Genomic DNA, 72,089 nt, shown 5'->3' with positions numbered 1-72,089 from the left:
CAAGTCTCCAGACCTTAATCCTATAAAAATAGTATGGAGGGAGCTGACATTTCAAGTTGCCAAGTGACAGTCAAGAAACTTTAAAGGTTTAGAGAAAATCTGCAAATAAAAGTGGCCCAAAATCCCTCCTGAGATGTGTGCAAACCTGGTAACCAACTACAAGAAATGTCTGACCTCTGTGTTTGCCAACAAGGGTTTCTCCACCAAGTACTAAGCCATGTTTTGCTTGGGGATCAAATACTTATTTTACTCACTGAGCTGCAACTCAATTTAGAACATTTGTATTGTGTGTTTTTTCTGGATTTTTGTTTGATATTCTGTCTCTAATATTTAAAATACACTGATGATAAAAATTATAGACCCTTAATTTCTTTGCAAGCGCAAACTTACAAAATCTGCAGGAGATCAAATAATTATTTTCCCGACTGTAAGTATCTCAGGGACAGGACTCAGGAGGGAAGAAATTAGATTGGACGGCACAAACACAAGACACTGACAGCAGTTTGCAGCACCAACACGACACGTCCCCTCCTGAGACACAGTGACAGTCTCTCTCCACCCCAGGTGGTCCCTTCAGTCCACTCCAGTCCAAACAGCACTGACAGTCCTGCTCCTGTCCCACGGATCCACAGATGATACTCCGGCCCCTCGGCTCCCTTGCACCAAGACATCACACAACACTCCCAGGCACTGCCTCCACCAGACCTGCCCCCACTAGTGCCACCAGAACACACTGTAGCAGGCACTCTGATGGTCTTGGCTGGCTTTGGACTGGAACTGTGCATGCGCAGTTCTGAGCCTACCGTCACAGCCATTTTTTTTACTGACAACCTTTTCCTGTCACTGGAATTTACTGGCAGGAGAAAAGTGCCTGTTTTTTTACTGGCAACTAGTAAAAATACTGACAGCTGGAAACACTGGGCGGTGTTTGTAAACATTGTGTGATGTCATCACTGGGTGCCTATGGGAGCGGTAACTAGGTATTGGATGCTCAAAGAAGAACCACATGAGTGACAGTGCCCATGGGTGTGGTTATGGTTATCGTTCACTTGAGGGGTATCAACCTGTGCCCCATGTGAGGGCCCTGTATACCCGCACTGGATGCACAGGTGCTTTGTACATCGCCATGCAGCCAGTCCCATTTATGTCCTATGGGACGCAGTGGCTTCTCCCAAAGTGACATCAATGTGGGTACTAGGGTTGCCACCTTATCCCTTTAAAGCCAAACACATAGAGGTTCTGTGGCTGATTAAGGTGGTAATTAAACTCACTTAGTGACTTATCTGCATTCAATTAGCCTCAGAACCTGTGTGATTAATATGTCTTTGGGTTTAATGGGATGAGGTGGCAACCCTAGTGGGTACATGGCCCTGAACGTCCCCAGGGGACACACAGCATTCACAAAGATTCATAGGGGTGTATGAACCGGGCCTAAAAATGGGCGAATGCCACGACCGAGAAACAGTGACAGCTTCATGGCGGGTTCTGGGATTCCGAACACACACCAATCAATGCAGCTACTGGGAACTCCATTTTTGATTTTTGAGGGACACTTTTTATCCGGGGACAGGCTCCCAAAATGAGGACTGTCCCTGGAAAGCAGGGAGCTCTACTTACCACATTGTAGAATTGTTCACACATTGGCCCAACACGGCCATTACCTCTTCACCAGTCAGCTCTGTAAGTATGGAACCATTTATCATTTGTATTATAGACTACCAATAAATCTGGCCATACATGATATCATTTTCTTAGATTACCTTTAGGTTTACCTTCAGCTATGTCATATAAGGACCTTCCTGATTGCAAATTGAAAATGATTAGGTATGACTTCATATTGTATGGTTTTGGTAAATCTAAGGAAAATTGTATAATGTTCGGCCAGCCTCGCTGGATACGCATTATACAACTTTTGTTGCTCGATTTCCTTTAGGCTGGGTTCACATGCCTCCCAACCGTCCCTGATTCGCCGGGATCGTCCCGGAAAATGGTCCGCGTCCCGCGATCCCGGTGAATCAGGGCTGAGTCCCGGAATGCTCACGGCGGCGTGGGTGCCTTGGTTCCCACACGCCGCAAGCAACACGTCAGCCGGTCTCAGTCCCTGGCTGCCTCTGACACAGTGCAGAGTGGAGTGCACTGAACTCCTCCTTCCTGTGTTTTCATGTACACAGAGGAGGAGGCGGGGAGAGCAGCACACTGCAAGGCGCGGCTGATCTGAGGTCTGATTTTAACTACTATACTTACTTCCTGGGGGGGGGGGGGGGTAAATGGAGCTGAGGGGGGGCATGGGGGGTAGATGGAGCTGAGAGGTAGATGGAGCTGAGGGGGGCATGGGGGGTTAGATGGAGCTGAGGGGGGGGCATGGGAGGTTAGATGGAGCTGAGGGTGGGGCATGGGGGGTAGATGGAGTTCGAGAGGTAGATGGAGCTGAGAGGGGGCATGGGGGGGTAGATGGAGCTGAGGGGGGGCATAGGAGGGTAGATGGAGCTGAGGGGGGCATGGGAGGGTAGATGGAGCTGAGGGCGGCAAGATGGAGCTGAGGGGGGCCTGGGGGGGTAGATGGAGCTGAGGGGGGTAGATGGAGCTGGGGGGGCATGGGCGGTGGATGGAGCTGGGGGGGCATTTGGGGTGAATGTTGCTGGGGGTGCACGAGGGTCAGATAGAGCTGGGGGGGCATTTGGGGGTGGATGGAACTGGGGGACATTTGGGGTGGATGGAGCTGGGTGGAATCATGGGGGGTGGATGGAGCTGGGGGGGCATGGGGGCTGGATGGATCTGGGGGAGTTGCATTTGGGGGTGGATGGAGCTGGGGGGGCATGGGGGTGGATCGAGCTGGGGGCATTTGGGGTAGATGGAGCTGGGGGGAGCATGGGGGCTGGATGGAGCTTGGGGGAGCATTTGAGGTAGATGGAGCTAGGGGGCCATGGGGGTGGATGGAACTGGGGGGCATTTGGGGTGGATAGAGCTGCGGGGGGCATTTGGGGTGGATGGGGGGTGGAAGAAGCTGGGGTGGGCATTTGGGGTGGACGGAGCTGGGGTGGGCATTTTGGGGTGGATGGAGCTGGGGTGGCATTTGGGTTGGATGGAGCTGGGGGGCATTTGGGGTGGATGGAGCTGGGGTGGGCATATGGGGGTGAATGGAGCTAGATGGAGCTGGGGTGGGCATTTGGAGTGTTTGGAGGTTGGATGGGTGTTTGGGATAGATAGTGCTAGGGTGGGCATTTGGGGTGGATGGAGCTAGGGTGGGCTTTTGAGGTGGATAGAGCTGCTGGGGGCATTTGGGGTGTATGGGGGGCGGGGCTGTATGGAGCTGGGTGGGCATTTGGGGTGTATAGAGCTGGGGGGTGGATGGTGCAGAGTCCGACCCCTGCATTCTATACATTACATACTCCTGTCTCCTGCATTCTGTACATTACATACTCCTGTCTCCTGCATTCTGTACATTACATACTCCTGTCTCCTACATTCTGTACATTACATACTCCTGTCTCCTGCATTCTGTACATTACATACTCCTGTCTCCTACATTCTGTACATTACATTCTCCTGTCTCCTACATTCTGTACATTACATACTCCTGTCTCCTGCATTCTGTACATTACATACTCCTGTCTCCTACATTCTGTACATTACATACTCCTGTCTCCTACATTCTGTACATTACATACTCCTGTCTCCTGCATTCTGTACATTACATACTCCTGTCTCCTACATTCTGTACATTACATACTCCTGTCTCCTACATTCTGTACATTACATACTCCTGTCTCCTGCATTCTGTACATTACATACTCCTGTCTCCAAATTCTGTACATTACATACTCCTGTCTCCTACATTCTGTACATTACATACTCCTGTCTCCTGCATTCTGTACATTACATACTCCTGTCTCCTACATTCTGTACATTACATACTCCTGTCTCCTACATTCTGTACATTACATACTCCTGTCTCCTACATTCTGTACATTACATACTCCTGTCTCCTACATTCTGTACATTACATACTCCTGTCTCCTACATTCTGTACATTACATACTCCTGTCTCCTACATTCTGTACATTACATACTCCTGTCTCCTACATTCTGTACATTACACACTCCTGTCTCCTGCATTCTGTACATTACATACTCCTGTCTCCTACATTCTGTACATTACATTCTCCTGTCTCCTACATTCTGTACATTACATACTCCTGTCTCCTGCATTCTGTACATTACATACTCCTGTCTCCTGCATTCTGTACATTACATACTCCTGTCTCCTACATTCTGTACATTACATACTCCTGTCTCCTACATTCTGTACATTACATACTCCTGTCTCCTACATTCTGTACATTACATACTCCTGTCTCCTACATTCTGTACATTACATACTCCTGTCTCCTACATTCTGTACATTACATACTCCTGTCTCCTACATTCTGTACATTACATACTCCTGTCTCCTACATTCTGTACATTACACACTCCTGCACTATATACACAATACTGTACATTATATGCTTCTCACAAAAGTCTTCATTTTCTCAACAGTTGCTGGTTGCTATGCAGTCTCTGACTATTTTAATGAAGTTCTTCATTAAAATAGGCTGAGCAATCAAAGCATATTTTATGAGTACTAAGTCTGGGTTTTGTTTACCCTATCCCTTAAGCCCCTCCCACTGCTAAGCAATTGGCTACACCCACAATTTGCCATGGCGCGCGCTACGCGCACTGCAGGTTTTGTTTCTCTTTCAGTGTCCCTTATTGTGAAGTTCAAAAGTAGGGAGGTATGTTATATGGTTTTGGTAAATGTAAGGGAAAAATCAAATGAAAATTGTAGTGTGTCCAGCCTAAGTCTGTAAGACAGAAGAATGGATGGGTAAGATGTGTTTCCATACTATGAAGCCATCACCAATTTTTATTACAAGCCTGCCTCCTCCCATCATCCCAGAGGGGCCCTCAGGTCAGGCAGCTCTCACGGTGGGCTATGCACCCCCCCCCCCCCCGTCCAAACTATCTCTCTACTGAGAGAGGAACACGTCTACCCAAAAGAGGAGAAACAAGAATGGCGATACTAGCATCACTGGCTCCACTGCGCATGCGCCAAGTACCAACTCTTTAGGCGAGAGAAGACGAGCTCCGATCTACTGACGTCTCCGCCGCTTGGAAAAACCTGTTTATCGCTCGGCGCTCGCTGGCTCTGGTCTGGTAATCGGCTGGATAGGACAGAGGTGAGAGGTGAGCCGAATATCCCGAACAGAGTCCAGGCTGAGCCCGGGGACCGGGGGGTGAGTCCGTGTATGGGGGGGCAGGAGAATATACCCCCACCAGTCTGAGTATTGTTACTTTCTATCTATGGAAGTATGGGGGTTCCTGCTTATTACTACAGCCAGCCTGGACTCCATTACTTTCTACCCCTAACATTCGTCCTTTTATGTATAAAGTATTTATATTATATGTGTCCCTATAGAGTCCTATATTATATGTCCCTATATTGTCCTATGTATGTGTGTGTCCCCATAGATTCCTATGTTGTGTTTGTCCCCATAGAGTCCTATGTATTGTGTCCCTATAGAGTCCTATATTATATGTCCCTATATTGTCCTATGTATGAGTGTCCCTATAGAGTCCTATGTATTGTGCCCCTATAGAGTCCTATTTTATGTGTCCCTATAGAGTCCTATATTATGTGTCCCTATAGAGTACTGTATTATGTGTCCCCATAGAGATCTATTATTATGTGTGCTCCATAGAGTCCTAATGTATGTGTCCCTATAGAGTCCTATGTATGTGTGCTCCGTAGAGCCCTATTTATGCTCACCAGCCACTTTATTAGGTACGCCTGTTCAGTTGCTTGGTAACACAAATTGCTAATCAGCCAATCACATGACAGCAACTCAATGCATTTAGGCATCTAGACGTGGTGAAGACGACTTGCTAAAGTTCAAACCGAGCATCAGAATGGGGAAGAAAGGAGATTTAAGTGACTTTGAACATGGCATGGTTGTTGGTGCCAGACAGGCTGGTCAGAGTATTTCAAAAACTGCTGATCTACTGGGATTTTCACACACAACCATCACTTGGGTTTACAGGGAATGGTCCGGAAAAGAGTCAACTAATAACAGGAAAGTGAGGCTACAATTTGCACAGGATCACCAAAGTGTGACAATAGAAGTGTAGCACCCTCCTAGTTAGGTGCTAGGTGGGCAGAGTAGTTTTTGGCTCTGTCTGCTTATCAGGGAGCAGGATTGATAGTTAGGCCTTGCTCAGTGTGCCCAGTGTGTATTCATTTGGTCTCAGGGAGTGTCCCAGCAGCTCCAATTGGGAGGCAGGAGGAAACCTGACCAATGACACACAGGCTTTTGTAACTGTCCCAGTGGGTTGGCACAGACAGTGGTGCATTATGGGTAAGGGTATAAGAAGCCACAGGCACATGAGTTAGAGGTCTTTGGGTGGGAGGCCAGGTCCCAGAAGGAGGGTGGCGGCTGCCTCCTCTTCTGTAATGGTTGGTGGTGGTCACAGGCAGTCGGCCTGGTGAGCCAGTGTATGTAAGGGTGAACCCAGAGGTCCAGGAGAAGCTGACTGTAGGAGTTGGGGCGATAGTGAATCTGGAAAAACAGTGTCTGTGAGTACAGAGGAACTCGCCCAGGAAGGGGATCACTCCGGAGTGTAGAGTCAGTAGACGGGTGTCAGCCAGCACAGAGAATAAGGGGGTACTGGGGGAGCGCCCTGAAGAAAGTATCATAGCAACGCTTACCTTATCTTTATTCATGTGGCAGGATGAAGCAGCGGCCTTGCCGCACTCTCAAGTCCTCAGCATTGTGAATAGTTGTCAGTTGGGAGTATCCCACTCATCCCTTCTCCAGTCCCAGTTCTAAATTAAACCACAAAAACAACAATCCCTGGACTGATCTTTGACTGAGCCAAGAACTTAAAGTGCTACGGGTAACCCAGGGGAATCCAGAAAGTGTTATATCCAGCAGTCCCCTAGGGGGCAGTGCTACAGAATAGAAAAACGTTGTCTGGTCTGATGAGTCTCAGTTTCAGCTGCGACATTCAGATGGAAGGGTCAGAATTTGGTGTAAAGAACATGAAATCATGGATCCATCCTGCCTTGTATCACCGGTTCAGGCTGGTGATGGTGATGTGAGGATATTTTCTTGGCACATTTGGGCCCCTTAGTACCAATTGAGCCACGGCTTACCTGAGTATTGTTGCTGACCATGTCCACCCCTTTATGACTACAGTGTACCCATCTTCTGATGGCTCCTTCCAGCAGGATAATGCTCCATGTCACAAAGCTCAAATCATCTCACCACTGGTTTCTTCACCATGACAATGAGGTCACTGTACTCCAATGGCCTCCACACTCACCACATCTCATCCAATAGAGCACCTTTGGGATGTGGTGGAACAGGAGATTTGCATTATGAATGTGCAGCCGACAAATCTGCAGCAACTGCATGATACTATGGAGCAAAATCTCTGAGGAATGTTTCCAACACCTTGTTGAATCTGTGCCATGAAGGCAAAAGGGGGTCCAACCCGGTACTACAAGGTGTACCTAAGGCTCCATGCACACAGGGCGTCATAAAAACGAGCTCCAAAGCTGTTTCTTGACGCCGGGAAAAAGCAGCTGTAAAAACGTGCTTTCAGTAGCTTTTTCCATTGGCGTTATTGCACGTTTTGGCCACAGTAGCTGTTAGCAGCGTTTTTTCTGCCTCCATTCAAAATCAATGGTTCCCTATGGGAGCCTATTGATTTGAATGGAAGTCGCACCGCAAGTCGGATCAGGGTGATCCCACTTGCGGTGCGACTTGCGCTGTGAGAATCTTGAGGGGGAACTCCACGCCAAAAACTGCGTGGGGTTCCCCCCCCAGGTTCCAAACCAGGCCCTTCGGGTCTGGTATGGAATTTGAGGGTAGCCCCACGCCGAAAAAACAGCGTGGGGTCCCCCCCAAAATCCATACCAGACCCTTATCCTGAGCATGTAGCCCGGCAGGCCAGGAAGGGGGAGGGGACCAGCGAGCGGCCCCACCCCCCTGGACCATACCAGGCCACATGCCCTCAACATGGGGGGGTGTTGGTGCTTTGGGGCAGGGGGAGCTCTGCACCCCCCACCTCAAAGCACCTTGCCCCCATGTTGATGAGGACAAGGGCCTCATCCCCACAACCCTGGCCGGTGGTTGTGGGGGTCTGCGGGCAGGGGGCTCATCGGATTCTGGAAACCCCCTTTAACAAGGGGGCCCCCCAGATCCCGGTCCCCCTCCCTATGTGAATGGGTATGGGGTACACTGTACCCCTACCCATTCACCCCATAAAAGGCAGTGTGTGTAAATAACAACAGGAGACGTTTTGGAAAGTTTATTAAAAATCTTCATCTGTTCTTCTCCCTCTCCGGTCTTCTGCTCTTTTGCTGTCCTCTCTTCTTGTCTTCTCCTCTCCGTGTCTGCTCTTCTTGTCTTGTCTTCTCCTCTCCGGTCTTCTGCTCTTTGGCTGTCGGCTCTCCTTCTTCCTCTGGTCCTCTTCCGGCGACGTCTCCGGTGATTATGCCGTTCTCCGGTCTCTGCAGCTTATTATATAGCCATTAGGGCCATGGCCGCCAGATGACGTCATCGGGAGACCCGCCCCCTTATGTCACAGATGATGTAATCTGTGACATAAGGGGGCGGGGTCTCCCGATGACGTCATCTGACAGCCACGCCCCTAATGGCTATATAATAAGCTGCAGAGACCGGAGAACGGCATAATCACCGGAGACGTCGCCGGAAGAGGACCGGAGGAAGAAGGAGAGCCGACAGACAAAGAGCAGAAGACTGGAGAGGAGAAGACAAGAAGAGAGGACAGCAAAAGAGCAGAAGACCGGAGAGGGAGAAGAACAGATGAAGATTTTTAATAAACTTTCCAAAACGTCTCCTGTCATTATTTCCATACACTGCCTTTTATGGGGTGAATGGGTAGGGGTACAGTGTACCCCATACCCATTCACATAGGGCGGGGGTCCGTGATCTGGGGGGCCCCCTTGTTAAAGGGGTCTTCCAGATTCCAATGAGCCCCCTGCCCACAGACCCCCACAACCACCGGCCAGGGTGGTGGGGATGAGGCCCTTGTCCTCATCAACATGGGGGCAAGGTGCTTTGAGGTGGGGGGTGCAGAGCTCCCCCTGCCCCAAAGCACCAACACCCCCCCATGTTGAGGGCATGTGGCCTGGTATGGTCCAGGGGGGGTGGGGTCGCTCGCTCGTCCCCTTCCTGGCCTGCCGGGCTACATGCTCGGATAAGGGTCTGGTATGGATTTTGGGGGGGACCCCATGCCGTTTTTTCGGCGTGGGGCTACCCTCAAATTCCATACCAGACCCGAAGGGCCTGGTTTGGAACCTGGGGGGGAACCCCACGCCGTTTTTGGCGTGGAGTTCCCCCTCAAGATTCTCACAGCGCAAGTCGCGCCGCAAGTGGGATCACCCTGATCCGACTTGCGGTGCGACTTCCACTCAAATCAATAGGCTCCCATAGGGAACCATTGATTTTGAATGGAAGAAAAAAAACGTATAACGTGGCTTAACGCACGTTAAGCAACGTTATTCAGCCTTTAGCAGCGTCAGACGTTTTTACAGCTTGACGCTGCAGCTCCAGAACGCACAGTTCCTGGGTTTTTTTTGGAGCTGTAAAACGCCTATGCCACTTGGAGCTCCTAAAAGCTCTATGTGTGCATGAGGCCATAGAATAACATGGATGGGCGTTCTGCAGCTGCAAAAAAAAACGTCTGACGCTGCTAACAGCAGCTCCAAAAACGTCCAGTGTGCATGAGGCCTAATAATAAAGTGGCCGGTAAGTGTAGCTGTACCTACAGAGTCCCACCCCAACCCCTAGAAATGTAATCTATAGTATATAGTATACAGTGCTGTGCAAAAGCTTTAGGCAGGTGTGAAAAATTACTGTAAATAAATAATGTTTTCAGAAATAGAAATGTTATTAATTTTATTTTCATCAATTAACACAATAGAAAGTAAATGAACAGAAGATAAATCCAAATCAATATTTGGTGGGACCGCTCTTTGTCTCTAAACCAGCATCAGTTCTTCTAGGTACACTTGCACACAGCTTTTTGAAGGAACTCGGCAGGTAGGTTGTTCCAAACATCTTGGAGAACTAACCTCAGATCTTCTGTGGATGTCGGCTGCCTCAGATCCTTCCATCTCTTCATGTAATCACAGATAGACTCCATAATGTTGAGATCAGGGTTCTGTGGGGGCCAAACCATCACTGCCAGGACTCCTTCTTTTACTCTACACTGAAGATAGTTCTAAATGACATTGATTGTATGTTTCGGGTTCATTGTTCTGCTGCAGAATACATTCAGGGCCAATCACACGCCTCCCTGATAGTATGGGATGATTGGATTAAGTATCTGCCTATATTTCTCAGCACTGAGGACTCCATTGATCCTGACCAAATCTCCAACCCCATTTGCAGAAATGCAGCCCCAAACTTGCAAGGAACCTCCACCATGCTTCACAGTTGCCCGCAGACACTCATTATTGTACGGCTCTCCAGCCCCTCACTAATGAACTGCCTCCTGCTACAGCCAAATATTTCACTGTGTGCCTCATCAGAGCACCCGTTGCCATTTTTCTGCACCCCATGTGTTTGTAGTTGAGTAGCTTAGCCTTGTTTCTATATTGGAGGTGTGGCTTTTTGGCCACAATTCTTTCATGAAGATTACGTCTGGCCAGACTTCTCCGAACAGCAGACGGGTGTACCTGGGTCCTACTGATTCCCACCAGTTCTGTGCTGATGGCACTGCTGGACATCTTCTAATGTTGAAGGAAAGTAAGCATGATGTGTCTTTTATCTGCTGAATTAAAGGAGAAGTACAGCCAAAGCTGGTTTTGGCTGTACTTCTCCTGTGGATCACAGGAGTGACGTTTGTTCTGCACTCCTGTGACTCACTGAAGACCGCTGTCGGCTGATGTCACAGAGCTGGTCCAGGCTCTATGACAGGATCCACCCACGTGCCTGGACCGGCACCCAGTTCAGCCTCTTAGCGAGCCGCTGAGAGCTTAAAGCGGAGTTCCCGGCCTCAAAATCAATAAAATCTATTTTGGGCCATCCGCTTGCTGAGGGCAAACCGAAAAAGAAATGGATACTGGCGATTTTTATTTATTTATTCTTTTTGTCACTTACCTCATTATAGAAGAAAATATATTCCCCTTCCTTCCACTTCCTCCCTCTGCGGCCGCGGCCCGCGCCGTCACTTCCGGTTTGTGATGATTCCTGGGAGCTGAACGTCATCGTTCCCAGGAGTCACTGCGCCTGCACCCGCCCGTCACTTCCGGTGCAGGCGTGGCATTCACTGCTAAACAGCTTCTGGGCATGCCCAGAAGCTGTGCAGGGATGCCGTGCCTGCACCGGAAGTGACGGGCGGGTCCTTACTCAAGATGGCCACGGCCAGAAATGCTAGGAGGTGTTTTTTAAAGTGATTTCTCTGAAAAAGAAAGCATAGAGACATGGATGAATAGAGGACTTTGCTTTGAATATAAAAAAATGAATTGAATAGTGATTTTGGTCTGTGGTACTCGGGTGCAGTGTAGTTCTGCTTTAATTTACAGCATTTCTTCACACCTGCCTGAAACTTTTGCAAAGTACTGTATAATTTTTTTTTTTTTTTTCATATTTTTTAGGTAGGCTGTGTGAATGGAACTCCTATGAAACCTATAGTGGGGGATTTCTCAACTTTGTCTGCAAAGGTGGAAATACACTTAAAGGAGTTGTAAAGTCAGAAGGTTTTTTATCTTCATGAATCCTTTGCATGAAGATAAAAAAACCTTCTGTGTGTAGCAGCCTCCCCAGCATCCCCTAATACTTACATGAGGTCCTCCTCTGCCTTATTATAGGCTTACCTGTAGGTAAAAGGTAAAAAGCAATGATACTTCCACATTAAGATAAAAAAAACCTTCTGTCTTTACAGCCACTTTTAATGCGTTTTTTTGTTTTTAATCTTAATAAATTTGGCTGGAGTTCTGCTTTTAAATGGTCAGCACAACCATACCCAGGGATTACATGCACATTGTTGTCCTATTGCCAGTATGTTGAATATCCGCTCATGTCTCCTCGGTGTCCTGGGATGTACAGTAGTAGGAGCCTCATTTCATTATCATGTCACACAATAGATTTGTCCAAATTATATTCTTGTTAGGAATGTCTGTGCAGAATCCCTAATCCCGCTCTGCTCTGTTCTCTGCCAGGTAATTAGATGACGCTTAGTCCATTCTTTATTCTCCAGCACGTACCTGGTGCCAAAGTAAACCTGAAGAAGTATTTTGTAGAATCACCTGGCGGGTGCCCAGACTGGAGTGTTTGACTTTGCATCCCGTGCTCCTTCCTCATGTTATTTACCCTGTGACTTTCTCATTTACTATTCAGAGATATGATTGTATATAATTCAGAGGAAAGGAACATGGAATGATTGGCTGAACTCCAGGATCAGCAAATATTGTCTAAATCCATTCATCATGTGTATTCTTCCTTCAATCTTGGTGTGCTTTGTGTTTTCCTTCCAGATCTGTGCTGTAATCCAGTGTGAGTCTTTCCCTCTATGCAGGAGCTTCCGGTAATAAAGACCACTCACTGCTGCTCTCTCTCCTTGTGCAGGGTGACTGGTCTTGTCTCCGCCCCCTCTTGTGGTTTTTGGCAGGCAGCCTGTAGTGGGTGGAGCCTGCCAGGACCCTCCCACAGCTCTGCTCTCTGTACAGGATATATACAGCACAGTGATGAGGAATATCTGGGTTGGCCAAGGCATTTGCTGCACACAAAAGGGATTTATATCCTTTGAGTATTAAGGGATATGTTTAACATTTTTTGTGCCTGGAGTTCCACTTCAAGGCCCATTCACTCTTAAAACAGAACGTCATGTTCTCAATCAATATTAACTATTTTTAATCCTTATGCTGCTAGCATTAGTAAATAGATAGGAAAGTATATCTTTTTTTTTTCTTGTTTTAACCTTTTTTTTTTTTTCTTTTGACATTTCTTTAGTTACTTCCTGGTTACCATTCCTGGGCAAATTATGTCATACATCCAGGGAGTCTTCAGTAGGGGAGGAGGGGCTTTCTCAGCTAGGAAAACCCTCTCTTGCTTGCATGCCTGAGCTAAGGACAGGTGCATTCCAGGAAGTAAATGCTACATGAATCAACTGCCCTTACTCAAGATGGCCACGCTCAAAAATGCTAGGGGGGGGGGGGGGGGGTAGTGTTTTTCAAAGTGATTTCTCAGCCAAATAAAGCATGGAGACGTGGATGAATGAGGGAGTTTGCTTTTAATATTAACAATGAATACAATTTTCTGTCCAATTTTCTTGAAATTTACCTTCAAGTATGTAGTACAAAGGCCTGCCTAATTAGATACAAGTGAAAGTGTTGTTTAGCTTTGACCTCACATTATGTGGTTTGTGGTAGATCTAACAGAAAATTGTACAACAAAAGTTGAACATGTATGGCCAGCCTAAAGCTGGATACACGCTATCCAACTTTTGTGGTTAGATTTCCTTCAGATTTACCCTTTCATTCTATTTAGTGCAAGGGCCTGCCAGATTGCATACAAATTGAAAGTGTTTAGGTTTGACCTCATATTATATGGTTTTGGTAAATCTAAAGGAAAAAGTCTTCAGAAAATCCTATAGTGTGTATGGCCCATAACACACATGGGTGTACAATAATCTGTAATTTTATATGGAATGAAACCATATTGTATTCTATGGGCCCATGCTCACTTAACTGGTCTGCAGTGCAAAGACACATCAACCATGATCGGGGAAAAAACTGCATTCAAGGACCTGCATCTGGAGCATCATTTATATTAACCACTTTACCACCGGAGGATTTTGCTGTTTTACGTCTAGGCCACTTTTTGCGATTCGGCACTGTGCGACTTTAACTGACAATTGCGCGGTCGTGGGACACCGTACCCAAACAAAATTTACGTCCTTTTTTTCCCACAAACAGAGCTTTCTTTTGGTGGTATTTGATCACCTGTGCGATTTTTTTTTTTTTTTTTTTTTTTTTTTTTTTTTTTTTTTTTTTTTACTTTTTGTGCTATAAACAAAAAAAGAGCGTTTATTTTGAAAAAATAACAATATTTTTAACATTTTTTTTTTATATGAAATCCCCCCCCCCCCCCAAAATGTAAAAATCAAAGTTTTTTAAAATTTTTGGCCAATTTGTTTTCTGCTACCTATGTTTGGTAAAAAAAAAATCACAATAAGTGTATTTTGATTGGTTTGTGCAAAAGTTATTGCGTTTACTAACTAAGGGAAAGATTTCTGTCATTTTTGGTGTTTTTTTTTTTTTAATGAGTAATGGCGGCGATCTGCGTTTTTTTTTTTTTTTTGCGGGACTGCGACATTGCGGCGGACAGATCGGACCCTTGACTGACATTTTTGACACTTTTGGGGGGACCAGTGACATTACTACAGTAATCAGTGCTATATATATATGCACTGTTACTGTAAGTGCCGGTTCACACTGATGCGGCTGCGGCGATCGCATGTAATATCGGAGCGCACTGCTCCTTCATTACATGCGATCGGCTGTGCGGTGCGAGTTTAGCCATACACTTTGTATGGCTAAATTCGCACCGCACCCGCAGCAAAGACGCACAGGACCCTTTTTTGCAGCCGCATCAGGATCAGATAGCACAGCGGTTCACACTTGTGCGATCCGATCCTGTGCGAACTGCAAGATCGCACTGCGATATGCGATCAAACTGGGGGTGTCGTTAAGATTACATTGACACCCCCAGCGTATCGCATATGGCAATGTGAACTGCCAGATGTGCGTTTGCGATGCGGGAACAGGCTGCGAATTCGCAGCCTTCCCGCATCGCATAAGTGTGAACCGACACTTAAAATGACACTGGCAGGGAAGGGGTTAATTTTATTGGAGAGGGAGGGCTTAATGTATGCCTGGTGCTTACTAACGTGTGTGGGGGGAGGGGACTGTGTGACACAGGCACAGATCGCATGTTTAGCTATGCTGAACCCTGCAATCTGTCACTGTTTGTCACTTAGGAGATCCGCCCGCTCTGTTTACACAAGCGGGCAGATCTCCAAAGTCGATTCCCCGACGATCGGGAAAGAGCAGCAGCGATTGCCGCCGCTCCTCCCCTGGCCTGACTCCCGCTGTAACTGAAAACAGCGGGAGCGCGCCTACAGGGGGAGGGAGGAGTCCAGCGACGTAGGTCTACGTCGCTGGACGGAATCGAACCTCTTTGCCGCAGTACGGTCCCAGTGACTGGTCGGCAAGTGGTTAAAGGCATGTTTACTATTGTGCTAAACTTTACATGCATACCGTACAACTGGCTCTCTATTGGCTGCCTCAGCTGTTCAGGGCTGACATGGTGTGGACTATCCTGTTCTAGTTCCATAATCCCATCCCTGGTGTCAGGAAGGCTTTATAGATGGTAATCTTTTAAATGTCATGGCTGATGGTGTAGAATGTTGTCATACGCAAGGTGGAGATGTCCGAATATTTTCCAGACACTCATTGGAACTGAAGACGAGGCATGAACAAACTACAAAACCTCTTCATTACAGAACAAGTCCAGTTAAATGTTACCAACAACTACTACTAGATCTACCATGACCTGCTTCAATGAGACCGTTTTTTATGAATGTTATCCATGGATTTCTTTTGACCTAATATTATCTAACTTTTGTTTATAGAGGGTTTTGCTAGTAAAAAGTTTTAATTTGTTCATCTCCTTTCCCCCCCACATAGAACAATGATCGGCTGCAGGACTTCCAATATCTTTTGCTGTCTGTTTTCTGCGGTGTTAATTCTTCCCACACTCACGGAAGAACATGTACACCCCAATGTGCAAGAGGATCACCACGCCGCCAGTCGCTTCGACAAGAATGCCATACAAGATAAAGAGTGAGTGTTGTAACCTGAAAAGAACAGAGTGCCCTAGCACGTCATTGTGAAGACTTAAAGACTTAAAATTGATATGTCCGGTATGCGCAGCCATTACAAAGGGGGCTGACTCTGGGCGGTTTAATTTGTAACCATTGTTTAACCACTTGACCTCCGGAAGATTTACCCCCCCTTCATGACCAGGCTTTTTTTTGCAATACAGCACTGAATTACTTTACCTGACAATTGAGCAGTAATGCAATGCTGTACCCCATTAAAAAGAAATGTACAGTAAACCCCCACTCCATCGCGGTTCAGTTTTTGCGGTCCCGGTATATTGCGTTTTTTTTTTTTTTTTCTGTAATGTTATTTTACTATATAAATCATTAAAAATGAAATATTTTTGTGTTTTCCATAGCTCTTGCTATGTCTCTCAGTATCTTTTATGTGTTTAAATGAGTTTCTATTGACAGCCCTGGACAAAAGACGGCCGATCGTTCGGCCGACGATCGCTACGTATGTACGGGGCTATACTCTACTCGGGTGCTTAGTCCCTGCTGGGCCTTCCGTCTTCGGGCATCAGTGATGCGGGTTTGCAAGGCGGCCACCTGGTCGTCTGTGCACACTTTTACAAAGTTTTATAAAGTGGATGTGTTGGCATCTGCAGACGCTTCTTTTGGCTGCCAGCTTTTGCAGGCTGCTGTTTAGCGGACCTGGTCCTCTTTGAGGGTGTGTTGTTGTTTTCAGGTGAGCTTCAGTTGTTTTGGTTGAGCTCCATGTTACCTGGTTTTCTATGGTTAGCCTTGGGAATTTTTCTCTGCTGCATCCCAATGGTTAAGAAGATCAGGAGCTGTGTCCGTCAATGAATGAAAGGAAAAAATTGGATTTTTGACTTACCATAAAATCCATTTCCCTGATGTTCATTGATGGACACAGCACCCACCCCTTTGTGGAGTTGGCTTTTTTCTGACACTGCTTGTAACAAAACTGAGTGCCTATAGTGGACTGTGGGTGTATAGCCCCTGAGACTGCCCATAGGCGTAGTCAAGCTTTTTCCTGCAGCACAGGTTTTTCACCTTTTATGCAAGGAATTCATTGGGGTGAAAAACCTTGAGGTTTTACAACCACTGTTAAAGCGGAGTTCCACCATAAAATTATACTTACCTCCATCTTCTTGCTCCGGGTCATCTGAAAAACAAATGGATAATCGCAATTTTTTTTTTTTTTTTTTACTACCTGTTTAGAAGAAAATATACTTTACCTTACTTCCTCTTCCTCCCCTCGGCGGTCACGGCGATTCGTCACTTCCTGGCTTGCAATGATTCCTGGGAGCTGAACGTCATCGCTCCCAGGAATCAATGCGCCTGCACCGACCCCGACGTCAGTTCCAGTTCAGGCGCCGTCATACCTTGCTTAACAGCTTCTGGGCATGCCCAGAAGCTGTGCAGGGATGACGCTGCGGAACCGGAAGGGACGGCGGGGCCGGTGCAGTGCATCTTGGGACCGAAGAAGACGGAAGAGGACACAGAAGAGGATCGCGCTGGCTTCAAGCTGCCCATACCTGAGATGGCAGCGCTGGACAATACATTTTCAAGGTAAGTATTTCTTCTAAAAGGTAAGTGCAACCCGGGACAGATCAGAGGCTGGCCATTGTGTAATGCACTAGCCCTGAATGTCCTGGGGGTATTTATATTAAAAAAAACTTTCCCAGGGTGGAACTCCGCTTTAAGGCTTTCCATTGTATTAATTTTGTTTTTGGCAAACCATAAACCTATGGATGGAGGTGCAGTTATCTTCTACCTGGCTGTTATACATGCTTGTGCTGTGTCTAGTAGATGGAGAATTTTTATCTTTTCCAGCAGAATCTGGTTAATATGTAGTAGTAAGTAACAAACAGGATCTAGTCCAAAATCTACAGAGGTGAGCTGGAGGATTATTTGTTCAACATCAGAACAAAATGAACAGATTAAAGAGCAGTACCAGCAGGCATTGGGTAGTGTCCCTGATTCTGTCTGGCATCTCCAGCAAATGTTCGGGACCTATGGGGTATATTTTATAAGGGGGGTGTTAGGACTTTGTGTACTATTGCGAAAGTAGTTCATAGCCTTGTTCCTGGAACTGGTTAGCTATAGAGGACTTTTGTGTGAAGAGGATAGCTTTGTCTATTTGCAGAAGTGTGAGTGTTTGCAATTCAGATTCCTATTTACACATAGATGGAGGGACAAAGCCCTCTGGTGGGGAGACTCTAAGCCTGTATAAGTAGGAGAGTGAAGCGCTGGTTGTAGAATTTGTTTTGGCATTTTGCTAAACCTCTGTGTCTCAGTACTACTTGTACCGGAGAAAGGGATTAAATCTCCTGAAAACGGAACTGTTAGTGCAAATAAAAACATATCATGTAATGATAATCTGTAATATCCATAACATAGTACTTAAAGGATAAGTTCACCTTTGTAAAAAAAAATTAAAATTAATGCACATGTTAATGCAGGTAAAAAAATATGTGCATTTTATGAATTTATTTTATTTTTTTTACTAGGAGCTTGGAAAGCATTTGTAGTTCTCCCATTCACGGAACTGCAGGAACCTTGCAAGGACGCGTGTGTTTTTATTGTTTTTTTTAAATGGTGAGAACGAGCGGGGAAAAGATCCCCGGCTTGCTGTCACTAGAGGCGTCCAGATCAGGGAGCTTATCCTTTTCATTTATATATATATATATATATATATATATATATATAGAGAGAGAGAGAGAGCGATATCTATATCCTCAATTCAGTGTTGATGCACCATCAATTTGCAGTGGTGAGTCTGGTGGGGTTCTCTCCCTCTTTGCTGAGGATCGCTTGTGCTTGGCGACAGGGTGGTGCTGCCAGCGTGGTGGGGGTTGTCCCTTGCACACTTTTTCTGGGGTCACTCTGGTGACTCATGAAGTGTTTGGAGCACCTCTCCCCACCTGATCCCCCCTCTCTGAGACTGCGAGACCCTCTGGGTCCCAACAATCCATTAATGCATTGACAGCGGTCCTGGAGTCCTTGGTTTCCTGGGTGGAGGTGGTGTTCGGGCAATGGGCTAGCAAAAAGCCCCCCATGCCTTCCCCTGCCTCATCTGTCTCATCAGATCCTGAATCTGATTCGGCCACCGGGGACGTGAGTCACCCTGCTGGGTCTGCAACCACGCGCCCAGAATCCTCTGATAGTGAGGATGATTCCTGCACATCTGCAACCGCGCACGAAAAGGCGCTGGTGAAAGCACTGATTTGTATCTGTGCATGAGACCTTGAAGATGGAGGATGCAGCTGCGACGGAGGCGTAGGTTCCCTTTGGCACTCACAAGCCACCCAGAGCTGCAAAGGTGTTTCCTTTCACCGCCTATTTTGACAGAATTGTTGCTAAAAAGTGGGGACTACTAAAGCGTCCCTGTGGGGTCCCTAAGCGCTTTATTAGGCGTTACCCCTATGAGGAGTTCACTGGTGGTGGACCCTCCGGTTTCCAGATTGAACAAGGCAACCATGATTCCGGCTGAAGAGTCCCCGTCTTTAAGGATCTGGCTGACAGGAAGGCAAAGGCTGTGGCCCCTCTGTACACTCTGGCTGGTTCGGCACTGAGGCCGGTATTTACCATAGCCCTGGTGTCGCAAACTCTGAGCGAGTGGGCTAAGCTTTTCCGCTGTGACCTGGAGGGAGTACAGCTCCCCCCTGCCTTTGCTGAACTGGCGGACCAGCTGGTCCAGGGGCTGCAGTTTATCTGTGATGCCTCTTTGGATGCGGCTCCCCTAGTGACTCGGCTCTGTTTTGGCAGTGGTCCTTCGGCGTGTCTTTTGGCTTAAATGCTGGTCTGTGGACCAGACTTCTAAAAAGGCCTTTGCTGATCTTCCCTTTCAAGGAGATCGCCTGTTTGGAGCTACCCTGGATGACATCATAAAAGGTCTCACGGGGGGTAAGAGTACCTTTCTTCCCCAGGCTACTAAGGGCAAGGAACCTCGTCGTAGACGTGGGCCTTCCTTTTTGGCTCAAAGACGTTTTTTCGTCCTTCAGGGTTGACTGACAAGGCCTCGAAGCCTTTCAGGGCCTCCTCTGGAGAATCCAAACAAACCTGGTCTGGCAAGCTGAGAGCGGGCTTTTCCAGACCCCACAAAGTCATTCGGTCTGGTTACAAGATTGAGTTTTGCTCTTGTCCTCCTGCAAGATTCTTTTCTTCCAGCTTGCGTCTGTCCCTGGACCACTTGCATGGTTTGTTTGGGGCGGTACAAGACCTGTTACATTAAGGGGTGATTGTCCCGGTTCCGACTCCTGAACTTCTTTCAGGATTTTTCCTCAAACCTGTTTACAGTTCCAAGAAGGCAGGCAAAGTGTGTCAATTTCTGGACCTCAAGGCACTGGACTGCCTTGTGCGGGTGCAGAAGTTCAGAATGGAGTCCAATTCACACGGTGTTGGCATCCCTGTGTCGGATTTCCTCGCCTCCATCAAGGATGCTTACCTTCACGTTCCAATGTGTGCCAGTCCCCAGCGTTGCTGTGGGAGAGGAGCATTAGGAGTTTGTGGCGTTGCCCTTTGGTCTCGCCTCTGCTCCTTGGGTCTTCACAAAAGTGTTAGCCCCGGTGCTAGCTTTGCTACGCCAAAGGGGGATGACGGTACTGGGCTACTTGGATGAGTCTCCTTCTGCTCTGCTGGAAACCCAGGAGATCACAATTCCGAACTCTGCAGGAGTTGGCTGAATTCTGAAATTTCAGACGTTCACAAAGCTGAAATATCTGGGCCTGACTCTGGACTCGGCCTTAGCCAGAGTGTTTCTTCCTCTGAAAACTCCAAAAATTGCAGGCTGCAGTTTATCTCTTGCTGTCCAACAGATGGTCATCCCTCCGGACTTGCATGCGGGTGCTGGGCCTGATGGTTTCCACCTTTTGAGGCGGTTCCATTTGCACAGTTCCATATGAGGTCCCTGCAGGGGGAGATTCTGACCAAATGAGGCAAGACTCTGCAGTCTCTGAACAATCAGATCCGGCTGAGTCGGGGAACGAAGGAATCCCTGATATGGTGGCTTCGTTCTCCGGCACATCGGCTCGGCAAATCCTTCCTCCCATTGTATTGGATAGTGGTTGCCACGGATGCCAGCCTGTCTGGCTGGGGAGGCATCCTCAGCGAGCATTCTGCTCAGGGAACTGGACACTGGAAGAGTCCAGACTACTGATCAATGTCTTTGGAACTTCGAGTGATCAGACTGTGGACAGATCCATCTTCAGGGTTGTCTAGTGCGCATTCAATTGGACAATGCCACGGCCGTGGCTTATGTCGATCTCCAATGGGCACGAAGTGTCCTGGTGGCTCTGGAGGTAGCCAGCATTCTAAGGTGGGCAGAACGGATCGTTGCAGCCCTCTCCGCTGTACACATTTCCAGGGTGGAAAACTGGCAGGCAGATTTCCTCAGTCGGACCAAGGGGAGTGGTCCCTTCATCCAAAGGAGTTTCATCAGTTGTGTTTCCGATGGGGCACCCCTGAGGTGGATCTGTTGGGGTCTCGGCTCAACAGAAAGGTGCAGAGGTTTGTGGCTCGGTCAAGGGATCCTCTGGCGGATGCCACAGACATGCTGGTGGCCCAGTGTGGTCAGTATGGTCTGATTTACGCCTTTCCTCCTCTCAAGCTTCTGCCAAGACTTCTACGCAGGATCGAGGCAAAAGGTCATCTTAGTGGCCCCTCGCCGTGCTTAGTACGCCGATCTAGTGCGGCTGGTCGCCAACGTCCCTTTGAAAGCTTCCTCTCTGGAAGGATCTGCTGTCCCAAGGACTGATCTTCCATCTTGCTTTACAGTTTCTGGCTTTAAAGGCTTGGCTTTTACACGCCAGGTACTAAAGGATAGAGGTTTATCTGAGTCGATGATTCCTACACTGTTAAAAGCTAGGAAATCTACCTCTAGGAGGATCTACCATCATACGTGGAAGATGTACATTGCGTGTTATCTCTTTGGGTTCATCCTGTTCCTTCTAGGTGACTCAGATGTTGACCCTCCTTCAGCAAGTAGGTTCAACAAAAATTGGCCTGGAGCTCCATCAAGGGCCAGGTGTCGGCTTTGGCAGTCCTCTTTCAACGACCTTTGGCCACACACTCCCTGGTGCATACCTTTCTTCAGGGTGTCCGACATTTGGTTCCTCCAGTGCGGGCTCCGTCGCCGCCTTGGGAACTCAATTTTGATGCTTTCGGTCCGTTAGAAGACTCCCTTTGAGAATCTTTGGGAGATTACCCTGCTTACGCTGTCCCAGAAGGTGGCCTTTTTGGTTTCTATCTCCTCTGCGCGCAGGGTGTCGGAACTGGCGGCGTTATCCTGTCCACCTTACCTGGTGATTCACAGGGATAAGGTGGTTCTTCGCCCCTGTAAAGTTTTGACTCCGCTTTTCATTTGAATAAAGACGTTGTGTTGCCTTCCATGTGTCCCAGGCCTAAACATCCAAAGGAAATTTGCCTTGCATGCCTTGGATGTGGTCTGGTCAATTTGGGTGTACCTGGCAGCTACGGAGTCTTTCGGAAGTCAGACTCTCTCTTTGTGCTCACGGATGGGCCTCGTAAAGGGTTTTCTGCTTCCTCTGCGACAATTTCCAGATGGACCAGACAGACAGTGATTTCAGGACTATTCCATCAAGGGTCAGGTTCCTCCTTTCCCTGTTGAGGCACACTCTACTCAGACGCTTAGTGCCTCCTGGGCTTTCCACCATCAGGTGTCAGTGACGCAGGTTTGCAAGGCGGTCACTTGGTCGTCGGTGCACACTTTCACAAAGTTTTATATAATGCATGTGTTGGTATATGCAGGTACTTCTTTTGGCCGCAAGGTTTTGCAGGCTGCTGTTGAGAGGACCTGATCCTCTTCGAGGGTGTATCTTTTTTTTTCAGGTGGGCTTCAGTTTTTTTTTTTTTTTTTTTTGTTTTGGGTTTAGCTCCTCTTGCCTGGTTGGCTACAGTTTTTAGCTTTGGGAATTTTTTTGCTGTTTCCACCACTCGTGTTTAACACTGCTTTGGGACATCCCAATGGTTATGAAGATCTGAAGCTTTGTTTGTCAATGAACGAAAGCGAAAATGGGATTTTTGACTTGCCATAAAATCCATTTCTCTGATGTTCATTGACGAACATAGCACCCGCCCCTCTGTGGAGTTGTAATTCTTCTGACACTGCTTGTAATTAAACTGAGTGACTATAGCCAAGAGAGGGAGTATACTCCCTGGCTCTGCCCATGGGGGTAGCCAGCCTTTTTTTCTGCCTAGTGTCCTACTCCTGTAGTGGGCAGTATATCCCAACAGTTATGAAGATCTGAAGCTGTGTGTGTCAATGAACATCAGAGAAATGGATTTTACGGTAAGTCAAAAATCTAATTTTTTTTTGCTTGCACATAATTGGATGATAGAAATCAGCAGAGCTTCCCCTCATTTCAGATCTTCTCCTCAGACCTACAGCAACTGCACTTCCAGTACACTTGTAGTGTACAGTGAATTGCCTTTAGTAAATCAACCCCATTGTGTTGCCTTCTCTGTGTCTCAGGCCTAAACATCCTAAGGAATTTTGCTTTGCATGGCTTGGATGTGGTTTCGGGCGATTTGGGTGTATTTGGCTGCCACAGAGTCTTTTCGGAGCTCAGACTCATTGTGATCTTGGATGGGCCAAGAAAAGGGCTGTCGTCTTCTGTGAACATTTCCAGATTAGACAGGCGGTGACTCAGGCCTTTTCTATCAGGGGTTAGGTTCTTCCTTTCCCTGTAACGGCACACTTTAATCGAGCGCTTAGTGCTTCTTGGGTCTTTCGTCATCAAGCGTCAGTGACGCAGGTTTACAAGGCAGCCCCTAGGTCGTCGGTGCACACTTTTACAAAATTTACAATGTGGATATGTTGGCATCTGCTAGGGCTTCCTTTTGGCTGCAAAGTTTTGCAGGCTGCTGTTTTTAGAGGGTCTGTTCCCTCTTTGGGGGTGTATTGTTATTGTTCAGTTTGGGCTCCCGTTGTTTTTTGTTGAGCTCCCGTTTTACCTGGTTGGCTATTGTGTTTAGCCTTGGCATTTTTTGTTGTAGTTCCACCCCTCATGTTTGGCACAGCTTGGGGACGTCCCTATGGTTCTGAATAATGGAGAATATGTGTCCTTCAATGAATGAAAGAGAAAATAGGATTTTTGACTTACCGTAAAATCCATTTCTCTGGGTTCATTGACAGACACAGCTCCCACCCCTCCATGGCGTTGTAATACTTCTGACCCTGCTTGTAACTAAACTGAAGACCTATAGCAGAGAGGGGCAGTATACCCCCTGGGGCTGCCCATAGGTGTAGAAAAGTATTTTTTTCCATCTAGTGTCTTACTCCTGTAGAGGGCAGTACAACCGTACGGTTATGAATAATGGAGAACCCGTGCTCTCGATGAACTCAGAGAAATGGATTTTACAGGAAGTCAAAAATCCCATTCCCAGTATACCCCTTTTTTTTTTTTTTTATTATTATTGTAATTGATCTTTTGTAATCTTATTTTCTGAGATACTAAATTCTGGGTTTTCACTAGCCATAAGCCATACTCCTAAAAATTAAAAGAAAGGAATTCTTGAAGTGTGTGTGTGTGTGTGTGTGTGTGTGATATATATATATATATATATATATACACAATTTTACAGTACCTCACAAAAATTAGTACACCCCTCACATTTTTGTAAATATTTTATTATATTTTTTCATGACAATACTGAAGAAATGAAAGAAATTACACTTTGCTACAACGTAAAGTAGTGAGAGTACAGCTTGTATAACAGTGTAAATTTGCTGTCCCCTCAAAATAACTCAACACAAAGCCATTAGTGTCTACACCACTGGCAACAAAAGTGAGTACACCCCTAAGTCAAAATGTCCAAATTGTCAATATTTTGTGTGGCCACCCTTATTTTCCAGCTGTGCCTTAACCCTCTTGAGTATGGAGTTCACCAGAGCTTTACAGATTGCCACTGGAGTCCTCTTCCACTCCTCCATGACAACATCACGGAGCTGGTGGATGTTAGAGACCTTGCGCTCCTCCACCTTCTGTTTGAAGATGCCCCACAGATGCTCAATAGGGTTTAGGTCTGGAGACATGCTTGGACAGTCCATCACCTTTACCCTCAGCAGTGTTCATCTTGGAGGTGTGTTTGGGGTCGCTATGTTGGAATACTGCCCTGCGGCCCAGTCCCCGAAGGGAGGGGAATATTTTCTGCTTCAGTATGTCACAGTACAGGTTGGCATTCATGGTTCTCTCGATGAACTAAAGCTCCCCAGTGCCGGCTGCACTCATTCAGCCTCAGACCATGACACTCCCACCACCTTGCTTGACTGTAGGCAAGAAACACTTGTCTTTGAACTCCTCACCTGGTTGCCGCCACACACGCTTGACATCATCTGAACCAAATAAGTTTATCTTGGTCTCATAAGACCAAAGGACATGGTTCCAGTAATCCATGTCCTTAGTCTGCTTGTCTTCAGCAAACTGTTTGCAGGCTTTCTTATGCATCATCTTTATTAGAGACTTCCTTCTGGGATGACAGCCATGCAGACCAATTTGATGCAATCTGCAGTATATGGTCTGAGTACTTACAGGCTGACCCCCCATCCCTTCAACCTCTGCAGCAATGCTGGCAGCACTCATATGTCTATTTCCCAAGACAACCTCTGGATATGACGCTGAGCGCGTGCTCTTAACTTCTTTGGTCGACCATGGCAAGGCCTGTTCTGATTGGAACCTGTCCTGTTAACCCTCTGTATGGTCTTGGCCACCGTGCTGCAGCTCAGTTTTAGGGTCTTGGCAATCTTCTTATATCCTAGGCCATCTTTATGTAGAGCAACAATTCTTTTTTTCTCTTACGTCCTCCGACAGTCGCCGCCTCTTCATATTCGTCACATATGGGGTATTAGACTTTGCTCCGAAGGAGTAGCTAGGCAACAGAATATGTTAACAATAAAGCTTTAACATATCCCACCCTCAAGGGGTGGTCCCCTCAGTCAATACCCTCCTACTTCCTGCAACCTTATCTCAGTTTTAATGTCTAGCTTGTCAGGAGTGGCTGGCTCTCTCTGTGCTGGGACTTTCTGTCCCAGACTCTTTCTTCTTTTTAATATTTTGTTTGAGTTTTTCTCTCTACCTTTATTTAGCTGTTATTTTGTCAGCGTTAGTTAGTTCTTCGGACGAAGAGGATCATGCGGACTGGGTCTCGGGCTGATCCCCCTGGTCGCAGGTCGTGGGTCAGTGGCTTCCCAGTCTGCCATCGAGCGTTCAGCCAGGTAACGCTCCTGGCACAGTGAACGACCCATCCCTGTTCGGTGCAGGGATGATTGGTGAGGTGGCTACCTCACTGGACGCTGTGCGGTTTCTTAACCCCCATTTTGTGCGTCTTGAATTGTGACTCTCCCTGCCTCATGTGCAGCGGCTTGTTCGCCTGTGCGGGTCCCCCACGCCATGTGAGGTAAGTGTATCTATGTGGGGACCTCTCTGTCTGGGGGGGTGTCAGTCTGGGACTGTGTAACCTGCCTCTATTCACACTGCTTGTCTCCCTATCTCTCGGCTGCATGCTGTGGGCTGCAAGGGGGGGGGGGGGGAGCTGTATGACACTGTGTGTGTCAGACTGGTCAGTGTGAGAAGCTGTGTGCTGTGGGGCATGTTTTTTTGGCATGTTTGGGCATATACGGCGATCGCTGCGGCGATCTGACATGTATTCTGATATTGGAATGTAATGTGTGTTTTAATGCACTGTGGAGCGGCGGTTTCGGCGCCAAACGACGCCATTTTGCCTACACCCGCTCCGGCCGCATGGTTTACATGCATGGCGGCCATTTTCTTGTAGCCTCCATAGGCTTACATAGAAGCGCCCTGGCAGCATCACTTCCTCTTTCCTGGAACACCGATCGAGGCAGCAGCAGCGGCGAGGGTCTCCTCAGGTTTTATCCTTCTGTTCTTGCTATCCATTGCCTGTGTTCAGTTTGCATATTCCCTGTGGGGGTCTCATTGTGCTTGAGTGTGGTGCGGTGGGCTGCGCTTGCCGCGCTTGCTTAAAAGGGGCAGTTAACCCTTGGTTGTCTGGCATTACAGGGGCAATGGATTCTCAGGAGGGCAAATTTCCTACAGTATTGGTGGAAAGCCAGGGGACCGCTGTTTCCCCCCCAGGGGGGGATTTAGCCACTATTGTGGCTGGCCTTGCTGCTCAGGTGCAAATGCTGGTGGCTGCTCAATCTACTAAAAGGCCCAGAGTTGCTCTTTCCTCTGATTCTGAGGGTGAAGGTGATGGGGCTGTTCTGGCAGGGGCCTCCTTATCGGGGTCCCGCTCCTCTCTTGATCTAGTGGGGTCTGAGGTGGAGGCTGAAGTTGAGGGGGTTGATAATTCTCCCCCTGGCTCGCCTGAAGAGCTTGCAATCATGGATGAGTTGATTGCTTCCATTAAGCAAACGCTGCGTTTGCAGGACGAAGTGTGTCCCCCCGCTGCCTTGGCGGCTTATGGGACGCAGAGGAAACGCAGGACGCCGCAGGTTTTTCCCTGCAATGCTGATTTTCAGCGCGCTGTTAAGGATCAATGGCGCGATCTGCGCAAGCCTTTTGCGGTACCGAGTAAATTCAAGCTGCGTTATCCTTTTTCGCCTGCCACTGATGAAAGGTGGTGTGTGCCTCCACCAGTGGATCATGCAATTGCGGTTTTGAACAAAGCCACTGTGATTCCTGCAGAGGGTTCCCCTGTTTTCCGTGATGCCACGGATAGCAGATTGGAGTCTCTTGCCCGTCATACTTATTCTGTTACGGGTTCTATGCTTAAGGCTCTGTTTGCTTCTCTCATGGCGGCCCAGGCGATCGCAAGTTGGACGCAGATGCTTAGGCGCGTCCTAGTGGCCGACTCGGCCTCGCCGGCGACCCTGGATATGGTGGATCAGATCCACCAGGGTGTCATGTATCTGTGTGATGCGGACCTGGACCTGATTCCGTTGGCTGCACGTGTGCACAGCGTGGCGGTGTTGTCTCGCCGCCTGGTTTGGTTGAAATGTTGGTCGGTGGACCAATCTTCACGTAAGACCTTAGCCAATCTGCCTTATGATGGGTCTCGCCTTTTTGGGGAGTCCTTGGATGTGTTGATTAAGGGGATCCCCGGGGGTAAGAGCACTCTCTTGCCCCATTTCCCCAAGGCTAAGGGGGCTTCTGGGAAGAAGCATGCTAATTTTCGGCCCCCTCAGGGGTCCTTTCGTGCCTTTCGGCCGCACTACAAGGGCAAACCGTTCAAAGGTCAAGGCTCTCAGAAGAAGCCCTGGTCTGGTAAACAGAAGTCCGGCCAATCCGGACCTGCAGCCCATAACAGTTCGGCCTGAAGGGGCGCCCTCACCCAGTTTTGGGGTGGGGGGACGCTTGCTCGGTTTTCTTCAGCCCTGGTAGGCCCGTGTGCGGGACAGATGGGTTCTGGAAATCGTTCGATCTGGTTACAAGATCGAGTTTCTCTCTCGGCCGGAGAGCAGATTTTTTCCCTCAAATCTTCAACTGTCTCCAGAGCGCTTGCGGGACCTGCACCTGGCGGTGCGGGACCTGAGGGCTCAGGGAGTGGTGGTTCCGGTGCCTCATCGGGACAGGTTTCGGGGGTTTTATTCCAATCTGTTCACCGTGCCCAGAAAGGAGGGCAAGGTTCGTCCGATTCTGGACTTGAAGGCTCTGAACCGCTCTGTGCGGGTTCGCAGGTTCCGCATGGAATCCCTGCGGTCGGTGGTGGCTGCCCTGGCTCCGGGGGAATTCATGGCCTCCATCGATTTGAAGGATGCGTACCTTCACATCCCCATATTCGGGGGTCATCAGAGGTACCTTCGATTTGCCATTGCGGAGGATCACTACCAGTTTGTGGCGTTGCCCTTTGGTCTCGCCTCTGCTCCGCGGGTCTTCACCAAGGTACTTGCACCGGTTCTGGCATTATTGAGGGCCCAGGGCGTTTCTGTCCTGGGGTATCTGGACGACATTCTGGTTCGGTCTGCGACCAGCCAGGGTCTGGAGGAGGACCTGTCTGTCACGATGCAAACTCTACAGGAGTTTGGTTGGACGATAAATTTTCCAAAGTCGACACTGAGTCCGTCGGTTCGTCTCCCCTATCTGGGAATGATACTGGACTCGGTGCAGGCGAAGGTCTTCCTGCCGGAAGACAAACTCAGGACTCTCCGGGAGGAAGTCAGGTCCCTCAGGGACGTTCCGAACTCGTCTCTGCGGACGTGTATGAGATGTCTGGGATTGATGGTCTCGGCCTTCGAGGCGATTCCTTTCGCACAGTTTCACACGCGGGGTCTCCAAGCGGAGATCCTGTCCAGGTGGGACGGGCGACCTCAATCCCTGGATCTTCAGATCTCGTTGAGTCTTCGCACCAGGGAAAACCTTCTGTGGTGGCTCCAGTCCCCGTTGGTGTCCGGGGGCAGGTCGTTTCGTCCGATCTCGTGGACGGTAATCACCACGGATGCCAGCCTGTCGGGCTGGGGTGGAGTTCTGGGCGTTCTGTCCGCTCAGGGGACTTGGTCGGAGGGGGAGTCTTCCCTTCCGATCAACATTCTGGAATTGCGTGCGATAAGTCTCTGTCTTCATCGCTGGACGGACCGGCTGCAGGGTTGCCCGGTTCGGGTGCAGACGGACAATGCCACGGCGGTGGCCTACATCAACCACCAAGGGGGCACCAAGAGTGCCCGAGCGGCTCGAGAAGTGGCCGACATTCTGTCTTGGGCCGAGACTCATGTCCCGGCGATAACGGCGGTTCACATTCCGGGAGTGGAGAACTGGCAGGCGGACTATCTGAGTCGCCAGACCCTGGATCAGGGGGAATGGTCTCTCCATCCGGCTGTCTTCCAGACGTTGTGCGCGAAGTGGGGTCTTCCAGATGTGGACCTGTTCGCGTCTCGCCTCAACAACAAGGTGAAGAGGTTCGTGGCAAGGACGCGCGACCCTCGGGCAGACGCGTCGGACGCGTTAGTGGCCCCGTGGCATCAGTACAGGCTGATGTACGCGTTTCCACCGATTCAGTTGCTGTCCAGGTTCCTTCGCAGGTTACACTCGGAACGCAACACGGTGATTCTTGTGGCACCGGAATGGCCTCGCCGGTCCTGGTACGCAGACCTCGTGAATCTGGCGGTCGACGCCCCGTGGCGTCTGCCTCTTCGAGACGATCTACTGTCTCAAGGACCGATATACCATCCTGCTTTACCGTCGCTGGCTTTGACGGCCTGGCTGTTGAGACCGAGGTCCTGAAGGAGAGGGGTCTCTCTCCGGAGGTCGTCCATACTTTAATCAATGCGAGGAAATATTCCTCGGGGAAGGTTTATTACCGTACTTGGAAGGCCTATTTTGCCTGGTGTGAGTCCAGGGGGTTTTCACCCCGCACGTACTCGGTGTCCCGTGTGCTGTCTTTCCTTCAAACGGGTGTTGATCAGCGTTTGGCGCTGGCTACGATAAAGGGTCAGGTGTCTGCTCTGGCCGTTCTGTTTCAACGTCCCGTGGCTTCCAACCCATTGGTTGGCACCTTTATTTAGGGTGTGCGGCATCTGGTTCCCCCGAGGCGGGATCCTCTGCCCCCTTGGGACTTGAATCTCGTTCTATCTGTGTTACAACGTGCTCCTTTTGAACAGATCAGGGAGATCTCGTTGTCTATGTTGTCCAAAAAGGTCGCCTTTTTGGTGGCGATCTCTTCGGCTCGCAGAGTGTCGGAGCTGGCGGCTTTGTCCTGCAAGTCTCCGTACCTGGTTATTCATTTGGATAAGGTGGTCTTGCGACCTAATCCTTCTTTTCTTCCGAAACGAGTTTCGGACTTCCATCTTAATGAGGATATTGTCTTGCCTTCGTTGTGCACGAAGCCTAAACATCCAAAGGAGGTGAGATTGCACTCTCTGGATGTTGTTCGGGCGATAAGGGTTTACCTTAAGTCGACTGAGTCTTTTCGAAAGACGGACTCCTTGTTTGTTATTCCAGAGGGTCCTCGGAAGGGCATGGCGGCTTCGGCCTCTACCATCGCCAAATGGATCAGGCAGACCATTGAACAGGCCTATGCCTTGCAGGGGAAGGTTCCCCCTGTGCCTGTGAAGGCGCACTCGACTAGTACGTCTTGGGCCTGTCGTCATGGGGCTTCTGTAGCCCAGGTGTGTAAGGCGGCGACTTGGTCGACCGTGCACACTTTCACAAAATTCTACAAAGTAGATGTTCAGGCATCGGCGGATGCTTCCTTTGGCCGCAAGGTTCTTAGTGCGGCCGTTCCCTAGGGTCCCTTGTTGGGGACTCCTGGCTGTTGGGATAAGTTTTGTATCCCCTGGTTTTTTGTCTTTTCCTGGGTTGTTGCTCCTGTTGAGCACTTGTTTTTTGCTGTTGCCCAGCTGGTTCCTTCCTTTGGTAAGGTTCCTTCTTTGATGCGGAGACTGCGTTGCCTTTCGGCGCGAATGCGTTTCCCACCCCTCATGTTTGCACTGCTTTGGGACGTCCCCATATGTGACGAATATGAAGAGGCGGCGACTGTCGGAGGACGTAAGAGAAAACTGAATTTTTGTAAAATCTTACCTGTAAAATTCCTTTCTCTGAGTCCTCCGACAGTCGCCGCCCCCGCCCCTCTTTTGGGGTTTGATTGTGTACTCTACTGCTATTCCACTAAAACTGAGATATGGTTGCAGGAAGTAGGAGGGTATTGACTGAGGGGACCACCCCTTGAGGGTGGGATATGTTAAAGCTTTATTGTTAACATATTCTGTTGCCTAGCTACTCCTTCGGAGCAAAGTCTAATACCCCATATGTGACGAATATGAAGAGGCGGCGACTGTCGGAGGACTCAGAGAAAGGAATTTTACAGGTAAGATTTTACAAAAATTCCGTTTTTTCGGGACCTCAGAGTTCTTTGCCATGAGGTGCCATGTTGAACTTCCAGTGACCAGTATGAGAGAGTGAGAGCGATATCACCAAATTTAACACACCTGCTCCCCATTCATACCTGAGACCTTGTAACCCTGAGTCACATGACGCCAGAGAGAGAAAATGGCTAATTAGGCCCAATTTGGACATTTTCATTTAGGGATGTACTCACTTTTGTTGCCAGGGGTTTAGACATGAATGGCTGTGTGTTGAGTTATTTTGAGGGGACAGCAAATTTACTCTGTTATACAAGCTGTACACTCACTCAACAGTGTGAGCCATGCCCTCTCAGCCAACCTCAGTGTCTGACCTCACAAATGCGCTTCTGGAAGAATGGTCAAACGTTCCCATAGACACACTCCTAGACCTTGTGGACAGCCTTCCCAGAAGAGTTGAAGCTGTTATAGTTGCAAAGGGTGGACCAGCTCACTATTGAACCCTATGAACTGAGATATATATATATATATATATATATATATATATATATATACACACAGTATCTCACATATGAGTACACCTCACATTTTTGTAAATATTTTATTATATCTTTTCATGTGACAACACTGAGGAAATTACACTTTGCTACAAAGTAAAGTAGTGAGTGTACAGCAGTCTTCACTCAAATTCATCGCAAAGGTGTTCTACCGGGTTGAGGTCGGGACTCTGTGCAGGCCAGTCAAGTTCCTCCACCCCAAACTTGCAAATCTCTGTTTTTTTTATGGACCTTGCTTTGTGCACTGCTGTGCAGTCATGTTGGAACAGGAAGGGGCCATCCCCAAACTCTTCCCACAAAGTTGGGAGCATGAAATTGTCCAAAATGTCTTGGTATGCTGACGCCTTAAGAGTTCCCTTCACTGGAACTAAGCGGCCAAGCCCAACCCCTGAACAACAACCCCACACCATTATCCCCCCTCCTCCACCAAATGATTTGTACCAGTGCACAAAGCAAGGTCCATAAAGACATGGATGAGTGAGTTTGGGATATAGCGAATAATTAAATCCTATGGACTAAGACTGGAATGCCATTAACGTTTATGTGGGGTAGGGAGCGCTAGTCTGACTGTGCTGTGATTTGTCTCAGCACATGCCAATCACCAGGTCCCAGGCCAATGACTAGGGACCCAGGCTATCAGGCCTGAGTTGTGTAAACAACACAGAGCTGTGTTCCCTGACAGGGCATCGCTTTTCTACACAGGGAATGAAAACATCTAGTTCCCCAGTAAAAGCAGCACACAGTACACACGCAAACATTTGTTAGACACATATTTACCCCTTGATCTCCCTAGATGTTAACCCCTTCCTGCCCAGTGTCAGTACAGTCACAGTGCATAATATTAGCACTAATCACTGGTGATGTCGGTGGCAGTTCGTTCCCAAAGTGTCAGTGTCAGATTGCCCGCTGTCCTACTATAAGTCGCTGATCACCGCCATTACTAGTATAAAAAGTTCCAGAATATATCCCATGGTTTGTAGATGAGATAACTTTCATGCAAACCAATCAATATATGCTTTTTGGTATTTTTTTTTTTTCTTTTAACCAAAGACATGTAGCAGAATACATTTTGGCCAAAATTTTATTGAGAGAATTATTTATTTATTTTATGAGATATGTTTTATAGCAGAAAGTAAAAAAAAAAAAAAAAAAAAAAAAGTGTGTGTGTGTATAATAAATAAATATATTATAATTTTTTTTTTTTGTTTGTTTATATAATAAAAAATACAAACTGCAGTAGTGATCAAATGCCACCAAAAGAAAGGCTTTATTTCTGTGTAAAAAAAACAATATAAATTAATTTGGGTACCGCACAATTGTCAGTTAAAGTGGCACCGTGCCAAATAGCGAACAATGGCCTGGTCATGAAGGGGGGGGGGGAACCTTCCAGAGCAGAAGTGGGTAAAAATTATTGAGCTAGAAATCAAAATAAATGTATCCAAGTCTGAATCCAAATAAAAACCTATCTGTCCAGAAAAAAAAAAGAAACTGCTTTAGCATAGACGACAAAATATCAAAGATATATAAAGTCCAAAAAAAATACAACGACACTTGAGAGAAAGAGAGGAGACTTTGAGACCAAAGTGATTAATATGACTTTTTGTCCTCAGCCACATCATGGAGCATTTAGAAGGAGTTGTAAACAAGCCAGAGTCAGAGATGTCCCCGCAGGAGCTGCAGCTTCATTACTTCAAGATGCACGATTATGATGGCAACAATTTATTGGATGGTCTGGAGCTAGCAACTGCGATCTCCCATGTCCACAAATCGGTCAGTATATAGAAATTTCCGTGTTGCACCACACTTTACAATATAAAGTGAGACCGTACAGTTACAATACATTTCAATACAAGATGGTTAGGAGGGGCCCTGCTTCTGAGAGCTTACATTCTAATACAGAGGATAAAGTGGTACAAAGTGTAATAACTGTGTTAGGAATGAGCTGATAGGGAAAGTACAAGTTCCATATTTAGGTAGAGTTGGGGTAGACATCCCTGAAGAGATGAAAAAAAAATCGTTGGGGACTTCCAGAGGAATAGAAGAGGCTCTGGAGAAGTCCTGGATGCGAGCATGGGAGGAAACAAGTGAGCCAGAGAGCAAGAGGTCTTAGGAGGAGCAGAGAGGACGGTTTGTGTGATATATTGAGACAAGATTGGAGATGTAGAGTGGTTGGTAAGGCAGATGAGTTTGGCAGCAGCATTCATGATAGGCTGAGGTGGGGTTTAGCCTGTGTAGAGGTAGGCCTATGAGATGGTATGTAGATCTCTAAGGACGCCGTACTCCTGTCAGTCGGGATAGTAGAACAGAGAAACGTCTTCAGCCTCGGCCCCTCTCTGCCCACACCCTCTGACACGTTTGTTTTTTGCGCTCTGGAGTGAAATGCATCACAGGGGTGTGGCCAGAGAGGAGCTGAGGCTGTTTCACTGTTGTCTTATCATCCTGACTAATGCCCCTTAGACTTCTTCTTAATACTATTGCTTTTCTGTATGTGTACCCGGCACTCAGTAGAGCTGATGATCACCGAGCAGTCTGCGAGCACTTAGAGCGGCACTCCAAATTGTGGTTATACAGGCCCTATGAGATGGTAGCTGCAATAGTCCACCTGAGAGATAACAAGGAAATAATAAGTAGGTGCTTTCATTGGTTAAGAAAGAGAGCATATTTTGGAATTGTTACAAAGGTGAAGTCTGCAAGATTTGAACATTGAATAGATTTGAGGCCAAAAGGACAGGTCAGACTCTAGGATTACACCTAGCACCCTGGCTTGAGGGTAGGGACTGATAGTTGTATTATTGATCTTGAGGCAAAACCAATGAAGATGACAGTAGGAGGAATATTATGAGCTGTTTGGGAAAGTTGCGTTTGGGGAAGTGATGTGACATCCATACTGATCTGTCAGAAAGTTTATAATGGGAGAGGGGACTGAAAGGGTGGGGTGAGGAGTAGAGAGATGCACTATATCAGGGGTCTTCAAACTACGGCCCTCCAGTTGTTCAGGAACTACAATTCCCATCATACCTAGTCATGTCTGTGAATGTCAGGGTTTTACAATGCCTCATGGGATGTGTAGTTCCGCAACAGCTGGAGGGCCGTAGTTTGAGGATCCCTGCACTATATTGTCAAAAGTATTGGGACGCCTGACTTTACACACACATGAACTTTAATGGTATCCCAGTCTTAGTCCGTAGGGTTCAATATTCAGTTGGCCCACCCTTTGCAGCTGTAACAACCAGGCCTTCTCATCCAACATCAGTACCTGACCTCACAAATGCGCTTCTGGAAGAATGCTCAAACCTTCCCATAGACACTCCTAAACCCAGTGGACAGCCTTCCCAGAAGAGTTGAAGTTGCAAAGGGTCTCAATACTTTTGACAATAGTGTAGATTTTGAGTTCCATCAGCATAGAGATGGTATTGGAAGCCTTGGGAGGTTATCAAGTGACCAAAGGAGAGGTGTAGATAGAGAAGAGAAGGGGGTCCAATAACCAAGCTTTGGCAAATCCCTACAGAAAGAGGAGGTGGAGAGGAGGAGCTAGGAGGAGGAGGAGGCGACACTGAAGAAACACTTGGATTGGTAGGGAGAGAACCAGAAAGTTGAGGCCAAGGCAGTGAACGTTTTTTGAGGAGTATGTTAGTAAGTTGTTGGAGTTCACATTTTACATCTTCTGCAAGTATATACATATGGATTCTAAGATATATATATATATATATATATATATATATATAATAAAAAATATCAATTTTTTTTTTTTACAAACAATGATGGAAGGTCATTAGACAAGGACATTGGTTTACTTCTGCAGGTTTCCTTCTCTTATTGGACACACCTGGAATCTTTGACTGTACCTAACATACTCTGGTATTCATCATAAAGGGTGCTATTCTTTAGACATCTGTCTTGCGATAATACAGTATAAAGGCAGAACTTTGTAACAGATTGTATTGGTTAGCTGTATATCTATCTGTCACAACTCCTGTCACAAGCATCTTTCCTGTGAAGTGGAGGAGTTTTATAGGCAGAGAAGCTTTTTGGAGAACTTGGGGGGGAGGAGTATTGGTAATGTATGAAATATCACTTCCAGAGAAAGCCTTATTGAATCACCCCCAATGTGACTACATGACTAATAAAGTCTGAAGTAGAGTTCATTGTTTTCCGTGACCTCAGAATGAGAACCAGTGATTGTAAACCTCAGACATGAAATGTGAACAAAGCATATCTCTCTATAGTGTGTACTTGTCTCAATAAAGAGCACTCATTCTCATTCTTGTCTGCTGCTCTTTCTCTGCTATCGGCACGAGTCACAGCTGACAAATTTTCTTGACACCAAGAGAAAAAAGGTGACAGGGGAGGGAACTCCAGCTGATTGATAGCCTCATCTCTATTCCTGTGGGAAAAGGGGGGGTGTCCCTTTCTCTTCCCCCTCCCCTTGCTCCAATCAGCTCTCAGAGCTCTTTTCACTGAGTGACTTCGGCTCTCCGCCGTCAAGCTTTATAAATGATGGGCTTTAATCGACTGTACAGAAATGATTGCTGCAGATAAACAGGTACAACTTATTTAGGAGAATTTGTTTAATCTGTGTATCACCTGAGGCCAGTCACTTCATTGGGTATATGTAAGGGTTTACATCCACTTTAACCAAGTGGCGTTTTCCTGTAATACGTTTGCTGCAACTATTGTATCATATATTGGTGGGAGCAGGAGGTTTTACGCACACCACACTCGCACACCACACTCGCACACCACACTCGCACACCACACTCGCACACCACACACTCACTCACACACTGACCCACACACACTGACCCACACACACTGACCCACACACACTCACCCACACACACTCACCCACACACTCACCCACACACACTCACCCACACACACTCGCACACCACACACTCACCCACACACTCACTCACACTCACACACACTCACCCACACACTCACACTCACACACACTCACCCACACACACTCACCCTCACACACACACTCACACACACACTCACCCACACACCTCACACACTCACCCACACACTCACTCACACACCACACTCCTCACACACCACACTCCACACACACACACTCACACACCACACTCCTCACACCCACACTCACACACCACACTCCTCACACACTCACACTTACACACCGCACACCACACACACACACACTCACACACACACTCACTTACACACCGCACACACACACACTCACTTGCACACCACACACACACACCAGGAATTCTGACTGGTGACATTTATGTAAAATAAAAAAGTAAAAAAAAAAAAAATGATTACACTTTTTTTTTTTTTTTTTTTTTACTATTATGATGCTGTAATTGGTTACCAGTGATCCCTTTGAACCTGGGCCAATCACAAAAAATGTACCGCTGGCGGTCAGCAAGTGGTTAATTAATCTTCAGGCCTAATTTTTTTTTTTTTTAACTTGCAGAAACTACTCTGGCAGCAGAAGGGTTACAGTGCATATTAAGGCACAGTGCTAGGGCGCCCACTGTGCCAACACAGAACAGGAACGCTGACTGTGCACATATATGTGAGAGCCTGGCATTTAAAGCCCACCACTGTGTTTCTGTGTATATATACTTACAGCTGGCATTAGGGGTTAATGGTTACATTTTACTGTTGTATATAAGAGGTAATAAGTGGTAATGTCCCTTTTTTTTTTTTTTGTGTGTGTGTTTTGTTAACCCTGAGCCCCCGTTCACACTGGGGCGACCTGTCAGGCGACCTGGTCGCCTGACAGGTCGCCCACCATACAGAAGCTATGGACCCGTTCTAATAGGAGCGACACAAGTCGCTCCGACTTAGAAAAAGGTCCGGAGCTTCTTTGGGGCGACCCGGAGCGACCTGCATAGACTTCAATGTTATGAAGTCCGTGCCGGCCGTTCCGAGGTCGCGGTGCGAGCAGCTCGCCGGGACCTGTGAGGTCGCCCGGCGAAGTAGCGTCACCCCAGTGTGAACGGGGGCTTACATATACCCAGTGAATTGACTGGCCTCAGGTGATATACAGAGATGAAACAAATCCTCCTACATAGGTTGTAACTGTTTTATCTGCAGCTTCTCTTCTCTACAGCCTTTCAAAATGCAGAATTTATACAGCTTGTCTGAGCTGTCAGAAAAAAGGGGCGGAGAGCTGAAATCACAAACTGCAGAGCTCAGTGAGGAGAGCTCTGCTAGCTTATTGGAGTGAAGGGACACCCCCCCCCCCCCCCCCTCCACACACAGAAACAGAGCTGAGGGGTTAAATTACTGTATGGATGACCACATGAAACTCTAATGACCTCCTCTTCTTTCTTTCTTCATTTTAGGGGAGCGCGGAGCATTCACAGGCAATAGACGAACAGGAAATGATCACCCTAGTAGATGATGTTCTCAAAGATGATGATTTGAATAACGATGGATACATTGACTATGCAGAATTTGCTAAATCATTAGAATAAAGACTTGGGTTTATTTTTTCTTCTAAATGTGAACTTCGAGCAATCTACGTGTTTTTCTAGTATTGTGGTATCCCGCTCTGTGCGATCCTGTGGTCTGTATTATGTGTGTAGCTGCACAGCTGGGACATTCTGTGGCTGTTTTTAATAGTTTAATTTATACAAGAACATGATGTACTTTACCCAAAAATACAGGTTTTTAAAGTTTCCTTAATTTGCCTTAACGTTTTTTAAAAGTAACAACCAGCCAAATTCCAGCATATTAAAATTCCTACCTCCCATCAGTGGTCTGGAGGAGGATTTTTATAGCTTGCTCCCTGTCTGGAGCAGACGGGTATGGTGCAGTGTGCTTACAGCAGTGGCGATGTACATTGACTCTCTGTTCTAAACTAGGATTTTCCTCTTGTATCTAATGACTGAGCTTTTCAAATCACTTAACGTGGATGTAAATCCTCACATATACACAGTGAAGTGAACAGCCTCAGATGATACACAGAGATAAAACAAATCTCCCTACATACATTTTATTTGTATATCTGCTGTCTTCAGCCTTCTACACTGTTTAGAAAGTGAACATTGTGTTAGAATTTTTTCTTCCTGTTCTCGCACGGGGTGTGGAGTCTTGGCATACACTGTGTGACAGCTGATTGGAGAAAAGGCAGAGGAAGGAAGAAAGGCAGAGGAAGGAAGAAACTTGCAGAGCAGTGCTGTGAATAGACCAGCTCTCTGATAGTCTATCTCCTGCACCCACCCCAATACAAATTTCCAACTGCTTTTGTCTCTTTTGTTGAGAACCTTTCAGAAGCTATAATGCTGATAACAGGAACAGAACAGCAGAAATACATGGGACTTAGAGCTTTGGAGAGAGATAAGTAAACACTACAGATATGTGCCCAGGTCCTATTTTAGGAATGGGGTTTACATCCACTTTAAAAGCGATGTATGGGATTTTTTAATTTTTTTTTCCCTCCACTTATACTTGCCTAGGTGGATGCAGCATTAGTCCCCTGATGCCTCTACACTAAGAACTGAGCTCTGGGTTCTCACAGCTCCCCAAGCAGAGAGCTGCTGACTGTCAGTCACCGCTCTCTTCTCTTCCCCCCTCCTTGTTCATTGGAGCACTGGACTGGGGGGGGGGGGGGGGCACGGAGCAGCCGACAAAAAAAAACGGGTCACAGGAGTGCAGAACAAACTGCAGTCCTGTGATTCCTGTGATCCGTAGGAGATGTTCAGCCAAACGAGCTTTGGCTGTACATCTCCTTTTTAAGTAAAATTTCTTAAAGCTGAACTCTAGGCAAATTGCTAAATACACAAATGAAATACCTATAAATAAGCTGTTTTCCCTGCCTAAGGAGTTGTTGTATTGTCCATCTAGTCCTGATATTTACACAGCTCTGCCACAGAGACAGTCTTGTCTGCCAGGGCAGGCAACCTGATTTTGTAGATGCAGTTCAGTAGGGGCTTGTTCTCACTAGCTTTTCTCTCTGAACAGTGATCCGCGTTTGGATAACTATTAGTTATTTATTACAGCTATGTATATAGCGCTGAAAATTTAAGCAGCGCTTTACATATATACAGTATCTCACAAAAGTGAGTACACCCCTCACATTTTTCTAAATATTTTATTATATCCTTTCATATGACAACACCGAAGAAATTACACTTTGCTACAATGTAAAGTAGTGAGTGTACAGCTTGTACAACTGTGTGTAAATTTGTTTTTCCCCCAAAATAAATCAATACACAGCCATTAATGTCTAAAGCGCTGGCAACAAAAGTGAGTACACCCCTAAGTGAAAATGTCCAAATTGGGCCCAAAGTGTCAATACTTTGTGTGGCCACCATTATTTTCCAGCACCGCTGGAAGCTCTGGTGAACATGGAGTTCACCAGAGCTTCACAGGTTGCCACTGGAGTCCTCTTCCACTCCTCCATGACAATATAATGGAGCTGGTGGATGTTAGAGACCTTACGCTCCTCCACCTTCCATTCGAATTGGATGCCACACAGATGCTCAATGTGGTTTAGGTCTGGAGACATACTTGGCCAGTCCATCACCTTTACCCTCAGCTTCTTTAGCAAGGCAGTGGTCATCTTGGAGGTGTTTGGGGTCGTTATCATGTTGGAATACTGCCCTGTGACCCAGTCTCTGAAGGGAGGGGATCACGCTCTGCTTCAGTATGTCACAGTACATGTTGGCATTCATGGTTCCCTCAATGAGCTGAAGCTCCCCAGTGCCGGCGCACTCATGCAGCCCCAGACCATGACACTCCCTCCACCATGCTTGACTGTAGGCAGGACACACTTGTCTTTGTACTCCTCACCTGGTTGCCCCCACACACGCTTGACACCATCTGAACCAAATAAGTTTATCTTGGTCTCATCAGACCACAGGACATGGTTCCAGTAACCCATGTCCTTAGTCTGCTTGTCTTCAGCAAACTGTTTGTGGGCTTTCTTGTGCATCATCTTTAGAAGAAGCTTCTTTCTGGTTTGACAGCCATGCAGACCAATTTGATGCAGTGTCCGGCGTATGGTCTGAGCACTGACAGGCTGACCCCCCACCCCTTCAACCTCTGCAGCAATGCTGGCAGCACTCACACGTCTATTTCCCAAAGACAACCTCTGGATAAGACACTGAGCATGTGCACTCAACTTCTTTGGCCGACCATGGCAAAGCCTGTTCTGAGCGGAACCTGCCCTGTTAAACCGCTGTATGGTCTTGGCCACCGTTCTGCAACTCAGTTTCAGGGTCTTGGCAATCTTCCTATAGCCTAGGCCTCTTTATGTAGAGCAACAATTCTTTTTTTCAGATCCTCAGAGAGTTCTTTGCCATGTTGAACTTACAGTGACCAGTATGAGAGAGTAAGGAGTCACATGACATCGAGAAAGGGGAAATGACTAATTGGGCCCAATTTTGACATTTTCAGTTAGGGGTGTACTCACTTTTGTTGCCAGCGGTTTAGACATTAATGGCTGTGTGTTGTAATTTTGAGGGGACAGTAAATTTACACTGTTATAAAAGCTGTACACTCACTACTTTACATTGTAGCAAAGTGTCATTTCTTCAGTGTTGTCACATGAAAAGATATCGTAAAATATTTACAAAAATGTGAGGGGTATACTCACATTGTGAGATCCTGTATTGTAAATTCACATCATTCCCTGCCCTCAAGGATCTTACACCCTAAAGTCCCTAACTCCCATTCATACATACAATGGTCAATTTAGACAGGAGCCAACTAACCTCCCAGCATGTTTTTGGAGTGTGGGAGGAAACCAGAGTATCCAGAGGAAACCCACCCGGACACAGGTAGAACATGCAAGCTCTGAGGGTCAGTAAAAGCGCAGCTCAACCATGGGGTTTTACCCCCTCAACTGCTAGCTGTGTAAGCGTCTGAATTTACCTTGGCATCAGCCTCTTGCCATGCCCCTTTCACACATGAGGACCATTCATTTCATCAGTTCAAACAGGTAATACTGTTAAAACAGTGCAGCACAATTGACTGGCTTCTTGTGCTGCTTCCCATTCTCCTGTTCTCAGCTCTGCTTTGCAGGGACTGCAAGAGGCTGATACCAAGGTAAATTCAGACACACAGCGTCCCATAAAAACAGTTCCTACTAAAGTAGAACTAATGGCAAAATTTTTTTTATTTTTTTTACACATCAATGTCCCATTGGGAAATTTCCCTTCACTTCCTGTCCCAAAGCTAAAACAAGAAGTGAGAGGGGAATCCCTGGTTATCACATGAACTAGTGACCCCAAACAGGACAAATGGAGAGGATGAATATGCCTGATGGGCACACAGACAGTAATACAAACCTGACAGGTGATCTAATCCCTCTACACTCTATCCAAAATAAAAAATGTTTTACCTTTTTTTAGTTACACTTTAATGAATACAGAGTTGCATTATTTTTTGTCTTTTAGGTCTGCCGAAGTTTAGCTTTTGGGTTTTGTTTTCTGTTTTTTTTTTTTTAGCTATGCAATGAGTGATTTGGAACTCCGGTTGACCTTCTATTGCCTGTGCCCCCACTGCTGATATTCAGCTTCTCTGTACTGGTGACCACAGTCGCTGAGACAGAAAGTGAAATCCATAACTTTACCGTTGTCACCAGAATAAGAGGTGAGGTTAAATCTTATAATGGGGACGCTTGTTCTCATGCGACCTGGAGAACGCCTCACACTTTGTAGAAATTTCCTCTTACTTCCTGTGGTGTTTTCAGGAAATTTAAGATAAATCATTCCCAAGGGTACACAGACAGCAAAAAAAAAAAAATGGCTGGGGTTTTAATCCTTCCTTATTATCCAGTACTGAAAAAAGAAGGGCTCCTTCGCAATAGGCGAGGAGAGTTTTAAACCAGAAAAACAGTGAGCGTATCTCTGCGCCAGGCATGACAAGTGTTGCATACAGCTGCCATTTCAAATCAATGGCTGGCTCCAGCTGTTTACAGTATATATCAAGGAGGTGTATGAATATAGAATATCAGAACCTAATGCTAGCAGCGCTAAAGTCCACTTATATCTTATATGTAAGGGAAAAGTTCATGCATAAAGTCCCAAATGTATCCAGAGTCTCAAGAGAGTGAATCCTTGCGGAAAACCGGAAAGACCTCCACCACACCGCTGTGTGCACCCGTAAGTAGGGACACTCACCAGATAAAATCTGTATATGCGCCAAACCAAGCAGTAAGTGAGATCACTTAATCTCCACCAGACATCGGATAGTGGTCGGCACTTCAATCGGATACCAGGTCAATATCAGACAGATATTTTCCTCACCACCATGGGGACCACCGTTTCTCGTCCTGTTCGCCCGCTACTCGGTACCTAGTTGCGAGCCTCGAGGGACCGGCGTGTGACGTAGGCTTCCTGCGTGTCAGCGTGACCACGCACTGACTCGTTTCGTCAGCAAATGACTTCAACCGAGGGCCTTCTTGTTTACAGTATATGTCACCACAGATCTGATCAATTGTATGTGTACAGGGATGGATGAGGGCTCTGGACATCACCAGTTTGCATACAGGGTTGCTCCTCCATCTCTGTACACAAGTAAATGCTTGGATGTGTGGTGACACGCATACAGCTGCAGCCTGTCATTGATTTGCAATGGCAGCTGTAAGCAAACACCTGTGTCTCTTGGGTAAAGATATTGGCTCATTCACATGGTGTACTGCCCTTAGTGTTACTTCAAACCTAAACAGCAGGACCTCAATGGTGCTTAATCAGTCTGTATATTCCCAACATCCAGTTATAAATGTCCTTTAATTTAAGTGTATTGAATTATTATAAAGGTATGAAAGGACAATGCCTCTTAAGAGTACATTATAGAGATGTCTTCATACTGTCTTATTTGGTTGCATATGGCCAAAGCAGGACACCAGGAGCATAGTTGCCAACATTTGAAAAAAATTTCCAGGGACGCTTTGCAGCACAGCTATAAATTACCACACCCACTTCCCTGAAGCGTCGCCCACTCCGCATAATTAATCACCTACTTATCAGATTATACGGTCTACTCCATAAAGAGAGAATTACAGGAAATTGAAAAGGGAATTTCAAACTTAAGGCCAAAGTAGCATAAGTCTCCCATTCAGCTGCACTACTTCTGTCTAAATTTTAAAATTCTCATCACAATTCCCTGCAATTCTAAAGTGTGAAATGTGCTCAGGTGTGACCATACAAAAAATGGAATATGTATGTATTAATGAAGTGCAAGGTGTAAATAAGTACAATAAAACCTAATTATACTATCTGCTATAATTAGGTTTTATCGTACTTATTTACACCTTGCACTTTATTTATATATACATATTCCATTTTTTGTATGGTCACACCTGAGCACATTTGACCCTTTATTCACATGTCATGTCATGTCACCAGATATTTTTGCACATAAGATTGTTGCTTTCATCCTACCTACTTTATGTCTGTGAATGTGTCTTCACTCTCCAGGGGTCCTTCTCTGCTTTGCTGTGGTGGCCGTTTGCTGGGACAATGTAAATTACCCGGGACAGGCACCTATTTGCCGGGACTGTCCCGGCAAAATACGGGACAGTTGGCAAGTAATCAGGAGTGTCCAGTCTGCGGCCCATTACAAGATTTTTATTTTTTGCATTTTTTATTTATACTTTTTCAGAACAAAAGCCAAGAAAAACAGAGGGATCAAAGAAGGCATTAAGAAAAAAAGACTGATCAAATAGAACAAAATGGTCCTTGTAATCCTAGCAAGTTACTATCTGTAAAAACGGGCCTGAAGGCCTCATATAACAGCACAGTCCAAAGTCCACCAGAAAGATAAGTTGGAGGCCAGACATATGTCCAGCACTGTTAATTTAAAAGCAGTGGGTTAGGGTGCTGCGAAGGCCGTCTCCAAAGAAGGCGACACTGTGTGCCTATTGTAAATCTTGTCGTATGATCACAAGGGCTATATAATTATCACTTTGGAAAAATATTCATGAAAGGAGAGAGGGTGTTTTTCTGTTTCTGTGAAAACTGGTCTGATGGAGAAAATCATTAATTGTAATATATATACATATCAAACGCAACACAGAGGGGAGAAAAAAAAAGGCGAGGGCGTGTGTGTGCGCCCCTGCTGGGGGTACGCATTGATAATGCCATAGAGGAGGGATTCAATTGTGACCTTGACAAATAAGAACTAGCAGGTAGTGACAACTCTCATTACAGCCTGTAGCCATGGCTCAGTGGCATATCAACTATGTGCACAGATTGAGAGGCTACTTATATGCTCCCCCACCTTCCCCATCTCCAGGGGCAGGTTCCCCTCTGCTGCATCGTCATTATCCTTATTGCTGGTGGCCAGGACCAGCAACATCCTAGCATCCAATAGTGTGATTATCCTAGCATTCACAGGAGGATGGCAGAAGTTTCTCTGACCAGACCGGCTCTGGCTCTCAGTTCCCACCTTGCTGCTGCAGCCACATTGTAAGTCTGACAGTGGTAAGGGGAACTCTGATAGAGATCCCAATGTAAGTGTAACTCCAGTGGAGATCCCGATGTAAGAGTAAAGGCCCGTACACACGTACCGATCGTCGGCATACAAACGTCGGTGGACGAAGGATCTGCCGATTGTACGCGTGTTAGTATGGTGCCTCCGACAGATGTCTGCGCACAATCCGCGGACAAAAGTCTTTCGTGCAAACATGAAAATATTTGTATGCCGACACCAGAACGGACGATTGTTCGCCTGTCAGTACACAATTCGGCCGACAGACCGCAGATTTGCAAGACTGGGCATGCTCAGAAAATTAAAAACACAGGGAAAGTTAACCATTACATGACATCACTTCTGCAGTCAGCTGAAGTCTGCAGACAAAATTCTTGTGCTGTCCTTGTGCTGTCTTTGCACTTTTCAACAGACACCGACATCCCGGGGAGAAAAGAGGAACATTTGTATGCCGACCATCGGTACGTGTGTACGGGGCTTAACTCCAATGGGGATCCCGATGTAAGGGTAACTCCAATAGAGATCCCGATGTAAGGGTAACTCCAATAGAGATCCCGATGTAAGGGTAACTCCAATGGAGAGCCCTATCTAAAGGGAAACTCTAATGGGGACTCTGATGTAAGGGGAACTAATGGAGGCTCTGATGTAGGGGGGGCAGACTTATTCTCTTATAAAACTTTTTTTTTTTCTGGCCTGTGGATTTTTATAAAATTTACAATATTGCCCTCCTACTCAAATGGTTGGAGACCCCTGGTTTACACAAAAGTAATGTAACGCCACTATTCTTCCTTTACATCTATGGGAGCAATGTCTGCTTTAGAATGCTTTGGGGGCAATATTTAAATATCAATACAAAAATATATATATTGCACTTAAATTGCCCCTTCCTCCTAGTGCTTTTCTTCGCCCCCACTCTGTTTTGCTGCCATAGGAGTGAGGAAAACTGTGTAGACTCCAAGCCTTAAAATAAGACACTCTGAACCTGGAAGAATGTCATTTAACCCCCGCATACACTCCTCACATAAAAAAGGAACCTGTGTTGTGCTGGAGGATCCCCGAAAAAAAAAGATGCTAGGTACGTAACTCTGGTTTTCCCAAGTCATCTAGAATGGCACAGGTTCCCGCTCTTGTGTGCTATCCTGGACTAGAAAATGTTATCAGGTACATAACAGTTTTTTGTGTATTGATCAAACACATTTGTTCGAACAACCCAGGTTTGAGAAAGTATGTGAACCCTTGTACAACCTGCTTTAGCAGTAATCACCTCTTTTAAATGTTTCCTGTAGTTGTTAAGATATGCACTATGGTTTGAGGAAATTTTAGACCATTCTTTTGTACAAAACTGTTTCGTTCCTTTTATATTTCTGGTATTTGTGTGTAGGGAATGCTCTTCAGATCACCCCATAGCATGTTTTGGGTTGAGGTCTAAGTTCTGGCCCTTTCAGAGTTTTTGTATTCTTTTGTTGTTGACTTTGCTCCCTCCATCCTGGCACAGTGACAGCAAAGTAGCTTCAAATAATTTATTTCCACCATGCTGGAATGAGGTTTTGTATGTTGGGGTGGCATGTTGTGCTCTCTATATCTTCATCCCTGCTGTGCCATTCTCTTCTAATGCCTGTGGGTACCTTTAGCAACCTCCCATGAGTCATTTTGTATTTCATCTTTAAAAAGATTCTCTCACTTTACTCTGAAAGCCTATCCCCTGACCGACTTATACCCATGTTTCCCATGTTCTTTTATTGCTCAATCGAAGCAGCTGAGAAATACGGAGTTCTGTTGGCATGGGTCAGGATGTGACCTCCACCCATGATCCATGATGCAATGCTCGAATCCTGTGGTCAATAACCAGGTCAAACCATGTCAAGTGGCGAGGATGACATCATCAACCCCATATAAGCTCAAACACAAGGCTTGACTCCTGGAGCAATAGGAGAGCTTATAGAAGGTGTGATCAAATGGGCTTTAAAGAGGCTCTATCATTTTTCCCATTCTCAAACTACTGATTAAAACTAGATTTATCATAAACCAAACTTCAGGAGCTCTATCTTCACATCACTTTATTTTACATCATGTACACATGTTCCCAAACTAACAAAACAAAAGACATTTTAACTCCAGGGCGTCGTTGGGTCTATAGCAGTCATTGGTGTTAAGGTTATCATTGATGACGATAATCCTGTGCCCGGGGAATTGATAGACCGCAGTGAATTGTACCAGTCATCATGTTGTCGAGTGGGCGGGGTGCCAGTGGGCAGATGTGGGTGTGTGCTGGAACACATGAACTGACTGACGGATGATGCCGGTTGGTACCCTGCAGGTGCCATAGACGTGAATCTGGGTATGTGGTTGAGGGTGTGAGGATACTGGTACTGGCGAGATCCAGGTGGCATGGAGCACATGCCAGGCATCAGGCTTCCGCAGGCAATCATACCACTTGCTGTGATTGACTTCTGATTCGTTCTTTCGTGTTTTCGATGTTTTGCCCTCCGATTCTGAAACCAAACCTGTAATTTGGAGAAATGTTACAATATTTGTGTCCAATATGTAGATAATTTCCGCCTGTTCCTTGTGTTTATCCACAACTCAGGGTGCCCTTGTCTTCTACCTCTCCACCGTTTCAGTCTTATCGGAATTTAACACTTGCCTGTGTCCTCCCATCCTCTGTACCTGCCATGTTTCCTTTCTCCAACTGTTACATCACTGCTGAATCTTGTAGTGACATTGGGGTTGGAGGATGGAACTATGGTGCTCAGCAGGAAAAACAGGCATCTAACACTCCTGGAAGCATCGAGAGACTGGCAGGAACTGCAGCTCTAGAATGAAGCGGAGGTAGGAAACATGGCCACTAGAGAGGTTAGTATAACCACCTAATGACCACCCAATTGCAGGTTTACGGCTACAGGGCATCTGTGCAGAATCACATTCTGCACTTCTGCCTAGGGGGCACGCCGATTTTGCTGTAAGTAGTCGCAGCATTAGCCGATCAGCGAGTGCTGGCGAATGGGTGTCCACCATTACCCGCTGATCATCGGGAAGACACACAGGACGGAGCTTTGCATATGTAAACAAGGCAAAGCTCTGTTCTGACAGCAGGGCTGTGATGGATTTTCTCTCCCTGCAAAGCAGGGAATAAAATCCATCACATCCCTTAGAAAAAGCACAAAAACACTGGCTAGGCACACATTTAAATTCTTTGATCGCCCCAGATGTTTACCCCTTCCCAGCCAGTGTCGTTATTACAGTGACAGTGCATATTTTTAGCACTGATCACTTTATTAGTTTCGCCGCCATTACTAGTATAAAAATAAATTCATAACAATTTCAATATATATCCTATAACTTTTGCGCAAACCAATCAATATACGCTTTTTGGGGGAAAAAATGTATTACCGAAAATACACTATTACCAAAAGTATTGGGACGCCTGCCTTTACACGCACATGAACTTTAATGGCATCCCAGTCTTAGTCCGTAGGATTAAATTTTGAGTTGGCCCACCCTTTGCAGCTATAACAGCTTCAACTCTTGTGGGAAGGCTGTCCAGAAGGTTTAGGAGTGTGTCTATGGAAATGTTTGATCGTTCCTACAGAAGCGCATTTGGGAGCCCAGGCACTGATGTTCGAAGAGAAGGCCTGGTTCGCAGTCTCCACTCTAATTTATCCCAAAGGTGTCCTATCCGGTTGAGGTCAGGACTCTGTGCAGGCCAGTCAAATTCCTCCACCCCAAACTCGCTCATTCATGTCTTTACGGACCTTGCTTTGTGCACTGGTGGGGAGTCATGTTGGAACAGAAAGGGCCATCCCCAAAGTGTTCCCACAAAGTTGGGAGCATGAAATTGCCCAAAATATCTTGGTATGCTGACACCTAAAGACTTCCCTTCACTGGAACTAAGGGGCCAAGCCCAACCCCTGAAAAACAGCCCCACACCATAATCCCCCCTCCACCAAATGATTTGGACCAGTGCACAAAGCAGGGTCCATAAAGACATGAATGAGCGAGGAGTTTGGGGTGGATGAACTTGAGTCCTGACCTTAACCCGATAGAATACCTTTGGAATGAATTGGAGCGGAGACTGTGACCCAGGCCTTCTCGTCCACATCAGTGCCTAACCTCACAAAAGTGCTTCTGGAAGAATGGTCAAACATTCCCATAGACACACTCCTAAACCTTGTGGACAGCCTTCCCAGAAGAGTTGAAGCTGTTATAGCTGCAAAGGGTGGGCCAACTCAATATTGAACCCTACGGACTAAGACTGGGATGCCATTAGAGTTCATGTGCGTGTAAAGGCAGGCGTCCCAATACTGTTGGTAATATAGCGTATGTAGTAGAATACATATTGGCCTAAATTTATGAAGATTTTTTTAATGTTTTTATATTGGATATGTTTTATAGCACAAAGTAATTTTTCTTTTTTTTTCAAAATTTTCGGTCTTTTTTTGTTTATCAAGCAAAAAAAAAAGGCAGAGGTGATTAAATACCACCAAAATAAAGCTCTATTTGTGGGGAAAAAAATGACAAATTTTATTTGGGTACAGTGTTGCATGACCGCGCAATTGTTAGTTACAGTAACGGTATCTTAAAAGTGATATTAAAACCTCAAATTATTTGAGCACTTTCAGCTGCTGATTTAATCACTGTGATTATTCAGCTTCTGTATCTTTTATTTTTTTCCTGTTTCAGCATGGCTTCTTTCTTTTGCAGTGTCCTATGGGCCACCCTTGCATGCAGGGACTAGAATTGTGTGTCCTTGCACTGTGTACATCAATTGATACACACCACCCCATAGCCTAAAGAAGGTTACACACTATGAGAAAATCGGGAAAAAAGTGTCATACAAGGATCGTACGATTTTCTGATAGTACATGACTTTCAACAGACCTTCTAAACGAAAATTTCCAAAGGGACAAACTCTGAAAATCTTTCTCGTACGTGAACAGAACCTTCGGGTTTGAACAGCTGTGAACAATTGAGGAAAACAGAACGATCGCTTGTCCAATTTTCTTATAGTGTGTACCCTACTTAAGATGGCAAGGCACTCCACTAGTATTGACTGGCTGGCGACAGCATTGTCCACTGTTAACTCTTTTCTGTGAAGACTGGAAGTTTAGGGAAGCAGCCCTGGGAAAGCAGGAGCCCGCATCATTGAAGTTGCTCTACCTGCGACAGTCAAGTGTAACTGCTCTCCGAATATGTAAATGGTAAATGGGAAAGGGTAAATGGTTAGAGATAAAGATGAAGGCTCAGATGCTGAACTTAGGCAAAAAGTAAACATTTATATACACGCAACAGCTTTGTTTCCTAGGCTGCATAAATTGTAGAATGTAAAAGTGCATTTAAAACAGTTGAGGGAGCAGATTTGTTTTTTTTAGGTAATAGCTTGTCATTATAATTCGCAGTGACAATAATGTTACCACCATAAAGTGCCATTAACCACAATGTTAAAAATCTCACCTGTATCCTGGCTTCATTGAGCTTGGTGATCTTGGCCAGTTCCTCCCGGCAGTAGATATCCGGATAGTGATTCTTGCTGAACGCCGACTCCAGGTGCTCCAACTGTTCTTGGCTGAATGTGGTGCGATGTCGTCGTCTGGTTGGGGTGGGATAATGAGGTGGAGCGTGTTTGGTTGACGACAATAAGATGGTGTTGTCCACACCAGGGCCATTGGCAAATGAGTTATGAATATCTTGGAAATAAAGAGAAGACACAATTAGGAAAATTAATCTTTAAGACTTTGCAGACCTATCGGTAGACTTTTTGAACAAACTGATATATAGTCAGGTCCATAAATATTGGGACATCTACACAATTCTAATCTTTTTGGCTCTATACACAACCACAATGGATTTGAAATTAAACAAACAAGATGCAGACTTTCAGCTTTAATTTGAGGGTATTTACATCCAAATCAGGTGAAAGGTGTAGGAATTACAACAGTTTGTATATGTGCCTCCCACTTTTTAAGTCCAAAAGTAATGGGACAATTGGCTGCTCAGCTGTTCCATGGCCAGGTGTGTGTTATTCCCTCATTATCCCATTTACAAGGAGCAGATAAAAGGTCCAGAGTTCATTTCAAGTGTGCTATTTGCATTTGGAATCTGTTGCTGTCAACTCTCAATATGAGATCCAAAGAGCTGTCACTATCAGTGAAGCAAGCCATCATTAGGCTGAAAAAACAAAACAAACCCATCAGAGAGATAGCAAAAACATTAGGTGTGGCCAAATCAACTGTTTGGAACATCCTTAAAAAGAAAGAACGCACCGGTGAGCTCAGCAACACCAAAAGACCCGGAAGACCACGGAAAACAACTGTGGTGGTTGACCAAAGAATTCTTTCCCTGGGGAAGAAAACACCCTTCACAACAGTTGGCCAGATCAAGAACACTCTCCAGGAGGTAGGTGTATGTGTGTCAAAGTCAACAATCAAGAGAAGACTTCGCCAGAGTGAATACAGAGGGTTCACCACAAGATGGAAACCATTGGTGAGACTCAAAAACAGGAAGGCCAGATTAGAGTATGCCAAACAACATCTAAAAAAGCCTTCACAGTTCTGGAACAACATCCTATGGACAGATGAGACCAAGATCAACTTGTACCAGAGTGATGGGAAGAGAAGAGTATGGAGAAGGAAAGGAACTGCTCATGATCCAAAGCATACCACCTCATCAGTGAAGCATGGTGGTGGTAGTGTCATGGCGTGGGCATGTATGGCTGCCAATGGAACTGGTTCTCTTGTATTTATTGATGATGTGACTGCTGACAAAAGCAGCAGGATGAATTCTGGAGTGTTTCGGGCAATATTATCTGCTCATATTCAGCCAAATGCTTCAGAACTCATTGGATGGCTCTTCACAGTGCAGATGGACAATGACCCGAAGCATACTGCGAAAGCAACCAAAGAGTTTTTTAAGGGAAAGAAGTGGAATGTTATGCAATGGCCAAGTCAATCACCTGACCTGAATCCGATTGAGCATGCATTTCACTTGCTGAAGACAAAACTGAAGGGAAAATGCCCCAAGAACAAGCAGGCACTGAAGACAGTTGCAGTAGAGGCCTGGCAGAGCATCACCAGGGATGAAACCCAGCGTCTGGTGATGTTTATGCGTTCCAGACTTCAGGCTGTAATTGACTGCAAAGGATTTGCAACCAAGTATTAAAAAGTGAAAGTTTGATTTATGATTGTTAATCTGTCCCATTACTTTTGGTCCCTTAAAAAGTGGGAGGCACATATACAAACTGTTGTAATTTCTACACCGTTCACCTGATTTGGATGTAAATACCCTCAAATTAAAGCTGAAATTCTGCAGTTAAACATCTTTGTTTCATTTCCAATCCATTGTGGTGGTGTATAGAGCCAAAAAGATTAGAATTGTGTCAATGTCCCAATATTTATGGATCTGACTGTAACTGTTGACCAGCAACCAATCAAACATCAACATTGGCAGTTACATAATGTACATACTAACCATACCTATATGAATTAGTATTTTACCCCTCTTGGTTGGAGTGCCTGCTCTAATGACACTTGCCTTTCATGTTTAAGTACGGATGAGTGAAATTCAGAGTTTTCATTTTGGCAGAATGCATTTGGGGTTAATGTAAAAAATTAAAATAAGGTGGTTTTTGGTTGGCTTTAAGGGTGCAACTGGGTTTTAAATGGCTCCTGAAGGTTACCGAAGGCCAAATCCAGGAAAATCAAAAACCCTCCCTTGCAGTGGGGCTGCATCTGCACTGCAAGGGTTCAGTGCTCGTTTATGTCTAGGGCAGTGATGACGAACCGTGACACCCCAGATGTTTTGGAACTACATTTCCCACTGCATGAGCATCATGGGAAATGTAGTTCCAAAACAGCTGGGGTGCCAAGGTTCGCCATCACTGGACTCAAGGGGATGGGAAAAGCAGTTTTATTTACCTGATCCCCACTCCTTCGGCAGACAGTGCTCTCCCGTGCTCTAGCAGTGGACTGTCCCTCATTGTCTTCACGTCCAATGCAGGGCTATGGGCTCAGATGCTCTTCTTGTTGGTCAGCACAATCACATATATCTGTGCTGAACAATGAGTGCTTGCCATTGCAAGGATTAAGATGAATACTCACTCCAACCATACCAACCGCTACACCAGCAGCATGTGGCATCACGCCCGCTTTCGGCACTGGGGTCTGGAGGGGTGGCCAGGATATTTTTATGAATAAGGTGACCTTAACCTTTTAAGCGTGCCATACACAGCCCAAATTTTCACTTGACTCCTACTGAATTGGCTGAAATCCAAACTATGGCATGCCCTGTTGGAGGAGAGGGGTGGAAATTGCCATCCAAACTACATTTAATCAGATGCAGTCACAATTGGGGTATTCAGGCAACCGTGGAAGCTTCTTCTCTCAGAATGCAATACCCGGTAGCAGAAATTCCTCCATCCACAATGTTTAGTATTGATGCAGAGATCTATAAGATTTTGCTTGCTTAGCCAGTAGGCTGTTAGATAAATCTATACATTATATGGCAAGTATTAGACAGCTTGCAGGAGGTATCTGCACATTCTTCAAGTTATCTTTATAATCAGTGGCGGTTTCGGGCATGGGCAAACGGGGCAGCTGCCCGGGGCGGCATCACGTGGGGGGGCCGCACTCGGCACGAACATGGTGGTGGTGGAGAAAAAGAAGATCATCTTTGCTGCGGGCGGCGCCGCTGCCGCCCCTGCTGCTGAAGGAGCCGGGCCGGCGGCTGGAGTTTGCCTGGAGCCGCTCCAGTGGAGCGGGGATTGTGCAGCAGCATAATGCAGCCGCGCTCAGAACTAGCGGGGGGGGGGGAGGAGGAGCCGAGAGTACACTACACACACACAGCAGCGGCGGCGGCGTGCTCAGAACTAGCGGGGGGAAGGCGAGGAGGAGGAGCCGAGGAGTACTGTACACTGACTCACACTACACACACAGCAGCGGCGGCGGCGCGGAAGGCGAGGAGGGTAGTGTACACACTGTACTGTAGTAGTCACTACACATACTTGCAGTTGCAGGTAAGTTGCTCTCGTAAAAAGAAATGAGGTAGTTGGCGCTGCCTGAGAAATGTGTGGAAGGTTGACTAAAACCAGTGACTGGTGTACAGGAGATTTTTGGCGCTGCCTGAGAAATGTGTGGAAGGTTGACTAAAACCAGTGACTGGTCTGGTGTACAGGAGATTTTCTCAGATATAAAATAGATATGAAGGAATGTAAAGTGCAAAAATGCAAATCAATATAATCACAGATCAATATATATATACACCTATAATGCACCATTTCACGCAATATATAATTTCCTATTATATAGTTTTCACAGCAACTTATTTCATAGATAGGTCCACATCTATTTTTGTTGGTTCACTGGCCAGACCCTCCAACTGGCTATTTCACTATAATTATATTTTTTATATATACAACCAATATATACATAATTTTTGGGGGTGCGCGCACTGTTTTTGCACTATCTTGCACTGTATATGTTTATATAAGTTATAGGCTATAACTTATATAAACATATACAGTGCAAGATAGTGCAAAAACAGTGCGCGCACCCCCAAAAATTATGTATATATTGGTTGTATATATAAAAAATATAATTATAGTGAAATAGCCAGTTGGAGGGTCTGGCCAGTGAACCAACAAAAATAGATGTGGACCTATCTATGAAATAAGTTGCTGTGAAAACTATATAATAGGAAATTATATATTGCGTGAAATGGTGCATTAATTGTGGAGAAATATAAAATAAAGTGTATAAGTGCAATATAATACTGAACCAATCAAGGTTATATATAATATATAATGGTGGATAATACTAAGGTGCTGATTAGTGCGAATAGTTCGAATTTAAAAAAAGTGCTAATTTAGGTGTGGTGTGTACAAGATGTGAAGTTTTGTCATGTTATTTTTTTTGGGGGGGGGGGGGCGCCGGGAGGGAGTCTCGCCCGGGGAGCAATTTAATGTAGAACCGCCACTGTTTATAATGACCCAAAGGTCCCGAATCGTGTGGCATGCTATAATGCACATATCAGCTTCATTCCATGATGTTGCTAGACCCAACCTCTACCACCTCCTGAACGTTGCTATAGCTTAAAAAGATTTGGGACACATTTTGTTTATCTTGCCCATAAACAATATCGATGTTGGAATAAATAGTTCAACCTAATCGATTTTGCTGATGATTTAAAGTAAGCAGGGCAATAAATTCACAACATGTTTTAGCAACTTTACAAGAAGAAGTCAATACATTTAGAGAGGTGTGAAGCACCTACTGGGCACTTTTACCCCCTTTCTGCCCAGGCCAATTTTTAGCTGTCTCACTTTGAATGACGATTGACGTTTTTATCATTTTTTTCACACAGATAGAAATTTATTTTGGCGGTATTTAATCACGACAGGGTTTTTTATTTTTGCTAAGCAAATGAAATAAGACAAAAAAAAAATGTTATAAAATTTTGTAAACAGGTAATTTTTCTCCTTCACTGATGTGTGCTGATAAAGCTGTACTGATGGGCACTCACAGGCTGCACTGCTGAGTCAGCACCGATAGGAGGCACCTATGGGCACTGATGAGGCTGCACTGATAGGTGGCACTAATAGGCAGCACTGATAGGTGACACTGATGAGCACTGATTGGCAGCACTGGCAGGGACTGATTAGCGGCACTGATTGGCGGCACTGTTGGAAGTGCACTGATAATAAGTATCTATGTCCCTTTAACACAAGTCAGGTATCAGCTCTCTTTTTCTCTCCTCATGCTATCAGTGAGGAAAGAAAAGCCGATAACCAACTTGTGTTTACAAACGTGATCAGCTGTCATTGACCGCAGCTGATCACGTGGTAAAGGGCCGCTGTGATTGTTCCTTTACCCTGATCTGTGATCAGCTGAGCCCAAAGGACTCAGTTATCAAAGAGCACGCAGCCTGCGCGCCGCAGGGGGCACTCGAGCAGCGCGATCATGGGAGAACGTCCATGGATGCCCTCCCACCAAACTAAGCCCGCGCTGTAGCCGTCTTTCGGCTATAGCACGGGCTGGAAGTGGTTATTGTTGAAAAATGTAAAGTAATACACATGGAAGCTAAAAATATGGAAGCAAGTTACATGTGTGAAAGAGAACCTCTGTGGGAATTGAGGATGAAAAAGGATCTGGGGGTCCTAGTAAATCACAGGCATGATAGTATGCAATGCCAAGCTGCAGCAAACAAGGCCAGTAGACTATTAGCATGCATTAAAACAGATATTTATCCAAGAGATAAAACTATAATTCTACCACTTTCCAAAACTCTGATTAGGCCACATCTTGAGTATGCCATCCAGTTCTGGTGACCAGTCCTCAGGAAGGATGTGCTGGAACTGGAGAGAGTCCAGAGAAGGGAAACAAAACTGATAAGGGGCTGAAGGACCTCCGTTATGAGGGATGACTACAAACATTAAACCTAATCTCCCTGGAAAAGAGTGGATATGATTGCAATATACAAATTCTTGGATGGGAAAAAAAAGAATCTAATATCTCTGAAGAAGACATCCACACAATGAAGTTGGGTGAGAAGTGGTTTAATTTTAAACTGTGTTTGGGGTTCTCTACAGTAAAGTGGGGTACACACTAGTAGAAAATCTGACGAAAATTCCCATCTGAGGTAAAATCGTACGATTTTTGGCTAGTGTGTACACAACTTTCAGCAGCCGATGCCGAAAAAAAAACGGAGGGACAAACACCAAAATTGTTATCGTCCGTCCCCAGACGACCAATTTTCGTTTAATGTGTATGCAGTACGTCCGTGAAAAATCGGATATGAAAGACCACGCATGATCTGAAGTTGCTGATGACCCGGAAGTCTAGGAATAAATGTCCCAAAAAAAAAAAAAATCGGACGAGAAATTTCGAGAACATTTATGCACTGTCAACTAAAAACGGTTATGAACGCTGAGCATGAGAGAGAAAAATCAGAGGATATTTCGTCCGATTTCCATCAAGTGTGTACGAGCCTTTAGAGGATGTGGAACTCTCTTCAGTGTTAGTGGTATCAGTGGGGACTGTAGGTAAATGCAAAAAACTTTTTGTGTCCCTTAGCAAGCACAATGTACAGCGATATAAACACACACATATACATATACATATACATATACAGGTTGAACTGGACTGACTAGTGTCTTTATTCAACATTACCAACAATGAATCTGTGTTACAATTGTGATGGATGGCCTCAGTGATCAATAACAAGGCACAAGGAGCAGTAAGAGGAAAGACTATGTTCCAACTTCATAAAGTTATTACTTTAAAAAGGAAAAAAGTCCTCTGTATATGCCCATGGGAGAAAATCAAATAAAACGTTTGCAAAAAAATGTAATAAAATCTTGAATGAAAAAACAGGCTCATTGCAAGCAGCTTGAAAGAAATGTCCTACTACACCAACCGCACAGTTCAGTTGTTTCTGACAACACACAGCATGAGATAAAGATTACAGTTTAGGTATTCGTAACAAAAAAAGCAGAAGTTAAGCCTCGTACACACGCAACGATTATCGGCCGACCGATCGGCCCTCTTTTGTCCAGTGTTGTTGTGTTGGTTGAAATGTGCCTAGACTGCACATGAATTTTCTCGGCCAACAAAAAACAACTTCAGAAGTGATGTCATGTGCTGGTTTACTTTCCGTGTGTTTTTTCTTCTCTGAGCATGCCCAGTCTTGCTCATCTGAATTTTGTCTGCTGAAATCTGTACTGACTGACGGAAAATCGGCCGTTCTGTTGACGGCCAACAAAAATTTTATAGCATGCACACCAGATTTTGTTCGGCCGAAAAGTCGGAGTCGGTTGTCGGAAGCATCATACTAACAAGCCGACAATCGGCCGATCGGACGTTGGTCGAAAATTCACGGCCAACAATCGTTGCGTGTGTACGAGGCATTAGTTCAGAAGGAAATAGGTGTGAATGATCAGCTCATGGTGAAATGGTTCTTTCCCTCCAAAGAATCATACAAAGCTGCCATTTTGGATGCCAGATCAGACAGATCTAAGGCACATCAAAAATATGGAAAGTCTATAATGTTGTGCTGCATATAGTCTTTTTTTTCTGTGGTTTTGCACAACCACAACCAGGGTATATGTACACCAATCAGCCATACCATTATGACCACCATCATTATCCATCAAGCCATGGATGCCACTAGACCTCTAAAGGTATGCTGTGATATCTGGCACCAAGCAATCAGTAGAATTTTCTTTAACCACTTGCGGACCAAGCCGCATGATGGCTACAGTGCGGCCGGCAAGTTCTGGGAGGGCGTCATATGACATCCTCCCGTAATAGCGCCCACCTCGCTCCCGCTGCTTTGTGCCCATCAGTGCCACCTATCATTGCCCTTCAGTGCTGCCTATCAGTGCTTCCTCATCAGTACCCACCAGTGCCGCCTCATCAGTGCCCATCAGTGCAGCCCTATCAGTTCTCATCAGCGAAGGAGAAACATTACATGTTTGCAAAATTTTATGACAAATGTATATTTTGTTTGTTGTTTTGTTTTTAATTTTCGGTCTTTTTTTGTTTTATTTAGCAAAAAATAAAAAACCCAGTGGTGAATAAATACCACAGATACCATCAGCAACAGAAAGCTCTATTTGTGTGAAGAAAATGATAAACATTTCATATGGGTACATAATGACAATTGTCATTCAAAGTGTGACAGCGCCGAAAGCTGAAAATTGGCCTGTGCTGCAAGGGCAAGTAGGCAAGTGGTCAAGTCCTGTATGTTGCGAGGTGGATCCTCTGTGGGTCAGACATGTTTTCCAGCACATTCCACAGGCGCTCGAATGGATTGAGATCTGGAGAATTTGGAAACCAAGTCAGCACCTGAAACTCGCTGTGTTCCCTAGAGCAGGGATCCCCAAACTACGGCCCTGCAGCTGTTGCAGAACTACAAATCCCATGAGGCACTGTAAAACTCTGACAATTACATACATGACTAGGCATGATGGGAATTGTAGTTCCTGAACAACTGGAGGCCCAGAGTTTGGGAATCCCTGCCCTAGAGCATTCCTAAATTCATCATACCAAGCCACCTTCTTCCATTGCTCCATGGTTCAGTTCTGATGCTCATTGTAGGCACTCTTAGTTGTGGACACAGGTCAGCATGAGCCCCCTGACTAGTGTACGGCTACACAGCCCCAAACATAACAAACTGCGATAGTCTGTGTGCTCTGACATCTTTTTGGAACCAGCATCAACTTTGTGAGCAATTGAAGCTATAGTAGCTCTTCTATAGGATCGGAGTACATGGCCCAGCCTTCACTCCCAATGTGCATCAATAAGCCTTGGCTGCACATGACCCTTTCACTAGTTTGTTGGTTTTCCTTTCTTGGACCACTTTTGGTCGGTCCTGACCACTACAGAGTGGGAAGATCCCACAAGAGCTGCAGTTTTGGAGTTTCTCTGACTCTGGTCTTGCCAATACAATTTGTCTCTCAAATCCTTACGTAATGATATAATGAATGTTATTCACTTTACCTGCCAGTGGCCATATTGTTATGGCTGCTCAGTGTATATATATATATATATATATATATATATATAGTGTATGGTATATTAGTATGATGGCCAGTGGGAAGAAAGTTCCTTACATTTAGAGTTAGTGGTAGGAATAAAATGAACATTGAAAAGAAAATGAAAGAGACAATCATTGATGTCAGTGGTTACCTATCAGGCAGAAATTGCTCATTGCTCTAGGAACCCATTGCAACCTCTAAAGGAACCCTGGTTGGGAAATGCTGATCTAGTAAAAAATCTGGATTAGGAGATCAACAAATTGGTATCAGCGGCCCTGCTAGCTTCAGAAACTCAGCAAAATGAGGTTACATTTAGAGATCCTAACAGAGCGCACCTATAAACTACACAAAGGGTTTGTTTAAGTGCGGCTTTAAATGTGGTCCTATGGCAAAATACAGAGTGTGCAGGGTGCATGGCGGTGAATGTGTGCAGATTACATGGCTTCTTTCTAAATATATATCTACTGAGCATTTCAACTGGGCCTGCCAGCGGTCATCTTATGGAGGAAGACAAGGAATACCTTACCAATAAAACACATCTCATGGTTACATAACACCGTCCCTTCCACACTGCATGAATCATCTATACAAATATCTCTAGAAGGATCTGAATTCTCAAAGTATTCTACCTTGTATATAGATTCACATTATTAGAAACTAAAGAGTTCTTACTATTCCTACAACTCCTTATATCATAATAATGCCAAAACGTCATTTATATTATAATATTTGTGATAGATAGATAGATAGATAGATAGATAGATAGATAGATAGATAGATAGATAGATAGATAGATAGATAGGTAGATAGATAGATAGATAGATAGATAGATAGATAGATAGATAGATAGATAGATAGATAGATAGATAGATAGATAGATAGATAGGTTTAATTTAAATAGATAGATAGATAGATAGATAGATAGATAGATAGATAGATAGATAGATAGAATTTAAATAGTTTGATAGATAGATAGAAAGATAGATAGAAAGATAGATAGATAGATAGATAGATAGATAGATAGATAGATAGATAGATAGATAGATAGATAGATAGATAGATAGATAGATAGATAGATAGGTTTAATTTAAATAGATAGATAGATAGATAGATAGATAGATAGATAGATAGATAGATAGATAGATAGATAGATAGATAGATAGAATTTAAATAGTTTGATAGATAGATAGAAAGATAGAAAGATAGATAGATAGATAGATAGATAGATAGATAGATAGATAGATAGATAGATAGATAGGTTTAATTTAAATAGATAGATAGATAGATAGATAGATAGATAGATAGATAGATAGATAGATAGATAGATAGATAGATAAATAGATAGAATTTAAATAGTTTGATAGATAGATAGAAAGATAGATAGATAGATAGGTAGATTTAATTTAAATAGTTTGATAGATAGATAGATAGATAGATAGATAGATAGATAGATAGATATTGTACTTTTCTTAGAATTCTTTATATCATAATTATGTAATAATGGCGATGTTCTAATTTCATCATTTTAAAACATTAGAAGATAGAGATAGATAGATTTAACGAATAAGGATAGATAGATAGATAGATAGATAGATAGATAGATAGATAGATAGATAGATAGATAGATAGATAGATAGATAGATAGATTCTCACCAGCAGTTGATGTCACAGCAGTGATTTCGGAATAGACTTCATAGTCTATACACTTTTTTTTTGAGGATTTCAGCCTCACCTCCTCCATCCTCTGCTCAGTAATGTCTCTTTAGGTTTGGTTGGTGCACTGGATCAGTTCATTCTTTTTTTTCTACAATTTTAAGTTAACATTGTGGTGATGTCATCCCAACTCTGGCTGGTTGGGACCACCAATCACATGTAGTCCCTGCTAATTAAATAGAGCCACAACTAATCAGAGCGGGAGAGGACAGGCCCCGAGTCACCTCTGACCTGACAAAGACATTGACTGCAGGAGGAGGACAGACTCTGCCCACTGCAATCTGCATACAGGATGGACAATCCCCACTCTGTGGGTGGCATTAGGGGCAATGGACAGAGCCTATACCAACAACTTCAGGATAAAGTCACCCAGTGCACAGACAGCCATGCTGGATGGATAATCCATTCTGAACACTCATTGTGTCATTTCTACATTGATTTGGTGTCTAGTGTGAGAATGTTAATGCCATTAAGAAAGCAGAAGGTGTGTTGTAGAATTTCATTATGTCCCCCAATATCGCTAGATTGTATCTATCCTTATTCATTCATTCTATTAATTTATTATTTATCTTTCTATTTTTACTCTATCTATCTATCTATCTATCTATCTATCTATCTATCTATCTATCTATCTATCTATCTATCTATCTATCTATCTATCTATCTATCTATCCTTATCAATTCATTCTATTAATTTATCTATACTTCTGTCTATTTTTATTCTATCTATCCATCTGCCTATCTATTTATATTTGTCCATTCTATCTGTCTATCTATCCATACTTATTCATTCATTTTATTAATTTACCTATCTTTCTGTCTATTTTTATTCTATCTATCTATCTATCTATCTATCTATCTATCTATCTATCTATCTATCTATCTATCTATCTATCTATCTATCTATCCTTCCTTATTAATTCATTCTATTGATCTATTTTTCTTTCTATCTATTTTCATTTTATCTATCTATCTATCTATTAAATTATTTCTTGTTATATGCAAAATATGGTGGCTCGGTTTTTTTTTTTACTAAATGATGATTAACCAATTAAGGACAGGAAGATTTTCCCCCTTAATGACCAGGCCATTTTTTTCAATATGGCACTGCGTTACTTTAACAGACAATTGCGCGGTCGTGTGAAGCTGTAACCAAATAAAATTGATGTCCTTTTTTTCCCACAAATAGAGCTTTCTTTTGGTGGTATTTGAGCACCTTTGTGGTTTTTATTTTTTTTCGCTATAAACAAAAAAAGAGCGACAATTCTGAAAAAAAAACAAAACAATATTTTATACTTTCTGCTATAACATTCCAAATAAAAAAATGAAAAAAATCAATTTTTTTTCATCAATTTAAATGTATTCTGCTACATATTTTTGATTAAAAAAAAAAAAAAATCCCAATAAGTGTATATTGAATGGTTTGTGCAAAAGTTATCGCGTCTACAAACTAGAGTAAAGATTTATGTCATTTTTATTTATTTTTTACTAGTAATGGCGGCGACCTGCGTTTTTTAGCAGGACTGCGATATTGTAGCGGACAGATCGGATCCCTAACTGACACTTTTGACACTTTTGAGGGGACCAGTGACACTATTACGGTAGTCAGTGCTAAAAATATGCACTGTTACTGTACTAATGGCACTGGTAGTGGTAGGGAAGGGGTTAACACCAGGGGCGATCAAAGGGTTAAGTGTGCTCCTAGGGAGTGTTTTCTAACTGTATGGGGGATGGACTCACTGGATGAACACAGAGACCTGTGATCCTAAATAGGAGGAATACAGAATCCCTGTGTTCATCTCTGACAGAACAACAGTCCGCCATTCTATCTCCATGGGGAGCGATCGCAGTGGCTGACCCGCTGATTGGCTTCCTCTCTGGCCAATTAGGGTGTGTGCGCGCCCCCACTGTCTATTACACAAAGTGACATACGTCGTTTTGCGTAATAGAGCCGACCTGCCGCAGTAAGGGTGTTTTCACACTTGGTGCAATTGCCTGGTCCGAACCCAAGTTCGATTGCTCCCCCCTCCCCCTGCCCCCGATGGACTGTGTGCACATTTGATTTTTGTATCCGAACCGTGGTACACTTGAGTCATCAAGTTGCAGCCGGTGCGTACTCATGTTGCTTGGCAACCGCTGTAAACGAGAAGGTGCCAAATGGATACAATTGCTTGCTTTGGTACGATTGCATTCATGGCTGCCAACAGGAAGGCAAGGTTCTTGATGTTCTTGACGAGTCCCCAGGAAGACGCCATCTATGACGAAACGCGTCGGTAAGGCGTGCTGACGTCACCACGTGATACCCGGAAGTCGGGCGGCGGTGTTTACATATTCTGCTGATACAAGCGCTTTTCTTTTACATACATGTGAGTGTTTTACCTTCTTTTAATAAATGTTTATCCATACATACTTCACTATGGTGGCCATTATTCTTTTATGACCATTGCTGGATTGTGGATTATCCGTGTCTATGCTGCGGTGTCTGTCATCTTGCTGGGCTGAGGGGAATCATCCTGCTGGTCTAAGTGGAGCTGCCAAAGGGTCCTGATTTGAGCTGGTTGGATATACTCTCATGAGCGATACATGCCTGCATACAGCCATCATCTGGTAAGCGCATTAGCGTGATTTGTTCCCAGCACGGTGGAGAGAATATCATTAAGTGGTGGAGGATTTATTACATTATTATACCATAAGGAAGTCCACTCTCCCTACCAGAGAATTTGGTAATTGGCAGGAGTCCTTTCATTAATGAGCAGATATGATATTGAAAAGTAGAATATTTACTATTTATCTAGCTTTCTATCTATGGATCACTTTTACTTTCTATATTTATCCTGCCGTTAAACACTGACATAAATGATGAAAACACTTTATTCATCTAATTAGAATCCAAGTGCTCCTATTTCTGGACAGAGTTCCTAGCTTTGCTACAATAATAATCTTCTCATTGTTCTCATCCATTTGGTATATATGTGTGTGTAGAAAGGGTTGGTAGTTAGGTGAATGGAGCCTGTTATAAATCCAGTCTCCATTGTCCTCTGCTCATCTTCCAAACATATTTGTATACGTTGTAGTTGTGTTAGAATAGTTTCATAAATCCAGTGCTAGGTAAGCCTGTTGAATCTCTCCCCCCTCCCCCCTCAGCCTTGTAAAACAATGGCCGCAGACTAATGGGAATAGCCATTGATTTCAGACTGGAATTCTATTCAGTACCTTTGAATCTGATTAATCCTTCAATTTCAGCCCATGTATACAACCTGGGACAGCTTCATCTATTAAACATGTAGACGTGAACACTGATAATTGGGTAGATATTAATTAATTATTTAGTGGTTCAATTATATATTGGGAAAGTCTGAGTACAAATAATTTATATCTCTATAAGCAGACAGTTAGAATTCAAAAAGCAGATCCCGCCACAAATATCTTTCATCACAGAGGGATTGGTAATGTAAGTACCTCAAAACAGCAGAGGTGAATATGAAAATAAGGGGTTAGGTGTATATCAGGGAAGGTTAGTGTTTGTAAGATTCTGGTACCTCTGGTACCCTTATTTTCAACTTTTCTTTCAAATATGTGTCCCACCTTTCTAATTAGGTGGTACGCATACACCTTTAAGACGGATGACGTCATCGCCGAGCACCGCAGAGCGGCTATTTCAACCGCCGGCGTTCTCTCTCACATTGTTCGTTCAATCTGCCGTGTGTCCACATGCTTACAAGCTTGCCTTGCTACCGGAACCTCCAGCTATTCCCTTTACTTGGAAACAGACCGGAACCTCGCTACCGATCCCTGTATCTCGCTACTGGATCACTCCCTTACTACTGCACCCTTCTACTACTAACTTACTAGTGATAAGTACCCCACAGGGGAATCCGCCATAACCTTACTTACACTATCTACCTCTGCACATAAGGACTGTTACTATCTATGCATACTAATTCTATCATCTGCACTGTTACATAGATTGCTAGCTCTTGAGACTACTACCATCTATCCTTGCACTGGGTTAGTCTATCCTGTATTTGTCATCTGCTGTCCTTACCACCTATTACCATACTCGATTACTAACCTATCTGCATTCTACCTAATACCATCTAATACTCTCCTGAACATTTCTATCAAGTGCTTACCATCTCTGTCACTGTTCACACCTGTCCCTTCAGCACATCATCTTCATACTATCATATACATCCTATCACTCCAGGAACATCTTATTGAGTGTGTATATCTGTATGCTGAAGCTGACAGGCCCACAGTGATGAGTCTGGAGAGTTGGATCTGGTTATTCAACACATCTCTACATGACTACTGAGTGGAGATTCTGCAGCTGCAAATCCAGCCTACTACAAAAACGCAGGAGCGTTACAGATTGAACGAACCTAAAAATAGATTCAGCAGAATTACCCACTCAAGTGACACAATTAACACAACAAGTAAATGCATTAATGCTTGCTCTTACTGAAGTAAAAGAAGAAAATCAGACTCTGATACAGCAGGTAACCCGTCTTTCACGGCTTACTGCTGCTCAATCCCCTGAACCTAAAATAAACCCTCCTCTAGTGTTTACAGGTGATCGGAAAAAATTTCGTGAATTCAAAAACGCATGTCAATTGCTTTTTTTGTTAAAACCTTGTATATACCCTACTGATCAAATTAAAGTCTGTACCGTTATCTCATACTTAACGGGTGATCCACGGGCCTGGGCAGACTCTCTCTTTGAGAAAAATGATCAGCTTCTCAACTCCTATCCTTTATTCCTAGCGGAACTCGCTAGTTTATACGATGACCCCAATAGGCAGAGTACTGCTGATATTCAATTGAGGGCTTTAAAACAAGGAAGGAGACCTGTAGAAGACTTTGTAGCTGAGTTCAAAAGATGGACCCTTGATTCAGGGTGGAATGACACATCTCTGCGAACTTAATTCAGACTCGGGTTGTCAGAGGCTGTTAAAGACGAGCTCGCCCGAGCGGATTTACCTGGCACCTTGGATGCCTTAATACAACTCAGTATCAACATCGACAGGCGACTGCGTGAAAGAAGGGCTGAAAAAATGGGAATGCCATTGTCTAGTCCTTCTCGGATTTCGGCCGTTGACCCTACTCCCATGGAGGTAGGAACCATATGCCCACCTTTATCAACTACTGAACGAGCCAGAAGAAGATCCAGAAACCTCTGCATGTACTGCGCATCCCCGGATCATTTGATAAGCGTCTGTCCCCTTGTCCGCAAAAAAGAGGGTGAGTGTTCACATGTCTTGCTAGGAGGATTAACGACTTTTCTAACCCTTATCTTTTTGTTCATTTGACATTGCAGTGGGACCAGACTAGGATTACCACCAAGGCTATGATCGACACCGGATCTTGTGGAAACTATATTGATACATGTTTTGTTACCTTAAATAAAATACCTATTATTTCAAAGCCTAAACCTGTTTCCATTAGTTTCATTAACGGTATTCCACTATCTTCTGGTCCAATCACCAACCAGACACAAGCACTCCTTGTCACTACTAACGAGTCTCATATGGAGACCACCACTTTTGATATACTATCTTCACCCCATTTTTCTATTATTTTGGGACTCCCCTGGTTACACACACATCAACCAATCATAGATTGGAAAAGACGGACCCTGTCTTTCCCTTCTCACTATTGCGAGATTACGTGTAACCTCCCATCTTTTGGAAAGATCCTGTCTGTGGTGTCAGATGAGATTGCACCACTATGCTATCAGGACCTGTCCGAAGTATTCCTTGAAAAAAATGCTCAAGTGTTGCCTCCCCATAGGGATTATGATTGCACTATCGATCTACTCCCTAACAGCAAATTGCCTTTCGGTCATGTTTATCCTCTTTCTCAGGATGAACTTTCTCATCTCAAGGAATACTTGGATGAGAATTTGACATAAGGTTTCATCAGACCCTCTACTTCTTCCACAGCTGCAGGACTTTTCTTTGTCCGCAATAAGGATTCAAGTCTTAGGCCTATTATCGATTACAGGCAATTAAATACGATTACAATAAAGGATCGCTATCCTTTACCGCTCATCCCTGAACTCATTGAACAAGTGCGTGGGGCTACTTACTTCTCTAAATTAGACCTGAAAGGGGCATACAACCTAATCCGAATCCGTGACGGAGATGAGTGGAAAACAGCATTCAGAACCAGATACGGATTATTCGAATATCTTGTGATGCCATTCGGGTTGTGTAATGCTCCCGCAGTTTTCCAAAGGTTCATAAACAACATCTTTAGAGACTTACTTGATGTCTGTGTTGTAGTATATCTGGACGATATACTTATCTATTCTCGATCTCTCTCTGAACATATAAAACATGTAAGACTTGTGTTATCCAGATTACTTGCACACAATCTATACGTGAAATTAAAAAAATGCCTATTTCATAAAGAAGAAATATTATTTCTAGGATACATCATATCCAAAACCGGAATTAAGATGGATATGAGCAAGATATCCTGCATTCTGGACTGGCCTATACCAACAACTCGTAAGGCATTACAGCGATTCCTTGGATTTTCAAACTTCTATAGGAAGTTCATCAAGAACTTTTCTGCCATTGTGAGACCTCTCACACAACTGACAAGTATAAAGAAACCATTCAAATGGTCAGAAGAAACAAATCGAGCTTTCTGCTTGTTAAAATCAAGCTTTACTTCTGCTCCCATACTACGCCATCCAGACCCATCCCTCCAATATATTCTGGAGGTAGATGCGTCAAATATGGCAGTAGGAGCAGTTCTCTCCCAACGACCAACAAATACTTCACCACTCCACCCAGTTGCTTTCTTTTCAAAATCATTAAGCAGCCCAGAGGTGAATTACCCAGTGGGTGAAAAGGAGTTGCTTGCCATAAAACTGGCACTGGAGAATTGGCGACATCTACTTGAGGGTACCCGGTTACCAATACTCATATATACAGATCATAAAAACCTTCAATACCTCCAGACTAACAAAACTCTCTCCCACCGGCAGGTACGATGGTCATTATTCTTCCTAAGATTCAACTTCTTAGTGACCTACACGCCTGCAGACAAAAATAAAAAAGCGGATGCGCTATCACGATTAACCGAAGATAACTGCGCTGAAATCCCTTCTATTCCTATAATACCCTATGAACGTATTATTGGGGTTGTCCGTTCCCTGAAGGAAGAGATTTTGCACAGTATAGGATTGGATTCACCTCCACCACAACTAAGTACTGATGCAGAAGGCTTCCTCTACTACAACGACAAACTTTACATACCCCCTACTATGCGCACCAAGATCTTGGAGTTATCACATGATGTGCCCATGGCAGGACATATGGGTATGACGAAAACCCTTAATTTGCTTACTAGGCAGTTTTGGTGGCCTGATATGAAGACGTCTGTACAAAAATTTGTATCTTCATGTGACATCTGTGCAAGGTCCAAAATTGAAACTACAAAACCATCTGGTCTACTCTGCAGTCTACCAATACCCCAGGTTCCATGGGAGGTTTTATCCTTAGACTTTATAGTAGAACTACCACCTTCTAAGGGATTTAATATCATTCTAGTGTCAGTGGACCACCTGACAAAGATGGCACATTTCATCGCTATCCGTAGACTACCTTCATCCAAACAAACAGCGGAACTTCTGATGAAACATGTGTTCAAGTTACACGGAATACCAAAGACTCTTTTATCAGACCGTGGTTCACAGTTCATCTCCAAATTTTGGCAAGCTCTTTGTCAAATATTATGGATTGAGCGAAAGCTCACTTCTCCCTACCACCCTCAGACCAACGGACAGACTGAAAGAGTCAACCAGTGTATAGAACAATATCTGCGTTGCTACACATCATACCTACAGGATGATTGGGTGGACCTTCTCCCTCTGGCGGAATTTGCTTATAACAACGCAACCCACAGTACTACTAAGCAAAGTCCGTTCTACTTGAACTATGGGTTTCATCCCACACTTCTTCCACCACGCATCCTACCATCAAGTAACCCAGTAGCCTCAGGCTATCTTACCCAAATAAAGGACTCTCTGGGTTTACTTAATACCACTATCTCACACGCCCACAGCCAACAAAAAAGGTACTACGACCTACGTAGAAGACCTTCTCCTCAGTATGCTATTGGGGACCTCGTTTGGCTATCGACAAGAAATTTAAGATTAAAGATCCCTAGCATAAAGCTTGGACCTTTATTTCTGGGACCCTTCCCAATTAAGAAACTTATTGGAAAAGCTGCAGTACAGCTCACCTTACCAGCAGATCTCAAGATCCATCCCATCTTCTATGTGTTGCTACTGAAGCCCCATGTTCCTAATCAAGGAATAAGGCCTACCATCTTGCCTCCACCTCCAGTACAAGTTGAAGGCAGAGAAGAATATGAGATTAAGGAGATTTTGGATTCTCGTATCCACAGAGGAAGACTCTAGTATCTCATAAGATGGAAGAACTATGGACCCCAAGACGACACCTGGTTGGATACCACTGATGTTCACGCACCTAGACTTATACGAAGATTTCACTCGAAATACCCAGGGGGAAACCAGTGCTATAGACCTTCCGGAGCCGGCCTTAAGGGGGGGGGTATTGTAAGATTCTGGTACCTCTGGTACCCTTATTTTCCACTTTTCTTTCAAATATGCGTCCCACCTTTCTAATTAGGTGGTACGCATACACCTTTAAGACGGATGACGTCATCGCCGAGCGCCAGATCGGCTATTTCAACCGCCGGCGTTCTCTCTCACATTGTTCGTTCAACCTGCCGTGTGTCCACATGCTTACAAGCTTGCCTTGCTACCGGAACCTCCAGCTATTCCCTTTACTTGGAAACAGACCGGAACCTCGCTACCGATCCCTGTATCTCGCTACTGGATCACTCCCTTACTACTGGACCCTTCTACTACTAACTTACTAGTGATAAGTACCCCACAGGGGAATCCTCCATAACCTTACTTACACTATCTACCTCTGCACATAAGGACTGTTACTATCTATGCATACTAATTCTATCATCTGCACTGTTACATAGATTGCTAGCTCTTGAGACTACTACCATCTATCCTTGCACTGGGTTAGTCTATCCTGTATTTGTCATCTGCTGTCCTTACCACCTATTACCATACTCGATTACTAACCTATCTGCATTCTACCTAATACCATCTAATACTCTCCTGAACATTTCTATCAAGTGCTTACCATCTCTGTCACTGTTCACACCTGTCCCTTCAGCACATCATCTTCATACTATCATATACATCCTATCACTCCAGGAACATCTTATTGAGTGTGTATATCTGTATGCTGAAGCTGACAGGCCCACAGTGATGAGTCTGGAGAGTTGGATCTGGTTATTCAACACATCTCTACATGACTACTGAGTGGAGATTCTGCAGCTGCAAATCCAGCCTACTACAAAAACGCAGGAGCGTTACAGTGTTAGGGTTACAAGGGGAGTTAGTGTGAAAATTAGTGCAAGGACAGGGGTTATAGGAGGGGTCAGTGTAGGGGCAAGGGTTACAGGAAGGGTTGGTGTTAGGAATAGGGGGTACAAGGTGGGATATAGTGTGAGACTTAGTATTGGGGCAAGGATTACAAAGGGTTGGTTATAATGAAAGGGTTATAAGGAGGGTTAGAGTTAGGGCCAGGGTTACAGGGAGATTTAGTGTTCGGCCAGGGTTGCTAGAAGGGTTTATGTTAAGGATGGGGGTTACAAAGCAGGTTAGTGTGAGAGTTATTGTTAGGGACAGGGTTTTAGGGAGGGTTAGTGTTATGGTTGTGGATTACAAGGTAAGCTTGTTTGAGAGTTATGCCTCGTACACACGCAGCGATTATCGTCCGACTGATCGGCCGTCTTTTGTCCAGAGTGGTGTTTTGTTGGTTGGAATGTGCCTAGACTGCACACGAATTTTCTTGGCCAACAAAAATCTACTTCAGAAGTGATGTCATGTGCTGGTTTACTTTCCGTGTGTTTTTTCTTCTCTGAGCATGCCCAGTCTTGCTCATCAGATTTTTGTCTGCCGAAATCTGTACTGACTGACGGAAAATCGGCCGTTGTGTTGACGGCCAACAAAAATTTTATAGCCTGCACACCAGATTTTTTTCGGCCGAAAAGTCGGAGTCGGTTGTCGGAAGCATCATACTAACAAGCCGAAAAACGGCTGATCGGACGT

The 72,089-nt window shown here is 45.0% G+C and overlaps 2 protein-coding genes across 2 annotated transcripts; one reads left to right on the top strand and one right to left on the bottom strand.

Moving 5' to 3' along the window:
- The first annotated feature begins 15,738 nt into the window (after nt 1–15,738).
- Nucleotides 15,739–38,922, top strand: MCFD2 (multiple coagulation factor deficiency 2, ER cargo receptor complex subunit). Its single transcript, XM_082252345.1, has 3 exons — nt 15,739–15,916; nt 33,864–34,023; nt 38,580–38,922. Exons 1-3 carry the CDS (start codon nt 15,765–15,767, stop codon nt 38,709–38,711), a joined length of 444 nt encoding a protein of 147 aa, XP_082108471.1. The 5' UTR covers nt 15,739–15,764; the 3' UTR covers nt 38,712–38,922.
- An 8,857-nt stretch (nt 38,923–47,779) lies between these two features.
- LOC309551791 (homeobox protein prophet of Pit-1-like) lies at nt 47,780–61,956 on the bottom strand. The gene is made up of 3 exons (XM_082252482.1): nt 61,856–61,956; nt 51,127–51,359; nt 47,780–48,179 (listed from the first exon to the last, which is right to left on the bottom strand). Exons 1-3 carry the CDS (start codon nt 61,941–61,943, stop codon nt 47,784–47,786), a joined length of 717 nt encoding a protein of 238 aa, XP_082108608.1. The 5' UTR covers nt 61,944–61,956; the 3' UTR covers nt 47,780–47,783.
- Nucleotides 61,957–72,089: the final 10,133 nt, after the last annotated feature.

The sequence above is a fragment of the Pelophylax lessonae genome (genome assembly GCF_965119305.1).
Source record: "Pelophylax lessonae genome assembly, chromosome: 3".
NCBI lineage: Eukaryota > Metazoa > Chordata > Amphibia > Anura > Ranidae > Pelophylax > Pelophylax lessonae.
This window is presented reverse-complemented; position numbering and strand designations above follow the sequence as displayed.

What these genes read in the sequence shown, in the direction of transcription:
- MCFD2 (XM_082252345.1), top strand. Translation starts at nt 15,765, where the DNA reads ATGATCGGCTGCAGGACTTCCAATATCTTTTGCTGTCTGTTTTCTGCG. An exon ending in AATGCCATACAAGATAAAGA is followed by an intron (nt 15,917 to 33,863) that starts GTGAGTGTTGTA and finishes TTTTGTCCTCAG; the next exon opens with CCACATCATGGAGCATTTAG. An exon ending in TCTCCCATGTCCACAAATCG is followed by an intron (nt 34,024 to 38,579) that starts GTCAGTATATAG and finishes TCTTCATTTTAG; the next exon opens with GGGAGCGCGGAGCATTCACA.
- LOC309551791 (XM_082252482.1), bottom strand. Translation starts at nt 61,943, where the DNA reads ATGGAGGAGGTGAGGCTGAAATCCTCAAAAAAAAAGTGTATAGACTAT. An exon ending in TGCTGTGACATCAACTGCTG is followed by an intron (nt 51,360 to 61,855) that starts GTGAGAATCTAT and finishes TTTATTTCCAAG; the next exon opens with ATATTCATAACTCATTTGCC. An exon ending in TCAATGAAGCCAGGATACAG is followed by an intron (nt 48,180 to 51,126) that starts GTGAGATTTTTA and finishes TCCAAATTACAG; the next exon opens with GTTTGGTTTCAGAATCGGAG.